Raw genomic sequence first — 51,334 nt, forward strand, 5'->3', positions numbered from 1 at the left:
GTTACAGAAGAGAATAATCTGTCTCCCAACAGACTGGAATGTTAGATCTAAAAGAAACATTGGGGCATCCATCTTCAGCCTATAGGCCTAGTGTATCTAACAGACATTTCTGTGAAGCAAGACATTTTGAAAGACTGGACCACCTTGTCTTGGCAAGGTTTGCAGTCACTCTTTTTGATGTCCTATTTGTCCAATTTAGACAACATACTGTCAGAAGTTGAGGCTAGGGTAGTTTCTTACCCAGTGGTTTGCTTTTGTCACAAAGAGAGTAAACTCCATGTTGAGTTTCTTTGATGCCTATTATCTTCTCTGATGTAGGTTCGTGCTGCCAGGAACATACATGTCTCATTGTCATAAAAAATAATCTATGGTATTAAAACATGTTAAATGCCATATTCTGTAGATCTCTGAAGTAATTGAAGATGGCCTGTCTTTCTAAAATATCTGTTTGACCTTGAAACATACCTAATGTAACTACAGGTTCAATTGCAATAGTTGACTAATTAGTGAACTATATTTCCTTATTATTCCATATATTGATAGTAATAATTTTCAAGGACTAGAGATTTGTATTACATCGTTAAATGAGGTGTATGTACAGTATGTTTTAGCAAAAGTAATCTCAAATTTGTATCAATATGCAACATTTGTATACAAAATACAGAAGTTCAATCCCATGTAAAATATTTAAAACTACAGGTTGCTTTTTAAGAGTAAGTTCAATAATCTACATTTTCATCTTATCATATCTGCATTCATCTTTTCTTGTTTTTTCAAAACAAAACCTTGAATATAATCTCCTTTGTTCAACTTTCCTCCTGATTGTAAGCAACAACATTTTGTAACCAATCCCCCTAAATAATAACACATATCCATAACCCAATGAGTTACCAAAAACCACACACACCACCTCTTGGAAATGTGGGCATTATATTCTTAAAGTTACTTCCAGCTATCTAGGAATGATGACATCTTTAGAGGTGCCTGAATAATTGGCATTAATTATCAATCCAAACCATTTGTTGTCCAATCTCTGCATAAATGAAACTTACAGGGCTCGACTCAAATACTGGATATAGTAGTCTGTGAGGCTGGATCATCTCAGCAAGTCACCTAGAAATTGTTAGTAGCAGTTAGTACTCCAAAGCTGGTCTTTAGTTAATGTTGTTCAGCATAATGGCGTTGTCATAGTCCTGGTGAAATTGTCATTGTGGGGCCCTATCCTTCTTTTGGAGACTTCAAATGTTACTGTTAAGGGTGGTCATGGTTCATTGTATGAAACTGATAGAGACTCAACCCAGAAACCATGTACATGAAGGTAGACAAAAACTTTTTCTAGAATTAGTACTCTATTTGATAATTAATATCATGACAAAAATTATGAGGTTAGTAGCAATACAATAGTCCTAAATATTTACTTTTTCTGTTCTGCAAAAGCAGAACACAGCTTAACCACTCAACCATCACTTCGGTCTACACCACCACCACATGCTTACACTCAACCCCGTACATGCATACCAAATTAATGTCGCTTTCAATTATATTGTGGTTCAACGTTGGATTTAAGAATTTTCTGTTTGGTGGTGCTTGATAGATGGCTCAATAGTTAAGAGTACTGGAAGACCTAGATTCAGTTCCCAACACCCATATGGCAGCTTACAAATGTTTGTAACTCCAGTTCCAAAGTACCTGAGATGCTCCTCTGGCCTCCATGGTTAATGAACACAAGGGGTGCACTGACAAACATGTAGGAAAAATACCCATGCACACAAAAATAAACATTAAATAAATCCTTTAAGAGTGATGTTTTGATTCATGAATTCATCAATGTTTTTTGTTTTCTAGGATTCTACATAAGCAGAATAAGCACTAACAAGATTATTGGAAAGGAAATACCTGGAGTTTATGTCCTGCCTCTAGTGACTGGGAATAACGTAACAGAGGTAAAATGGCAGCTTGTTCCCTGACAGGTTTGCTGAGGGCTTTGATAGACAGTGCTGTTTGAATACTTTGCCAAGCAAACCGTATCACCACTGGTTTGGTTTCATTTTGAGATATATGATTTTGCTTCGTTGCCCAGACTGACTGGAAATTGATCTTCCTGTCCCAGCCCCCTGCATGTTGGGATTCCAGGCATGTGTCATATTCTCATGAACTCTAATGGAGATAGGAGAGTCTCATTCTGTATATGTCACTTTTCTGTTGCTCTGATAAAAACACCATGATGAAAAGTAACATATGTAGAATTCATATGAATTTGTGGTTCCAAAGGGATAAAAGTTCATCATGGCAGAAAGGCATTGCAGCAGGAGAAGGAAGGCGAGAGAGCACAGCTTCCACTGCAAACAGGAAGCAGGGAGAGCAACCTGGCAGTGAGTCAAGGCTATGAGTCCTTAAATCCCACCCCAGTGATGGATTTCCTACAGCAAGGCTGCACCTCCCCATATCACCCCCAAACAGCATACCAACTGGGGACAACCTGTTTAAATATCTGAGCCTGTGGGGGACATTCTCATTCAAACCCTATACAACTTTTGTCCAGTTAGCAAAAATCCCAGCCTTTGATTTCTCACTGCTCCTGTTTTAGGATATGGAGAATAACATCTTTAATGGCAGTTCCCAAGTATGTGAGATTCTTGCTAAGTATTTTGCTAAATTGCAGCAAGGCTACATTGTTGTTACAGTCTCCGATAGACTGGAGAGCTTGTAAGTATCCTTTTATCCAATGGGAGCATTTATATGGTGTTGATACTACGTCTATTGCAATCAAATGACTGTAAAGATTCAAATCCTCCTATAGCAGTGACAATCGGATATCCTTAAGATGTCCCTGTGAGAGCTTTGTGAACTCAATTTATTTTCTTTTTCTGTGTGTGTGTGTGTGTGTGTGTAAAAATGTTCCCCTGTGTGTGTGTGAAAACGTTCCTCTGTGTGTGTGTGCACATGTGTGAACATGACTGTAGAAGTCAGAAGTCAGTAATGTGTGTTTTCCTCTATTTTAACATTTGTGAAAATTTTTAAATTTTATTTTATGTTAATTATGTGTGTGTGATAGGGAGGGGTAGCCAAGGGCAAATGTGAGTGCAGTGTTGACAGAGGCCAGATGAGGGCGTCAGATCTCCTCAAGTTGGAGTTGCAGGTGATTGTGAGCTACCCATTGTGTTTGCTAGGGGGCTGAACTTGAGTCCTCTGATAGAGCAGTAATTACTCTTGAGCACTGAGCCAGCTCTCCAGCCCTCTACTTTATTTAAAAAATTTTAACCTATACTTGTTTACTTACTGTGTGCATGCTAGACACCATCATGACGATGACAATGATGATGGTAATGATGATGATTTTATGAACTTGTAGCTCCACTACTGTGCTAGACTGGCTGATTGAGAAGCCCCAGAGACCCTCCTGTCTCTACCTCCTCAGAGATGATATTACTAGATTACTGCTGTGCTTAAATATTTTTTTATTTTCTGTCTGTTTTTAAGAGGAGTAGGCAATCCAGGCTCAGTTCCTCATGCTTGCAAGACAAGCACTTCACTGACTGAGCCATCGTCCCAGCCCCTCTTGATTTATTTTCTATGAAGATTTGTGTTCAGCCTTAGAGGAGGAAGATTTTGTTAGAATGTGGGTTGGGCACCCATGGTGACAATCTGTGAAGTACCAGTTGATACATTCGAATCTGACAGCCACCTTCGATTTCTCCAGGAAGGAACTGGCTGAGGGATGCCCCATACCTCCCATGAAAGATATGATCTCAGTTTCTGACAGAAAATTAATAAGGTAAGTTACACTTTTTTCTTTTGTATTACTTATTTATTTATTTTATATTCCATCACAGTTTCCCCTCCCTCCTCTCCTTGAAATACCTCTCCCCATACCCCTGTTGCTCACATCCACCAACCCACTCCTGCATTCCTGTTCAGGAAAGGTAAGGTCTCCCATGGATATCAATAAATTATGGCACATCAAGCTGTAGTAGGACAAAGCATCTCCCCTGTATTAAGGCTGGGTAGGGTGACCCAGTATGAAGAATAGGGTCCCAAAATCTGCTAAAAGAGTCCGACAGCCCCTGCTCCCACTGTGAAGAGTCCCACAAGATGGCCAAGCTACACAACTCTAACATATATTCAGAGAGGCTAGGTCAGCCCCATGCAGGCTCCCAGGTTGTCAGTTCAGTCTTTACAAGCCCCTATGAGACAAGATTTGTTTATTCTGTGGACTTTCTTGTGGTGTCCTTGCATACTTTGACTCGGTTCCTATAATCTTTTCTCCCTCTCTTCTGTAGAATTCCCCGAGCTCTGCCTGACAAATTCCTGTGGGTCTGCATCTGTATCCCTCGTACACGGATGAAAGCTAGGTACCGATCTATGATTATAGCAGGTACCAATCTGTGATTACATCAGAATGACGCTAGGTACTAATTTATGATTACATCACAATATCATTGGGCATCATTATATTGGCTTTTTTTCCTCCAGTTGTGTTTGGTTCTATCCTAGGTCTCTGGGTTATCCAGCCTGTGGGTCCTGGTGCTTCAGGTAGTATCAGGGGTAGGCTTAACCTCCTGGCATGGGTTTTAGGCATTGGTTGGCCACTCCTACAATCTATAGGCCACGCTTACCTCAGCACATGCAACAGGCAGGGCAGACTGCAGGTCAAAGATTATGTGGCTCAGTCGGTTTCCCATTCCCTCTACTTGTAGTCTTGCCTGGTCACAGGATACGGCCAGGCGATGTATCCATGACTACTATTAGTCTTAGTTGGGATCATCCTTGTAGATTCCTGGGGGATTCCCTTGCACCGAGCATTTATCTGACCTTGAAATGCCCCCTATTTCCAGTAGTCTCCATACCTGCAATCTGATCATTCATGTTCCCATTCCCACCTGCCTGCAGTCAACTCATGAAATCTCTTCTATTTTCCCTTCCCTGGGAGATCCACGCATCCCCCCACTTAAATAATCCTTGTTACCTTGACTCTCTGAGTCTGTGGACTGTAGCATACTTATCCTTTATATTACAGTTTTATCCACTTCTGCGTGAGAACATACCATGTTTGTCATTGTAGGTATGGATTATATCACTAAGGAATATTTTATGTAGTTCCATCCATTTGCCTTCAAATCTCATGATGTCATGCTTTTAATAGCTGAGAAGAGTCAGTTGTGTATATGTACCACATTTTCTTTGTCCATTCCTCAGTTGAGGGACATCTAGGTTGTTTGCTAGATGTGGTATTTACCCAAGAGTAGTATAGCTGGGTCTTGTGGTAGAATGATCCCAGTTTCCTGAGAAACTACAATATTGAATTCCAAATGCCTGTACAAGTCTGCCCTCTCATGAGCAATAGAGGTGTGTTCCTCTTGCTCCAAATCCTTGCCAGCATAAGCTGTCATCACTTGTATTTTTTCCTTATCTTAAACATTATGTCAGGTGTAAAGTATAATCTCAGGGCTGTTTGATGGCTAAAGATGTTGAAATTTCACATTTTAAAAAAGTTTTTTGTTTGTTTGATTTTTTGTTTGTTTGTCCGGTGGTGGTGGCACACGCCTTTAATCCTGGCACTCGGGAGGCAGAGGCAGGTGGATCTCTGTGAGTTCTTGACGAGCCTGGTCTACAAAGCTAGTTCCAGGACAGCCTCCAAAGCCACAGAGAAACCTTGTCTCGAAAAAAAAGTTTTCTTTTAAAATTATTTTATGCATGTGGGTGTTGTTCCTGTATGTATGTCTAAGATAATGTCTGAATATCTGGAATTGGAGTTACAGACAGCAGTGAGCTGCACAGTGCTGGGAATCACTCTGGAACTTAACTAACTTAAGGACCTCAGCTCTCAACTGTGGAGCCTTCTCTCCAGCCCCAACTTTCACTTCTTTGCCCTCATTGCCCTCTTTTCTAATCTGGATCCACCTCATACTTTCCATTTCTGTTTTCTTTGAGATAAAGGCTTGCTTTGTATCCCAGGCTGGACTCAAACATTAGGAACACTTTTGCGTCATTCTTCTAGACGATAGGATATAATCATGTGCCATCACACCCAACACCCAATCATTTAAAGAAAAAACTTCATAGTTTGATTATATTTGAAGTCAACTGCCCCTATCTAACTGATTTCTGCATCATAATCACAAACCAGCCATCTCTGAAGAGGAAGCAGGAAGTTTCTTGGGATCGCAAAGCTCTATGGCACAGGAGAATCATTAGGTGATACCCCCTCTCTCTCTAACATAATTGACAGGCTTTCGTGGAGGAGAGAAGGTTCCAGTCATGTGGCAGGCAGTAGTTGGAGAGTGTTTGTATGTGTGTGCATGTGTCTGTAGGGCCAGAGGAGGGTGTCAGATTCCCTGACGCTGGAGTACAGGCATCTGTGAAGCAACTGATGTGGATGTTGATCCTAATGTGGGTCCTTTGGAAGAGCAGTGTACAATCAACTATTAAGTTATCTCTCCAGCCCCTAAAATTAATTTTTATTACATTCATTCATGAATTATATGTAGTCACACCAGTGCCATGGTGTACTGGTGAAGGCAGAGGACAATTTAAGGGAGTCAGTTGTGTCTTTCTTCCATATGGTCCTCAGGGACATAACTCAGGTCATCTGGCTTGGCAGCAGCTGCCTTTACCTACTGTACCATCTCCACCGAGAGCAGTCAAGGATGTCCCCAAGTTATCAGTTTGAGCAACTGATTGCATAGTATTGTCTCTTGGCAGAAGTCTCCAAGTTAATCTTGTTAAATTTAAATTTTATTATGGGAAATTATGAACATATATGAAAGCAGAGAGTAATATAATGAATATTTATGTGCTTACTTCCATCCCTCATTAATATTGGGTAATTTTGGTCTGGTAAGATGGCTCAGTGGGGATGCAGAGGCTGTCAGATTTCTGAGTTTGAGGACAGCCTTGTGTAAGCAGTGAGTTCTAGTACAGCTAGAGGTACATGGTGACATACTGTCTCAGAAAAAAAGGGGATGGGGTTTAGAGGAGGTAGGCTAGAGAGATGGCATGGTGGTTAATTGTTCTTAATTGTTCGTGCAGACTGGTAAAACCACTTTCCAGCTATCTTAGCTCCAGCATTTGGTCCCAAGACAAACCAACAATGAGTCCAAAACATCATGAATACAGCCTGCACCCCATGTTGAACTCTTGAGATACAACCTAACTGCAACAGCCAACCCTGTCTGCAAAGAAGAACCACTAACTTGCCTAAAAAGACAACACCCCCTTCCTTTCTACTCCTCCTAGATTGGTAAAAGGTTCCTAGTCTGTAAGAGAGGCATGCTTGCTTAATGTGAGCTCTTCTCAGTTTCTCTGAAATAAACCTGCCTGCATTTGAGTCCAGTCTCCTGTCTTCTTCCACATTATTTCCTAACATGGGTCTCAATCCTGGGACAGTCACTCCGAGAAAATGTCCCTCTTGTAACCCACGCAGCATGTGCAGCAGCAGCTCAGCCTTGGATTCTGAGGGGTCACTGAGTTAGTCCCACACTGTCTCTGTCTCTGAACCTCATGGCCTTTCTCCCACTCACCCTTCCTCTGCTAGTTCTCTGGATTGAGGATTACAGATTGCCCTAGACCAAAGATCTGTTCATCCATGCTGATGGGTGGCATGGGCAAATCTCAAAATACTTGGGATTGTTTCTCCAGCTACCCCCAAGTTAATACACCAGGCCTTCCTCTTTACTCTCTCTTTCCCCAAACCTCTGTCCCCTCCACTCTTTCTCCCCGGAACTGGCCCCAGAAATCATGAAGGTCATTCTCTCCTTGGAGTCAGACATCCAACCCGAGGCTATCCTCTGACCTGTGAGGTGACAATTGTCTTTTGTTTGGATGAGTCTTTGGGACTCCTTCATCTTCTCTGTGCTCAACCCTTCTCTCAAGGAGAGGATCACCATCTCTGTTAGAGCTAGAGACCCCCACCCTCTAACAGACACCCTTACTTCTCACCCCTCCTGGCTTCTCAAAAACTCAGTTCTTTGGGCTTGGATGCAGCCACCTTAACCACTAAGCAGATTTCATTTCAGTGTGTTTGTCCATGTGAAAAATGAGGTGAGGTCCACAGAGACAGCAGCTCTTCAGCTCTGTGCCTCATGGAAGAAGAGGCTGTGTGGAAGGAAGACAGGGCTCTGCCTTGTGTTGGGACTGGGGAAGGAGACTTGGTTTCCATCCAGGGCTGGTCATGCAGGGTGCTGTTTGTTCTCGATCCAGAGGACAGCTAGAATTTCAATGGATTAATAGAGGGAGTCATTGTAGTTTTGAGGAGAGAGTTGAGATTTCCAGAGATCTACAAGGACCACACCAACTGGCAAACTAAGCAACAGTGGAGAGATTACCTTACTAGCTCCTCCCCGATAATGAGATTATATGCCATTTTAGAACCTTCATCCAGTGACTGATGGAAGCAGAGGCAGAGACCCACAGCTAAACACTGAACTGAACTCCTAGAACCCAGTGACAGAGAGGAAGGAGTGATGAGAAAAGGGGTCAAGACCATGCTGGTGAAACCCACAAAGACAGCTGACCTGATAAGGGGGAACTCTTGGACCCCAGACCAATGACTGAGAGGCTAGAATGGGACTGATCCAGACCCCCTGGATGTAGTGTCAGTGAGGAGACCTCGGCAATCTCTGGGACTTTGGGTAGTAGATCATTGTTTACCATAGTGTATGAATGAACTTTGTGAGCCCATTCCACATGGAGCCATGCTCTCTCAGCCCAGACACATGGGGAAGGACGTAGGTCCTGCCCTGGTGAAATGACAAACTCTGGAGATCCCCCAAAGAGGGCCTCACTCTCCCTGGGGAATGGTGTGGGGATTGGGTGGAGAATTGGGGGGGGGGGCTGGTGGAAGGGCAAGGGCGAAGGGGAGGGAGAAGGAGCTGGGATTGTTATGTGAATTTAAATTTTAAAAAGTGAAATTACGAGCCCCTCCAAGACCCCAACCCCAGCTAGTCCAGCTTCAGGTGAGATTGGGTCTCCGGTGGGGACCGCCCGCCCTTCCCCCATCCCCCTTGATCTTCGGGGCCGCCCGGCATCCAGAAGACCCGCCCACACAGGAAAGACATCAGCCCCTCCAAGACTCCAACCCCAGCTAATCCAGCTTCAGGTGAGATTGGGTCTCCGGTGGGGACCGCCCGCCCTTCCCCCATCCCCCTTGATCTTCGGGGCCGCCCGGCATCCAGAAGACCCGCCCACACAGGAAAGACATCAGCCCCTCCAAGACCCCAACCCCAGCTAGTCCAGCTTCAGGAAAGACATCAACCCCTCCAAGACCCCAACCCCAGCTAGTCCAGCTTCAGCTGCAGGAAGGAAGGAGACCAGTGGAGACGGAAAGACCCCACCAGCACCCACTGGAAGAAGAGATGGGAAGAAGACAGAATAAGAGATCACTCAGCAATAGAAACACCAACATGACCCCACCAGAATCCAGGGATCCAACACCAGCAAGACCCAAAAAGCACTATATAGACGAAGAAGAGGAGACAGACCTTAAAAATTATTTCATGAAGATGATGGAGACCCTCAAAGAAGAAACGAGGAAATCCCTTAAAGAAATAGAAGAAAAAACAAACAAAAAAATCCATGAAATGGGGGAAAAATTCAAGAAATAAACAAATCTCTCAAAGAATCTAAAGAGCACCAAGAAAGAACAACCAAAAAAATGAAGGAAACAACTCAAACAGTTGAAGGATTGAAAGCTGAAATAGAAACGATAAAGAAAACACAGAATGAAGGGATGCTAGAAATAGAAAAGCTGGGTAAACGATCAGGAACTACAGATGCAAGTATCACCAACAGAATACAAGAGATAGAAGAGAGAATCTCAGGTGTTGAAGACTCATTAGAGGATATAGAGTCGTCAACCAAAGAAAATCTCAAAACCAACAAATCCTTAACACAAAATATCCAGGAAATATGGGACACCGTGAAGAAGCCAAACCTGAGAATAATAGGTATAAAAGAAGGTGAAGAAATTCAACTTAAAGGTACAGAAAACATATTCAACAAAATCATAGAAGAAAACTTCCCTAACCTAAAGAAAGATATGCCTATGAAAGTACAAGAATCTTACAGAACACCAAATAGGCTCGACCAGAAAAAGAAGTCACCTCGCCATATAATAATCAAAACATCAAACCTACAGAGTAAAGAGAAAATATTAAGAGCAGCTAAAGAAAAAGGCCAAGTAACATACAAAGGCAGACCTATCCGAATTACACCTGACTTCTCAATGGAAATGATGAAAGCCAGAAGATCCTGGACAGATGTCCTACAAACGCTAAGGGAACAAGGATGCCCGCCCAGACTACTATATCCAGCAAAGCTCTCAATTACCATAGATGGAGAAAACAAAATATTCCATGACAAAGCCAGATTTAAACAATACGTATCCATGAATCCAGCTCTACAGAAAATGCTAGAAGGAAAACCTAGAGCCAAGGAAGATAACTACATCCACAAAGACACAGGCAATATATAATGACACTTTACAAAACACCAAAAGAAAAAGGGAGGAGAAACTACACAAAATAACTTCACTAACAATAAATCAAGCACAAGCAAGGATCACCAATCAATGGTCATCAATATCCCTCAATGTCAACGGCCTCAACTTGCCTATAAAAAGACACAGACTAGCAGAATGGATACAAAGACAGAACCCTTCCTTCTGCTGCATACAAGAAACATATCTCAACATCAAAGACAGATGTTATCTCAGAGTAAAGGGTTGGGAAAAGATCTTCCAATCAAATGGTCCCAAGAAACAAGTGGGTGTAGCAATCTTAATATCTAACAAATTAGACTTCAAATTAAAATCAATCAAAAGAGATGAAGAAGGACACTTCATATTCATCAAAGGAAAAATACATCAAGACGAAGTCTCAATTTTAAACATCTACGCCCCAAATACAAAGGCACCTACATTCGTGAAAGAAACATTACTAAAGCTCAAAATGCACATAAAATCTCACACACTAATAGTAGGAGACTTCAACACTCCGCTCTCACCGCTAGACAGGACCTCCAGACAGAAACTTAACAAAGAAACAAAAGAACTAATAGAAGTTATAACCCAACTGGGTTTAACAGACATCTATAGAACATTCCATCCAAATACAAAGGGATATACCTTCTTCTCGGCACCACATGGAACCTTCTCTAAAATTGACCACATAATAGGAAACATAGCAAATCTCCACAGATACAAAAAAATTGGAATAACCCCCTGCATCTTATCAGACCATCATGCATTAACATTAGAATTCAACAGTAACACAAATCGCAGAAACCCTACAAACTCATGGAGATTGAACAATGCACAATTGCACCATCCCTGGGTAAAGGAACAAATAAAAAAAGAAATTAAAGACTTCCTCGACTTCAATGAGAATGAAGACACAACATACACAAACTTATGGGACACTTTGAAAGCAGTGCTGAGAGGAAAGTTTATAGCACTAAGTGCCCACATGAAAAAACTGGAGAACAGTCATATTAGAGAATTAATAGCACAGCTGAATGTTCTAGAACAAAAAGAAGCAAACTCCCCCCAGGAGGAGCAGATGCCAGGAAATAATCAAATTGAGGGCTGAAATCAATCAAGTAGAAACCAGATAAACACTGAGAAGAATCAATGAAACAAAGAGTTGGTTCTTTGAGAAAATCAACGAAATAGATAAACCTCTGTCCAAACTAACCAAAAGACAGAGGGAGAGCATGCTAATTAACAAAATCAGGGATGAAAAAGGGGACATAACAACAGACTCAGAGGAAATCCAGAGAATCATCAGGGCATACTTTGAAAATCTGTACTCCACAAAATTTGAAATTTTAAAGGAAATGGACAATTTCCTGGATAGATATCACTTGTCAAAACTAAATCAAGAACAGATAAACAATCTAAACAGACCTATAACCCCTAATGAAATAGAAGCAGTCATCAAAAGTCTCCCAAATAAAAAAAGCCCAGGCCCAGATGGCTTCAGTGCAGAATTCTACCAGAAATTCAAAGAAGAGCTAATTCCAATACTCCTCAAAGTATTCCACACAATAGAAGCAGGAGGCTCACTGCCAAACTCTTTCTACGAGGCTACAATTACCTTGATACCCAAGCCACACAAAGACACAACTAAGAAAGAGAACTATAGACCAATTTCCCTCATGAACATTGATGCAAAAATACTCAATAAAATACTCGCAAACCGGATTCAAGAACACATCAGAAAAATCATCCACCATGATCAAGTAGGCTTCATCCCAGGAATGCAAGGATGGTTCAACATTAGAAAATCTATCAATGTAATCCACCATATTAACAATCTGCAAAAGAAAAACCACATGATCATCTCACTAGATGCTGAAAAAGCCTTTGACAAAATCCAGCACCCCTTCATGATAAAGGTCCTAGAGAGATCAGGGATAACAGGAATGTACCTGAATATAATAAAAGCAATATACAGTAAACCAACAGCTAACATCAAACTAAATGGAGAGAAACTCTAAGCAATTCCTCTAAAATCAGGAACAAGACAAGGCTGTCCACTCTCTCCATATCTCTTCAATATTGTACTTGAAGTTCTAGCTACAGCAATAAGACAACAAAAGGAGATCAAGGGGATACAAATAGGAAAAGAAGAAGTCAAACTTTCACTATTTGCAGATGATATGATAGTTTACATAAGTGACCCAAAAAACTCCGCAAGGTTACTCCTAGAGCTGATAAACACCTTCAGCAATGTGGCAGGATACAAGGTAAACTCAAAAAAATCAGTGGCTCTATTATATACAGATGATGAAGTGACTGAGAAAGAAATCAGAGAAACATCACCCTTTACAATAGCCAAAAACAGCATCAAATATCGGGGGATAATGTTAACCAAGGAAATTAAAGACCTGTATATCAAGAACTTTGTGTCTTTAAAGAAAGAAATCAAAGAAGATACCAGAAAATGGAAAGATCTCCCATGCTCTTGGATTGGTAGGATCAATATAATAAAAATGGCAATCTTGCCAAAAGCAGTCTACAGATTCAATGCAATCCCTATCAAAATTCCATCACAATTCTTCAAGGACCTGGAAAGAACATTAATCAACTTTATATGGAAAAACAAAAGGCCCAGGATAGCTAAAACATCCCTATACAATAAAGGAACTTCAGGAGGCATCACCATACCTGACTTCAAGTTTTATTATAGAGCTATAGTCCTGAAAACAGCTTGGTATTGGCACAAAAATAGGCAGGTAGACCAATGGAACCGAATTGAAAGCTCTAATTTTAACCCACATACCTATGAACACTTGATTTTTGACAAAGAAGCTAAAACTGTACAATGGAAAAAAGATAGCATCTTTAACAAATGGTGCTGGCATAACTGGGTACTGGTATGCAGAAGACTGCAGATAGATCCATGTTTATCGCCTTGTACAAAACTTAAGTCCAAATGGATCAAAGATCTCAACATAAATCCAGCCACACTGAAACTTTTAGAAGAGAAAGTGGGAGATACTCTTCAACGAGTTGGTACAGGAGACCACTTCCTAAACATAACACCAGTGGCACAGGCACTGAGATCGACAATTAACAAATGGGACCTTCTGAAACTAAAAAGCTTCTGTAAGGCAAAGGACACAGTCAAAAAGACAAAAAGGCAGCCCACAGAATGGGAAAAGATATTCACTAACCCTACATCTGACAGAGGGCTAATCTCCAAAATTTACAAAGAACTCAAGAAACAAGTCTCCAAAACACCAAAGGATCCAATTAAAAGGTGGGGTAGAGCTAAATAGAGAATTCTCAGTAGAGGAGGCTAAAATGGCCAAGAGACACTTAAGAAAGTGCTCAACATCCTTAGCCATCAGGGAAATGCAAATCAAAACAACTCTGAGATACCATCTTACTCCTGTCAGAATGGCTAAAATCAAAAACACCGAAGACAATTTATGCTGGAGAGGATGTGGAGAGAGAGGAACACTCCTCCACTGCTGGTGGGAGTGCCGACTCATACAGCCTCTTTGGAAATCAGTATGGAGATTCCTCAGGAAAATGGGAATTAATCTACCACTAGACCCAGCAGTTCCACTCTTAGGCATATATCCAAATGAGGCAAGTTCATACAACAAGGGCATCTGCTCCACTATGTTCATAGCAGCATTATTTGTAATAGCCAGAACCTGGAAGCAACCTAGATGCCCCTCAACTGAAGAGTGGATAGAGAAAATGTGGTACATTTACACAATGGAGTATTACTCAGCAGAAAAAAATAATGGAATCTTGAAATTCGCAGGGAAATGGATAGCACTGGAAGAAACCATCCTGAGTGAGGTAACCCAGTCGCAAAAAGACAAACATGGTATGTACTCACTCATATATGGATTTTAGACATGGATTAGGATAGTGCCAGTTTGCACTTCCACTGATAGAGAGTCTGGGAAACAGGAAAGACCCTAAAAGATATTCATATATGCATAGTACCCAAGAGAAGAGGATGGAGACAAGATCCCCTGAAAGGATGGGGAACACGGCGAGGAGTGGGGGGGAGTGGGACCTGGGAAGAAGAGAGGGGGTGTAGAGGAAGAGAGTTGGTCATGGGGGAAAAGGAAGTTGAGGGTGTGGGGGAAGAATAGGGGGAAGAGGGAATCATAGGATCGAATACAGATCAGGCACCAGAGCGACCTCGAGTGATCTAAAGGGATAACACCAATTGGCAAGCTAAGCAATAGTGGAGAAACCACCTCGAATGCCCATTCCTAATAATGAACTTGGTGTCTATAACCATCCAGGAGCCTTCATCCTGTGACTGATGGAAGCAGAGGCAAACACACAATTAATCGCTTAACTGAACCCGGGGAACCCAGTGACAGAGAGAGAGGAGTGATGAGCAAATTGGCAAAGAATGGGCTGGCAAAACCAGCAGAGACAGCTGACCTGAACAGGGGAGAGCTCTTGGATCCCAGACTGACAATGGGGAGGCCAGCATGGGACTGATCTGGACCCCCCAGGTGTGAGTGTCAGCGAGAGGGCCTGGACAACCTATGGGGCCCTGGGCTGTGGATCGGTGTCTATCCCTGGTATACAGGCAGTCTTCGTGTGCCTGTAGCACAAAGAGGGATGCTCTCTCAGCCTGGACTCTTGGGGGAGTGCCTGGACCCTACCCAGAGTAAGATGACAGACTCTGATATCCCCTATGTGGAAGGATTTGGCAATGGGGTGGGAGGGTGGGGGGAAAGGGGAGTGCGGGAGGAGGGGACAGAGAGGGAACTGGGATTGACATGTAAAACAAGCTATTTAAAATAAAAAAAAAGTGAAATTACAGGGGAGGAAGCTTTAGTTAGTGAGAACTAATACTCCTTTGGTCCCAACTCACTTAAACCAACGCTGGCTTTGGAGCTGGATATGGCTTTCCTCCTCTAAACCCAAGCATGTTGTTAAAACTAAATTCAGAGTTTTTATATTATATCAAGAAACCAGTTGATGTAGGACAGAAGAAAACAAAATCTAGGGACTGTCATCTGTTTATACTCGGTTCTTTCTCTGAAAGTCTAATTTCCCTCATATTCACTATCTTCCTTATTGTTGCCTTTCCCAGTATGCATACATATAAAGTTGAAATTTCTTTGTTGACATTAACATTTAAGTCGTCCACAGAGAACAAAGAATTTCCTAACAGCAATCTTCGAATGCTCCCAAAAGAAAATGGGGCCCCACTTCATCGATTCCACCTGATCGGACTTGATGCATCTGAACTGCCAATTATCACCCTGAACCTGGTTTGGGACTACATCACTCTAGACAACTCCAGACTAATTGACTGATATGGTGCACCTTCTTGTTACACTCTGGCCAGAACCTTAGTCAAGAACTTGAGTCAAGATAATAACTTCAATCAAGCATCTCCCACCAAACAGAGACTGGGCACAAATATTGTAGCTAGTCCACTTGGGGTTTTCACTACTCTAACACTTTCTTTCTACAGGATCCCATGAAGTTATCGTCGTCCCATTTCAGCAGGAAGTAATTCTGAGAATACTATGCTCCCTTTCCCTACTGTTGACATTACAGGAGAATTTACACCTGCTTAGAGTTAGTTTTCAATTGTTTAGGGTTGTGATTGGAAGGTGTTCAGACTTGGGCATCGCTTTCAGATAAGTTTAGGTTTAGATGGAATAGATATGCTTAGGATGGGATATAGGTAGATTATTATATCTTCTGGTGATTTATAATTTGCTTATCGAAATTCATCATACTGTGTAAAGTCTTCTTTCTATGCATAAATATCCTTATCACCTTCTATATATATATACTTTATATATGTTTGAGACCTTTTGTATTTTGACACGATTTGGTTTTGTTTCAAGACTAAATCTTTTCTTCAGACTAAAAGGGGAATTATAGGGAGAGATCTTAGATACCTGTGCCACTGGCCACGCCTTCTTTGGGCATGGCTACAGGTGTATACAGACATGGGAAATAAGGGCTGTGCAAGAGAACTCTGGCTGTCTCTTGGGTTTCCGGTCCGGTCTCGGAGAGCAGCTGAGTGCTGACCTTAGTCTCTCAGCTTCTTATGTAGGTGACTTCTCCCTAAATAAATGTTATATGACATCCCTATCTTGATTAGCTTAATATTCCTCAATAGGCCATCCTTTAGGCAATACAGAAGGCAAAGGAATTCCAGACTGTAGAGAGTCCATTGGTTAAATCACCTTATTTTTTTGCATCATATATTTAACGCTGAAGAATTTGAAGTATACAAGTTAAACAACACATGATTTCTACATTTAAAAAACATTAACACTTCTTACCAAAATAATACAATGAATACCAAAACATGAATGAATCTTAACTATAAAAACTTTAAATATATTAACAGCAAAATTGTAATTTATTCATGCAACAAATATTAACTAAAATGTTTACTTACTTTCAAGGACCACAATGGTAAACTGATTTTTTATTATGACTTCCAAAAATTTGCATCTTAACCTCTTTTGTCTCATAATGTCTTTCTACATAATAGATAAATGCTTCTGGTTACATAACTGTCCCAAACTCCCCTACAGATAGCAATCCTTGGTAATCTAGTCTAGTAAAACACTGTCTCTAAGTACTTCAATGTTTGTGAAATGATGCTTTACAAAGCTGTTATACAAAATATCATAAACTACTAGAATCTTCAAACTCAGGTTTAACAGCTCTTAAGTCTGTTACCATTGTCCACTTTCTAGATTTATTTTTAATAACAAATACAGGAGAATTTCAAGAGCTGGTCGATTCCTTTATATGCTGAACATTTAGTTGCTCCTGTACTAGCTCTTCTAAAGCCTACAGTTTCTCTGTTGTTAAAAGCCATTGTGCAACCCATACAGATTTGTCTGTCAGCCATTTTGAAGGTAGGGCTGTTGGTGTCTTTGGAAGATCAGTGACTGCTGTGTCCTGTTCTTACACAAAGTGAATGTTTGGTGATTGTTCTTTATAATACCTTCTTATAAATTTTCCAGAATCAAAATTTAATTTGTGTTTTCTTTCTAAAATTGGGGGAATGTTTATTTGAGTATTCCATTGCTATAACAAATATATCCCCACAAATTCACTGCAATATTAGCAACATATGGCTTTAATATTCTTCTCTGTCCTTCTGGCCCTATACATTGGAGCCAGCTCAAACTCTGTTTTTTTAAATAAATTTTGTTTAAATTAGAAACAATCTAGTTTTACATATCAATCCCAGTTCCCTCTCCCTCCCATCCTCCCATGCCCCTCCCCGACCCCACATCCCATCCCCCATCCACTCCCCAGGGAGGTTGAGGCCTTCCATGAGAGATCATCAAAATCTTTTAAGTCATTTGGGGCTGGGACCAGGCCCTCCCCTGTGTATCTAGGCTAAGAGAGTATCCCTTTATGGGAAATGGGCTCCCAAAGTCTGTTCATGCACTAGGGATACATCCTGGTTCCACTGCCAGAGGCCCCATAGACTGCCCAGTGATCCTAGCTGACACCCACGTTCAGGGATCCTGGTTTGGTTCTTTGTTGGTTCCCCAGCTGTCAGACTGGTGTCCATGAGTTCCCACTTGCTCAGGTCAGCTGTTTCTGTGGGTTTTTCCAGCATGATCTTAATCCCATTGTTCATCTCTCCTCCCTCTCTGAAACTGGATTCCAGGAGTTTGGTTCAGTGCTTAGCTATGGATCTCTGCTTCTGCTTCCATCAGCTACTGGATGAAGGCTCTAGGATGGCATCATTCTCATTATTGGGGAAGGGCATTTAAGATAGCCTCTCCACTATTGCTCAGGGTCCTAATTGGGATCATCCTTTTGGATCTCTGTACAATTCCCTAGTGCCAGATTTCTCTTTAAACCTATAGTGGCTCCCTCTATTAATGTATCTCTTTTCTTTCTCTCCTCTATTTATCTTCCCACCCAATTGTCCTGATCCCTCATGTTCTCCTCATACCCTCCTCTCATCCCTTCCTCTTTCTCTTACTTCTCTCCCCCTCCCCCATGCTTCCCATTTGTTCAGGGGCTCTTGTCCCTTTCTGCTTCCTCTGGGAATGCGTATGTCTTTCTTATGGTCCTCCTTGCTTTTTAGTTTCTCTGGAGGTGTGGATTGTAGGCTAGTAATCCTTTTTGATAGATCTAGAATCCATATATGAGTGAGTACATACCATGTTTGTCTTTCTGTGGCTGAGGAACCTCACTTAGGATGGTTTCTTCTAGTTCCCATTTGCCTGCAAATTTCAAGATTCCATTGTTTTTTCCACTGAGTAGTACTCTATTATGCAAAGGTACCACATTTCTGTATCCATTCTTCAGCTGAGGTGCATCTAGGTTACTTCTAGGTTCTGGATATTACAAATAATGCTGCAATGAACATAGATGAACAGATGTCCTTGTTGTATGAATATGCATCCTTTGGGTGTATGCCTAAGAGTGGAATTGTTGGATCTTGAGGCAGACTGGTTCCTATTTTCCAGAGAAATCGCCATACTGATTTCCAAAGTACCTGTACAAGTTCCCATCAGCAATGGAGGAATGTTCCCTTTTCTCCACATTCTCTCCAGTGTAAAGTGTCTTTGGTGTTTTTTTCATTTCGCCATTCTGACAGGCATAAGATGGTTTCTCAGAGTTGTTTTGATTTGCATTTCCTGATGGCTAAGGATGTTGAGCACTTTAAGTGTCTTTCACCCATTTGAGATTCTTCTATTGAGAATTCTCTGTTTAGTTCTGTACACCACTTTTTAGTTGAGTTATTTGACGTTTTGGTAACTAGCTTCTTGAGTTCTTTGTATATTTTGGCCCTGGACTATTTTGGTTGGGAGACTTTTAATGAATACTTCTATTTTGTCAGGTGTAAAGAGAAGCCTTTTCCTTGAGAGAAGCCTTCCCACCAGCCTGATTCCAGAGCCGCATCAGTCCCAAATAACACACAGGAGGCTATGTTAATTATGAAGCTGATGGACTTGCTTGTTTCTTACTGGCTAGCTCTAACTTAAGTATGTATGCCATAATTGTTAATCTAAGTATTTCTCTTACCGGAGAATAGTTCCGAACTTCTTATCCCTATGACGGTTACATCTTGACTTCCTGTTTCTCCTACCCAGAATCCTCCTGGACTCCTAGTCCCACCTATCTTGCTTCCCTATTGGCCAACAGTGCTTTATTGACATATACACAGGACTTCTCCCATCAGTTAGGGGTTATAGCTCTGTTTAAATTGCTTAGCTGTTCTTGATTTAATTTTGGTAACTGAGACAGAGACAGAGAGAGAGAGAGAGAGAGAGAGAGAGAGAGAGAGAGAGAGAGAGAGAGAGACTGAGAGAGAGAGAGACAGAGAGAGAGAGAGAGAGAGAGAGAGAGAGAGGAGAGAAAATTAGCTGGCTGTCTGAAAAAGGTACACTGGATTGTTAAGAAGGTAAGTGTCAATTGTAGTTGAAGACTGTTCAGAAAAGTTACAACCAAAAATTCTCACAGTCGTAAGAAAACCTAGCTCGCCAGGCAGGGACCCAGGCAGCTTATTCCTGGTCCTGGAATGGTGGCCTCAAAGTGACTTTCTCATGAATTCATGCTTTTATGTGGATGCCAATCTGTATCACAAGTTCTAATAGGTCTTAATAATAAAAGCCCAGAGTCTGATACAGGGATAAAAGCTAAAAGATCAGAAAGAGGAAGGAGTAAGCCACCGCCACAGCTTACCTTGGCAACTTTCAGGCTGAAAAGAGAGTGAGTTTCTGTACCCCCCCCATCTATAATACTTTCTCCATCAGTCATCCCACTTCCTGTCTGTCTGTTAGCTAGTGGCAGGAGAATGTATGAGAGACAAGGTTTGAGAGGCTGTGGATTATTTGTTAGGCAAAAACCTGCATGGAATTGTGTTTTTACAACGCCATGATGAGCCTTCCTCTGCCCCCAAGTTTTTGTGTTGCTGTTCTCGTTATATCGTTTAAAAGATTTGTTTATTTTTATGTGTGTGAGCATTCTGCCTACATATATGTAAGTGCACTGCATGCATGCCTGGTGCCAGAAAATGCCAGAACATGGAATTGGATCCCTGGAACTGAAGTTATGAATGGATATAAACAACATTTTGCATTGAGAACCAAACCTGGGACTACTACAAGAGCATCAGGTGCTCTTAACTGTTGAGCCATCTCTCTATCCACAAGCTTAAATGTTCTACTTTTCTGGTTAAACTGCAGGTTGTTGTAATTTTTCTCACATATTCATTTCTTTTCAGTCCAGGGTTTGAACACAGGGCCCCACACATGCTATGAAAGGAATCCACCACTGAACTATGCTTTTCATCCTATCTGTCTTGTTTTTTATATAGGGTGTCTATAGCCCTGGCTGTCCAGGACATCACTACTCTGACCCATCTGGCCTGGAAATCAGCTGTACATCTACCTCTGTCTCCCATTTCAGGGATTAAAGGTGTGCACACCATGCCTGGCCCATGAGAGATTTGTTCAGAAAGGGATAGAGGAGGGTTTTAGAAGGACAATGAGATATGAAATTCAGATGAGAGGGCATGTGTGAAGAGTGGAGGAACTGGAGCTGTTCCATACAGCTATAAGAGTGTCTGTGTAGTTAACAGCTGTGAGGTGGGTAGGGATGGAAATGAGAGCAGCAGATGAGACAAGAGGAAGGGCAGGGGAATTAACCAGGACAGTCTGAGGAACGAGCCCAACAAGTGTTTTCAAAGTTGCCCATGCCAGAACCCAGCAGTCTTGATGAGCAGATTCTTTGTCCAAGGCAGTTCACAATTGTCAATGCAGATGCTGGCAGTGGTAGGGTGAATGGGAGAAAGTACTGGAGGTTCAGACACAGGGTGGGACTAACTCAAGGACCAATCGTGATCCAAGGGTTACCCTGGGTGCCTTGCTGCTGCTGCACATGCCCTGGGTGGCAAGGGAGTCCCCTGCTCTGAGTGCCTGTTCCAGGACGAGTTCCATGTAGGACATAATGTGGAAAAAGAAGTCAGGGGACTGGACTCATATGCAGGTGGGTTTATTTTAGGGAACATGTGAAGAGTTTACACTAAGCCAGCCTGCCTCTCTTATAGTCTAGGAACCTTTTACCAAGCTGGGAGGAAGAGACAGAAAGTGGGCTATGTGATTTAATAGCTGACTAAGCTATGTGCAGATAGAGTTGGCCTTTTGCAGTTAGGTTGTGTCTCAAGAGTTCAACACATGATGTAGAGCACTTCTGTGTTCATGGTATTCGCACGTGCCTTGGGTTTGTGTTGGAATAAAGCTCTGTAGGTTCAGATATCCTGGAAAGTTGCCTCATCACTCTGCAAGAGGAGGTGATGGTTGTTAGCAAATGACCATCTCTATAGATCACCCTCAACCCCCCATTTTTCCCCTGAGACAAGGCCTCACTATGTATCTCTCACTGTATAAACCAAGCCGTGCTCAAACACAGAAATCTCTGCCTCTGTCTGCCTACCAAATCCTGGGATTAAAGCCTGTGTCACTATGTTCAGTTTCTCCATCTACTTTGGAACCCATTTTGATCAAACTGTTGATGAAGGTATGCAGGACATAGTATATTTCTAAATCCAAGTTGGGTTTTGTTTTGTTTTGTTTTGTTTTTTAGCAACTGTTTTATGTGTCCCAGGCTAGCCTCAAATTTACTATGTAGTCAAGGACGTTATTGAATTGAGATCCTACTACCTCCATCTCCTGAGGGCTGGATTAAGACATGTGCCACCACACACAGTTTAAATGTTTCTTGTCTTTAATTGACAAGTATTTATGGGTCACAGTATGTATGGGTCACAATATGGCGGTCTCTGAGTGCCAGAGAGTATATGGGGATATTTGATAAGATTGAGACTGAATGTGGGTACCACAGTCCTTGTGTGAAGGGCAGAAACAACTTTCTGCAGTTGGTCTCTACTTCCAGCAGGGATCTGACAATCTAAGTCATCTGGTCAGGTTTGCCTGGCTACCATTATTAATCCACTGAGTCATCTTACCAGAACAAAACTAACAAATGTTATCAACAGATCAAAGTAAGCTCAGAGATATTCACTCTATCAATCTCTGCTACCATATATATTTATTTTATGTATATTTTCCCATAATAAAAGTTACACAAAATTGTTGTACATACTGCATAAATAATTTATATTAATATATAAATACATATATGCATATCTGAATGAGTCCAACCCTTTCACCATCTTGAAATTCAAGCATGTATTTTCAAAGTCCTGAAAATTTTCAATGCTGTATTGGTTTGCCAATCAAACTGCGCTTACAAATCAAGTGTACATCCTGTTTCTCCAGAATACAGTCAAACTGCCTGCCTAAACTAACCCACACATGTCCTTTGTTCCTCTCCAGTGGTCCCCTCTGTCTCTGTAAATGTCAATCCTATTCAACAAGTTGCTCAAACTGATAACTTGGGAACATCCTTGACTGCTCTCTGTGGAGATGTACAGCAGGTAAAGGCAGCTGCTGCCAAGACTGGTGACCTGAGTTCCGTCCCTGAGGTCCATATGGAAGAAAGACACAACCGACTCCCTGAACTTATCCTGTACTTTCACAAGCACACCAGGGAACACATGTGACCACATACAATACATAAATATATGTAATGGAAATAATATAAGGGGCTGGAGAGTTGCCTTGTTAGTTGAGCGTTAATGCACTTCCAGATAACCCAAGGTAAGATTCCAATACCCACAACAGTTGCTCCACAGATGCCTGTAACTCCTGTTTCAGACAATCAGACATTCTCTTAGACAAGCATGCAGACACAACACTCATACACATAGAATAATAAAAACAAATGTTTTACAAACCAGACATTACATTACTATCATTCTAGCAGAAACTGTGCATATCTTTCAGGAGAGGTTTTAGGCATCTCTGAACCATTGCAGTATGGAGGAATCAGTGTTGGCTGTTATTTCTGAAGGTCTTATTGGAACACTCTCTTTATGGATTAAGCTATTTAATACACCATAGGTCCCCAAACCACAGAGTAACAGGATCTTCCTCCCCTAAGGGAAGGATACAAATGCTAATCTTTATAGAACGTGAATCACAAGAGGCTAGGGAGATGGCTCAGTGAAGTGCTTGTCTTGTAAGTGTGAGCAACTGAGTCTTTATTACATGTTGCCCTTTAGAAATAAATAGATGTAGAGTGAAAAAAGGAAGAATAAATGAGAGAAAGGAAAAAGGAAAGAAAGAAAGACAGGAAGGAAGAAAGAAAGGGAGGAAGAAAGGAAGGAAAGTGCAAAATATCCAGGCACAGCAGTAATACGGTAATAACAGCAGTGGGGAAGCAGAGACAGGACGGTCTCTGGGGTTTTCCAGTTAACCAGTCTAGCTCAATATTGAGTTACCAGTTCATGGAGAGACTTTTCTTTTCTCTTCATCATCACCATCACCATAACCATCATCATGATGCTGTCCAGTACACATCCTCACTTACTAAATAAATATAGTAAAAATTTTAAAGTACTTAGGTGGTGGTGTGGCAGGATTTTAATCCCAGAACTTTGGAGGCAGAGGCAGACATATTTCTTTGAGTTGAAGACCCCCCTGGTCTAATGAGTTCCATAACACCCAGGTCCACAAAGAGAAACCACGTTGCAAACAAAAACAAATCAACCCCTCCTCTACCCACATCATCCCCAGAGACCAGGCAGTAGCACCTGCTCAACCAACCATTTCCCCACTCATCCTCTTCCCACTTCCTCATCAAAGACCACCAGATCTCTTCCTGCACCTGAAGGGATGGGTGAGTGTTTGAGTTCCAGTCTGGAGAGCCCTGTTCTCTAGGCCCTAACCCTTACCCTTCCCCACCCAAAGCACCCCCAAAAAAACAGGCAGCAGCACCTACTCTGTCTACCATCACCTGCCACCACTCCAGACACCACCACAGCCACAGGCCCCATTTGATCCCAGAGGAAGAGACCCCGAGTGCACCTGGAGGAAGAGTGAGCAGCAGAGCTATGGCCCCAGCTGTACTTATTGGAGAAGAGTTGGGTAGATGGCAGTGTAAGCATACTCTGAACAACACAAAGAGCAATATGGCACCAGAAACCAGAGATCCTATATCAGCAAGACCTGGGCAGCCTAACACAGATGAAGAAGAAGGAACTGATGCTAAAATAATTATATGAAGATGATAGAGTCCCTTAAAGAGGAAATGAAAAGTCCCCTGAATGAAATGGAGGGAAAGACAAACAAAAATTAGAAGAAATCAATAAATCCCTTAAAGAAAGCCAAGAAAACCAAGATGAAAAAAAACCAAACAATTCCAAGACTTGAAAATTGAAGTAGAAGCCATAAAGAAAACACAAACCTAGGGAATTCTGGAAATAGCAAAGCTGGGTAAACAAACAGGAACTGCAGGTGCACTCATAACCAACAGAATACAAGAGATGGGAGAGCAAATCTCAGGCACTGAAGATACAATAGCAGAAATAGATGCATTGGTCAAAGAAAATGTTACATCCAACAAATTCTTAACACAAATTATTTGGGAAATCTGGGACACCATAATAAGATCAAACCTTAGAAAAATAAGGATATAAAGAGAAGAAGTCCAGCTCAAAGGCACAGAAAATGTGTGCAACAAAATCATAAAAGACTTTTCCAACCTAAAGAAGGATTTGCCTATAAATGTACAAGAAGCTTACAGAACAGCAAATAGACTTACCAGAAAAGGTTCCCTTATCATATAATAATCAAAACACTAAACATACAGAATAAAGAAAGAATATTAACAGCTGCAAAGGAAAAAGACCAAGAAACATATAAAGGCAGATCCATCAGAATTACATCTGACTTCTCAAAGGATACTCTGAAAGTCAGAGGACCCTGGATAGACATTCCACAAATACTAATAGACCATAGATGCCAGGCAAGACTATTATACCAAGAAAATATTTCAATCACCGTAGATGGAGAAAACAAGATATTCCATGACAAAACCAGATTTAAAACATACCAATCCACAAACCCAGTCCTACAGAAATTACTAGAAGGAAAACTCCAACCCAAAGAAGTTAGCTGAACCCACAAAACACAGGCAGTACATAACCTCAAACCAGCAAACCCCAAAGAAGAAACACATAACCACTACCACCACCACCACCAAAACCAAGTATAACAGGAATTAGCAATCACTAGTCATTAATATCTTTTCATATCAATGATCTCGATTCACTTATAGAAAGGCACAGGCTATCAGAATCGATAAGAAAACAAGAGACATCCTTGTGCATACAAGAAACACACCTCAACTTCAAAGACAGATATTACCCCAGCATAAATGGGTGGGAAAGTTTTTCCAACAGAAATTACCTAAGAAACAAGCAGGTGTAGCTACCCTAATATCTAGCAAAATAGGCTTCAAACTAAAATAAATCAACAGAGAGAGAAAAGGTCATTTCCTATTCATCACAGGGAAAATCCATCAAGATGAAGTCTCGATTATAAACATCTATGTCCCAAATACAAGGGCACTCACATTTATAAAAGAAACATTACTAAAGCTTAAATCACATATCAAACTCAACACACTAATAGTGGGAGACCTTAACACCCCACTCTCACCACTGGACAGGTCTGCCAGACAGAAACTTAACAGAGAAGTAAGGGAACTAACAGATACCATGGCTCAAATGAACTCAACAGACATGTATACAACATTCCACCCAAACACAAAAATTATACCTTCTTCTCAGCATCTCATGGAAACTTCTCTAAAATTGACTACATACTTGGTAACAAGGAAAACCTCAACAGATACAGAAAATTGGAATAACTCCCTATGTCGTATCAGATCACCATGGCTTAATGTTAGAATTCAACAACACTAATTGCAGAAAACTTACAAACTCGTGGAAACTGATCAGTGCTCAACTGAATCATCACTGGGTCAAGGGAGAAATAAAGAAAGAAATAAAAGGCTTCCTAAAATTCAATGAGAATGAAAGCACAACATACCCAAACAATTGGGACACCATGGAAGTTAAGCTAAGAGGAAAGTTCATAGCACCTACGCACTGGTGAGTTAACAGCATACCCAAAAGCTCTAGAGCAACAACAAAAAAGCAAACTCACTCACCCAGGAGGAGTAGATAGTAAGCAGGAAATGATCAAATTGAGGCTGAAATCAATAAAATAGAAACAAAGAAAACAATACAAAGAATCAATGAGACAAACAGTTGGTTCTTCAAGAAAATGAAGATAGACAAATCTTTACCCTCACTAATTAAAAGAGAGAATCTCCATATTAACAAAATCAGAAATTAAAAGGGGGCATAACAACAGACATGAAAAATCCAGAGACTCATTAAATCATATTACAAAAACTTATACTCCACAAAATTGGAAAATTTAAAGAAATGGGCAATTTTCTGGATAAGTAACATATATCAAAATTAAATCAAGACCAGATAAATAGTTTAAATAAACCTATAACCCCTAAGGAAACAAACAGTCATTAAAGTCAAAAAATCCCAGGACCATATGGTTTCAGAGCAGAATTCTACCAGAATTTCAAAGAAGAGGTAATACCAATACTTCTCAAATCATTCCACACAATAGAAACAGAAGTAACCTTGCCAAACTCTTTTTAAGAGGCTGCAGTTACCCTGATACTGAAACCACACAAAGACTCAACTAAGAAAGAGAATTACAGAACAATCTCCATCATAAACATTGATTCAAAAAATACTCAATGAAATACTGGCAAACAGAATCTAATAGCACATCAGAAAAATAATCCACCATGATCAAGTAGGCTTCATCCCAGAGGTGCAGGGATGGTTCAATATACGAAAATTTGTCAATGTAATACACCTTATCAACAAACTGAAAGAAAAAAGCCACATGATCACCTCAGTAGATGTTGAAGGGCCTTCAATCAAATCCAACACCCCTTCATGATAAAGTTTTTGGAGAGATCCGGGATACAAGGACCATACCTAAATATAATAAAGACAATGTATAACAGGCCAATAGCCAACATCCAACTAAATGGAGAGCAATTCAACTAAAATTGGGAACAAGAAATGGCTGTCCACTCTCTCCATATCTATTAAATATAGTCCTAGAAGTTCTAGCTAAAGCAATAAAACAACAAATGGAGATCAGGGGGATACAATTTGGAAAGAAAGACATCAGCTTTCACTATTTGCTAATGATTTGATACTATACATAAGAGACCCAAAATTTTTTACCTGGTTACTCCTACAGCTGATAAACACCTTCTGTAAGGCAAATGACATAGTCAACAAGACAAAATGGTAGCCTACAGAATGGGAAAAGATCTTCACCAACCAACCCCACATGTGCCAGAGGACTGCTCTCCATAATATATAAAGAAGTCAAGAAACTAGACATCAAAATACCAACTTTTAAAAATGGGTTACAGATCTAAACAGAGAATTCTCAGCAGAAGTATCTCAAATGGATGAAAGACACTTAAGGAATTGCTCAACATCCTTAAATGCAACTTAAAATTACTCTGAGATACCATCTTACATCAGTCAGAACGACTAAGATCAAAACACTGACGACAAGATTATGCTGGAGATGATGTTAAGTAAGGGGGGGCACTCCTCCATTACTGGTGGGAGTACAAACTTGTACAGATACTTTGGAAATCAGTATGATGTTTTCTCAGAAAATTGGGAATCAACCTACCTCAAGACCCAGCAGTACCACTCTTGGGCATATACCCATATGATTCACATTCATATCAGAAGGACATAGCAGAACATAGATGCCCCTCAACCAAAGAATGGAAAAAGAAAATGTGATACATTCACACAAATGGAAAAAAAATCAACACCTTCAAATTTGCAGGTAAATGGATGGAACTAGAAAAAAAACCTCTTGAGTGAGGTAACCTAGACCCAGAAAGATAATGTGATTATTACTCACTCATAAGTGGATATTAGACATAAAGGAAAGGATAACCAGCCTACAGTCCACAAACCCAGTGAAGGTATATAGCAAGGAAGATGCTAAGAAAGACGTACATGGATCTGCCTAGGAAGGGGAAATAGACAAGATCTCCTGAGTAAATGGGAGTGTGGGAGGGGAGGACGGGGCGGGGGGGGGATGGGAAGGGAGAGGGAGGGGTAGGCGAGTGGAGATCATGAGGAAATGGAATGGTCGGGTTGGGGAAAGGACAGAGAGTGAGAGCAAGGAAAGGGTATCTTGATAGAGGGAGCCAGTATGGGGTGAGCAAGATACCCGGCACTAGAGAAGTTCCCAGGAATCCACAAAGATAACACCAGTTAAGACACTAAGCAATAGTGGAGATGGTTCTTGAACTGGTCTTCCCTTGTAATCAGATTGATGACTACATTAATTGTCATCCTAGAGCCTTCTTCCAGTAGCTAATGGAGATTCACAGCTAAGCAGTGGGCTAAGCTCCTGGAGTCCAGAGAGCTCTCAAATAAACACACTGAGGCTTATAATAATTATAAATGCTCAGCTGATACCTCAGGCTTATTACTACATAGCTCTTAAAACTTGACCCATTTCTGTTAATCTATGTGCTGCCCTGAGACTGGTGGTTTTTATCACTGTACAATTTTGTGTGTCCACCTCGTTCCGTGACAGACCAGCCAATCCCCTGACTCCTGTGACTCCACCCTTCTTCTTCCCAATGTCCTCTCAGTCTGCATTTCCCATCTATACTTCCTGCCTGGCTACCAGACAATCAGTTTTTATTATCCATTGAGAGCAATAACAAAAAGATTGTTCCACAGTGGGGCCCCACATCCACAGGTTAGGGACTTGCACCTGTCATCCCTGTGCTGAGGAGTAAGGACAAGGGGATCCCCGGGGCTTGCTGACCAGGCAGTCTGACCACATCACCAAGTTCCAGGGTTAATAGGAAACTGTCTCAAAAATAAGGTGAGAGGGATTGAGAAAGAAACCTGATGGGTCTCTCTCATACAGCCCAGGTTGTGCTGGAACTCTCTGTGTAGCTGAGGATGACCTTGAACTCTTGCTGCTCCTGCCTCTGCCTTGAAAGTGCTGGGATGTTAGGCCTGGGCCACCATATTCAGTTCATATTTCACACTATACATGTCTTGTGATTTGTATTTTTACAGCAAGGATACATAGCAAGGCTCACACTGTGTGTTTTTCTGGCTGGCTGGCTATCAGTTTGTCTGGCTGTCAGTGTGTCTGGCTGTTTTTGTGCCTGTGCATGTGGAGGCCCAGGATATCCTCAGATGTCACTCCTCAGAAGCTGTCTACTTATGTTTGAGACAGGGTCTCATATGTACCTGAACTTGCCCAGTAGCAGAGGCTGGCTGGTTAGAGATCCCTAGGGACCTGCCTATCTCTGCATGCACAGTGCTAGGATTACAAGCTCTCATCTCCATGCCTGGATTTTTCACCTAGAGTCTGGGGATCAAACCCAGGACCTGGCAATTACAAGGTAAGAACATTACTGACTGAGCTATGCCAGCCCTGGCTGGGTTTGGTTTACTTATTTATTTAATTATCTACTTATTTTATCACTTATTTAGTTACTGTGTATTGGTGATCTGGCTTATCAGGAAATTCTTGTGTACCCAAGGAATTCCTGCTGCCCATGGAAAGACACTGGAACACTCTGATCCTTCATGCAGTTCTGATACACAATGTTGAATCCCCCCCTTTTTTTGCCGGGGTGGCAGGGTGAATAGCTAGTGCTCTTAATTGCTGAGCCAACTCTCAAACACCCCACCCCCAGCTCAGTACTTTTATTTTTAATCATTAAATCTTATTATATAAGTCCTGGCTGGACTGTAAATAGCAATGTAAACTGAACTGGCCTAGAATTTGTGGTAATTTTTCTACCTGTGCCTCCCAATGCTGAATTACAGGCATGTGCCACCATTCCTGCTATAGAAACAGAGCTTTACAAAGCAAAATAAAATCATATGTATACATCAAAAATTTTGTGTAAAAGCCGGGTGGTGGTGGAGCACGCCTTTAATCCCAGCACTCAGGAGGCAGAGGCAGGCGGATCTTTGTGCGTTCGAGGCCAGGCTGGACCGATAGCCTCAAAAACAATACAGAGAAACCCTGTCTCGTAAAAACCAAAAAAAAAAATTTTTGTGTAAAATATTTCATCAGCCAGTCATGGTAGAACACAACGTCAGTACCTAAACTTGGCAGCAGAAGCAGGAAAATCTCTGTGAGTCCAGGCCAGCCAGAGCCAAATAGTGAGTCCCTGCCCTAAAGAAAACTGGCGTGGCCAAGAAGAGACTGTTCTGTTGACAGACATGGGGGCAGGTGGCATTTTCCTCCCTGTGGTTGGTCGTTGAAACCACCACATACTCAAATGAAGTCTACATCCTGTTCCTTCATAACACAGAGGCATCACCTTCCAGAACAAACAGAAAAGTAAAGAACAGCAAGATTGGGAACACACACACACACACACACACACACACACACACACACACACACACACACACACACACACACACATTGAATCCATAAGTACAATGCAAACACTGTTCTTCTCCAGAACTTGAGCTCAGACCCCAGCACTGTTATCAGTTGACTCACAACTTTCTGAAATTCCAGCTCCTGGGGATCTGACACCCTCTTCTGCCCTGCACAGGAACCCACACTCACAGATACATCATCCTCTCCTGTGTTTCTTATTAAATAATGTAAAACTTTAAAGAAATAATTTCTGGCCGGGATAGATGGCTCATCAGTTAAGAGCACTGGCTGCTCTGCTGAAGACCCAGGTTCCATTGTCAGCAACCACAGAGGGGCTCATGATTGTCTGGAACTGAAGTTCTTGCAGATCCCAGACCCTTTTTTGGGCTCCATGGGTACTGGGTATGCATGTGATGTAGAGGCACACTTGCAAGTTTATATAGCCCATATATAAAAATTAAAATTAATTTTAAAAGAAATTTTCATTTTGGCCAGGCTTTGTGATCACACCTATAATCAAAGCACTCAAATGACTAAAGGAAGACATTTAAGATTCCAAGACAACCCTGACTTACTTAAGAAGGTATTGTAACAAGAAGAAAGAGAGAAGGAAGGAGGGAGGGAGGGGAGGGAGGGAGGGAGAAAAGAGGGAGGGAGGGAAGGAGGAAAAGTCACCATGCCTTCATGAATCCACCATAAAAAATCTCACAAGAATCAGTTTTTTTCAGCCGAGGCCACCCTTCCCTGACATCTGCATGACTGGCCCATCACCCCTGCCTCTAGGACACTGCGGGCTCAGTAGAGAGGAAGACACATTAACCTTCAGCAGGGCTTTAGTAGGAGACCTCGAGCATTGCGGTTACAGACAGCCATGGGAAGAAGGACTTGAAGAGAAAGAGACTTCAGTTTAGAAACACAGAGGCACTTTCTGGCACTTTCAGGATTCCAGGAAGTGGGTAATGTTCCATATCATGTGACATGTGTGCTATAAGCCAAGAAAGCACAGGATAAAGGTAGGGCCATACCTACATAGATGAATTCAAGTCGAGATGGAAGTTAGCTTTGTATCTCTGATTGGAATGATTTCTAGCAGTGTGAAGAGGGGGAAATTATTCTGGGCTGCTAAAGATAAGATAAATATCTTGCTGGGAATTCAGTGATTAAATTCAAGTATTGCAGGCAAAGTTTGCATATTACAAGTAGAGAAGAGAAAAAGAAGGATTAGTATAGAGCCAAGGTTTGAGAGGCTGCGGTTTATTGGTTAGGAGAAAACTGACTTAGAATTGTGGGCCTGTGCCAACATGCCCAGCCTTCCTCAGCCACAAATAGTTACTTTGTTATTTTCTTTTAAAATGTTTGATTATTTTTATGTTTTGTCTGCATGTATGTAAGTGCACTGTTTGTGTGCCTTGTGCCAGCTGAGGCCAGGAGATGGTATTAGACACCAGGGAACTGGAGTTATGGATGGCTATAAACACCATGTATGTGTTGGGAACTGAACCTGGGTCTTCTGGAAGAGTCCTAAGTGCTCTTAACTGTTGAGCCATCTCTCTATCCCCAAGCTTAAGAGTGCTGCTTTTTTTTTTTTTTGGCTAAATTGCAAGTTGCTCTGATTTTTCTCACATATTCATTTTTCACTCCTGGGGACTGAACACAGGTCCTCACACATTAGCCAAACACTGTGCCACTGAGCTAAGCTCTCAGCCCTAACTTTTCTGTTCATTTGTTTCTTTTGACTTGGTTTTGGGTTTAACACAGGTTTTCTCTGTGTAGTCCTGGTTATTCCAGAACTCACTGTGAAAACTAGGTTGGCCTTGAAGTTAAAAATCCACCTACCTCTGTCTCCCATTGCTGGGATTAAAGGCGTGCACCACCAAGTCCAGATGAGGTATTGAAGGGTTTTAGAAGGAGGATGGGATACAAAGTAGGGGTCCAGAGGGGAGGACAGTGTGGGCAGAGGGGGTCCCCAGAGGGGACGTGGAGCTGACTCCACACAGCTGTTGAGAGGTTCTGTGCACTTGACAGCTGTGAGGGGTGGGGTGGGATGATGGCAGCAGAGTGGCTGAGCTGTAGGAGGACAATGGCCTGCAGATCTGGTCAGGAAGAACAAGGAGTGAAAGCTGGGGAGTTTAAGGCATCTGTGGAGTCAGACACAGAGCATGCGCTGGGGAGAAGTCGGTTAGGTGGATCTCATTGGGGAGACTCAGGCAGACTGGAGAGCAGGGAAACTGCACTTTAGGTTTGGGTGGACAGGCAGACCCAGCAGTCAGGGGCCTGTGGGTAACTTTCCTGACTAAAAGCTTGTGGTGAGACTGAGGAGGAGCAGCCAGCTGTCAGAGCGCTGTGAAGAGTGCCTGAGAGAGACAATGAGAGACAGCCAGTCCATGGGGTGTGGGCAGTCCAGCTGTGGAGTCTAGGGAGGGGTGCTGGCTGGGAAGTCCAGCTGTGGAGTCTAGGGAGGGGTGCTAGCTGGGCAGTCCAGCTGTGGAGTCTAGGGAGGGGTGCTGGCTGGGCAGTCCAGCTGTGGAGTGTAGGGAGGGGTGCTGGCTGGGTGTGGGCAGTCCAGCTGTGGAGTCTAGGGAGGGGTGCTGGCTGGGCAGTCCAGCTGTGGAGTCTAGGGAGGGGTGCTGGCTGGGCAGTCCAGCTGTGGAGTCTAGGGAGGGGTGCTGGCTGGGCAGTGGTGGATTGTCAGAGGTAGATGGGCAAGGGGCATGGTGTCCAGCTGTGGAAATGATACACTAATTTAGCGTAAGTCTAAAGAAAAGGATTCCAAGTCTAAGAATGAGAAGTGGCAACATCGGGTGTTTTAAAGGGTCAGTTTAGAAGGCAACTATAGTGGTGATGCCAGTTCTCAGGAGGCATCTCGCATCAGGTGCCAGATGAACAGGTGAATCTCTGAGTTTGAGCTCAACCTGTCTACATGGCCAGTTTCAGGACAGTCAGGGGCACACACACACACACACACATACACACACACAGAGACAGACAGACAGACAGACAGACAGACACAGACACAGACAGACACAGACACAGAATGAGAAGATACAGTGTTGATGTTAGGCTTCATTTGGTGATGATTTAGTCACCTTTTTGCTATCTGAGATTTCTGCAATATCTGAGAGCTAGGTTTTAGGTATTCAGTGGAATAAGGGACACATGATTGTCTACAGTGCAGTAGCCGGAGCTCTTTAAAAGGAAGATTCCACCTGTCGTGATTCTGTCCTGTGTGTCTGTTCTGAGGAGCAGCAGGCAGTTTCCTCCATCTAACTTCTCTCACACCGAAGTGCGTGCCTCCACCTCATGGGAGACTCGATGGACATGGACATGAGCCCTTTTAGGCCACAGAACTACCTTTTCAGTTGTGATCTAAAAGCTGACAAACATTATTACCTTAAGGTGAATGATGATGAGAATGAACACCAGGTGTCACTAAGAACGGTTAGTTTAGGGGCAGTGGCAAAGGATGAATTACACATTGTAGAGGCAGAGGCAATGACCTGTGAAGGCAGTCCAATTAAAGTAACTGGCAACTTTGAAAATGCCTATACAACCAACAATTTCCCGTGGGGGCTTTGAAATCACACCACCTGTGGCCTTACGGGTGAGGTGTGGTTCAGAGCCTGTGCACATTGGTGGACAACACTTAATAGCTGCAGAGGAAGATGCAAAGTCAAAAGATGAAGACGAGGAGGATGTGAAACTCTTAAGTATGTCTGCAAGCAATCTGTTCCTGGAGGCAGTAACAAAGTTCCACAGAAAAAAGTAAAAATCGATGAAGAGGAGGAGGAGGATGAAGATGATGATGATTTTGATAATGATGAAATTGAAGAAAAAAATCCAGTGAAGAAATCTGTATGAGAGACCCAGCCAAAAATGCCCTAAAACGGGAAAGACTTTAAAACATGAACACCAAGATCAAAAGGTCAAGAGTCCTTCAAAAAAAAAAAACAGGAAAAAACTCCTAAAACCCCAAAAGGACCTAATACTGTAGAAGACATTAAGGCAAAAATGCAAGGAAGTATAAGTAAAAGGTGGTTCTCTTCCCAAAGTGGAAGCCAAGTTCATTAATTATGTGAAGAATTGCTTCCAGATGACTGACCAGGAGGCTATTCAAGATCTCTGGCAGTGGAGGAAATCTCTCTAGAAAATGGTTTAAACAGTTTGAAATATTCTGTCTTACTTAAGTTCTCTAACAGTTGACATATGTGACTGTCCTTTTTATAACACAAAGAGGACTTTCCCTATTTTGTTTGATAAATGTTGTTCAGGTTCCATTGCCAAGAATGTGTTGCCTAAAATGCCGGATGGAACTCTACCCTTTACTTGGTTTTAAGTATGTATGGAAAGTTATGATAGGACATAGTAATAGTGGTGGTCAGATGTGTAAATGGTAGGAAGACAAAAATTTACATGTGAAATAAACTCAGTATTTTAATAAAGTAAAAAAAAAGAAGGGAGATTCCAAATGATGCCAGTTCAGCACCCCTGATGGCAAGAGTTACTTTAAATGAAAGGGGCCAAGGGCAGAGGGTAAAACTTTAATTCTTCTCTTTGGAGGGGTACAAAGTAAGTAGGAGCAAAAATCATTCCAAAATAAGTTGGATGGTTGTCAAAGAATGGACCTCTCTTGTCTGCCAAGACACAACAGAGACAAGAGACAGTTCAATTCCTTGAGGACACTAAAATTGTCACCTCCATGTCCTTACATATAAAATAGAATCATCACATACGATGGATTGAAGGACAGAAGAGCAGCTTCTGGTCCGTGGTAAATGTTGAAAAGATATCTGTTAGCAATGGCTTGTGCAGGGACTGCTCAGGCTATGTCATCCAACATGGGCGTGGTCACCTGGGTTTGCAGCCACTCTGATTGCCATCCAGGAACTCGAGCATTTGTTGTTGTCACTGAGCTAAGATGGTGTTACATGGATCCTGGTGGCTTCTGGCTGGCTGTCTTCTGTCCTGGGAGCTTGGGATTCTGGTCCACCAGTCAGAATCACGGGCAATAATTGTGAGGATCTTGTATGACAACGGTGAGTGAGAAATAGGTAGACATAGGGCAGGCAGCCCTCTTCCTTTCCCCATCTGGGTTCACATCTGCAAAGCCACAGCTGGAAGGGCCAAGGACAGTAATTCTGCAGCACCTGTCTTTCCAAAGGTTTAGGACTTGTGGGCTGCTCTGCACTGGAAGGAAGGGAGCTAGGTGTCTCGGGTGAGCACTCAGGGAGAACTGTGCATAGCTAGGGTTTTATGCTGTCTTTGAAGAGACAGAGAGTAACACAGAGGGAGGGTATGGGAGGGAGAGAGGGAGATAAACAGAGAAGGAAAAAGATTATTCTTTCAAACCAAACAAAATGGCCCAAACCAGGGATCCCAGCATTGGGGTGGCAAAAGCAGGAGGATGTTGAGTTTGAGGCCAAGGTGACACACATAGGCAGACACTGTCACAAACAAACTAAAATTGGATTCAGATTTTTGGCCTTACTTAAATTAAGGGTCTTTGTTGTTGTTTGTAGTTGTTGTTTATTTTGACTTTTAAATTTGTTTTTAATTTTTTTATTTTATTTTGTGTGTGTGTGTGTGTGTGTCTGTGTCTGTGTGTGTGTTCACGTGCTTGAGCACACAGGTCAGCATATGTGGAATTCACAGGACAATTTTTGGGAATCAGTTCTCTCCATCTCCCATGTGAGTTCCAAGGATGGAACTCAGGTCATTATGATTGGCAGCAGGTATCTTTATCCACTATGCCAGTCTTGATGATTGGCATCTTTAATCCCATATAGTCCATAGTAACTTAGAACGATCTGTGTAGCCAAGAATACCCTTGATCTCATGTTCCTTTTGCCTCTGCCTCCCAAGTACTGGGATACATTCATGTGTTACTATGCCTGGATAAATTGATTTTTGATGACAGTGTCTCATGTAGCCCAGGTTGTCCTTTATTTGATATGTTGCCAAAGGTGACATTTTTCCTTTTATTTCTCTCTATTTAATTTTATTTTAATATTTATTTTAAGATATGTTGTAACTATTTAGACAAGGCTGTCTGTTTTGGAGTTCACTATGTGGTCCAGGCTAGCCTCAAATCCCTAATGATTCCTTACTTCTAACTTCTGAGTCCTGGGTTTACATGCTCCCCAAGTCTGGGGTCTCAAAGGTGACCTTGAACCCCTGATCCTCCTATTTCCCAAGTTGTGGGGTTAAGAAAAGTGTACACTTGCCCAGCTCTAATTTTTCTGAGTGAATGGACTGTAATTTGACACTAGGCTCAGTGTTCACTGAGCTGACTGTAAATCAGGATCCCCTGTCCCACCCTGGGGTGCTGGGATGACAACATGTGATGATACACCCAGCGTTGCTTTAGTGAATCTGATGCCCTATCCACAGACCTGGGAGGTATTATAGGGGTGTTTTCAAGGATGAGGACTTCAGTTCAGAGCCATTGGCCTCTGGCTTGAATTAAAGTCGTGTGCTGGGGTAAGGTCACCCCAGGAGTGAATGTGCCAGGAATGGGGACACCTCACCTTCTGGAGGTGGAGTTGACGATGAGGAAACAGCCCAAGAGAGAGACATGAAGGAACATCCTGAGGGGTGAGGGGAGGTCAGAAAAGTTCAGTGTCCTGGAAGCCAGTGAAGAAAATGTTCCCTGAAGAAGGAACAAGCCAAGAGTGATGGCTGACACCTGCAGCCCCAGGGTTGGGGAGACATCAGAAGGAAGACGGCTGCAAGTTCATCTAATCACTAGTGAGTCTACAGTGAGTTCCTGCACCGTCTGGAGTGATAACCCACCTCAAAAATAACAAATGAAGAATAACAGAAACCCCAACACCACTACCAATAAATATGAAGACAGCAGGTCACTGGACCACAGAGAGGAATTAGAGTCAGTGAATAGGGACAACTCTTGCAGGGTTGCTTCAGACCCCAGGGCTAAAGCCAGGCTCACAGAGCACGTGAGATAAATGTTGTCCTCTCCAGCACTCCAACTGTCACTGAGCAAAGTTGTGTTGTCCTGGAATTCTTGTGGTGCAGGGGTAAAAGAATTCACCAGAGTTTAATGCAGAATAGACAGTGTGGACAGAAACACAGCAGGTGGTTCATAGAGAAATGCACACCGCAGGAGTGGGCACTCTCACCTCAGTTAAGAACAGTTACCCGTCCTCACTTCATTTTGCCCTCTGTGTAGTTGTTTGAGCAGACAAGGGGGCAGCTCACTAGCTGTCAAGCTGTGACTCCTTTGTTCATGTGGGGTGCAGGCTCTTTAAGCTCTGTTTGTGAAGCACCACAGGTCACTCTGTCAGGATCTGAGGAGCAGGGGGGTTGGTCTTCAGTTTTAGTCTTTGTTTGTTCGCCTCAGGCACTTCATGTGCCTCATCCTGGTCCTGGCAATCCTCCTGCTTCAGTCATCTGAGTGATAAGATTACAGATTTGTCACCACACCTGACCCCCCCTTTGTTGCTTTTATTAATGTGCTAAGTAGCCGAGAATAACCTTGAACTTCTAATCCTCCTCCCTCTGCCTCCAAGTGCGGGGACCATATGTGTGTTCCCCTTGTTATACAGTCCTGGGGTGCTGTCCGGGACCCGGTGCATGCTTGGCAAGCACTCTATCAGCAGAGATACTTCTACAGCCTCACATGGCCTCTGAAGCTTGTTAGCACCTGACAGACAGAGCTATGCAGGAAGCTCTTTTATCTGTTTCTGCTGAGGGGACATCCATGTGACATCAGCGTCACTGATTTCAGTGCACAATTCACTGCCATGGAGCCTGTTCACCAGCTCAGGCAGCCACAACTTCCCTCTACTTTCAGAGCTGTCAGCACTCAGGAAAGCCTCCATATGGACTAAGTCATTATCTTCTTCCCCTCCTCTCACTCCTGATGACCTCCTGTCTATTGTCTATGCTGTGGGGTTTCTTTTCTGGTTGGAACAGCTGAAAGGATCAGATAAATTGTCTCTTGTGTGGAGTTATTTTACGGAACATGCTTTGAGATTCATCCAGGTTGCAGCACTTTTAGTCCTTCGTTCCTGTTCTTGGGTGAATAGTATTCCACTGTGTGACTATACCACAGGTTATTCATCCAGTAATGGACATTTTGCTTATGTTTTTTCTTTTGCTATTACCAACAACATTACTGTAAACATTTGTGTAAAGTTTCTTCTTTAATCTAGACGTGTGTTTATGGTTTTCTTGATTATAAAGGTAGGAGTAGAACTGCTGTGTCATTTGATAATTACATGCTTACATTTTAGGCACGGCTATACTTTTACACAGGGTTTGCATTGTTACATTTCCAGCAATAGGGCACAAGTGTTAATATTTTTCCATGTCCTTGAAGTCTGTGTAGGAATCATAACTTTGTTGTTTTAGCTTCCATTTCATTTAAGACTAGTGGTGTTGTGAACATTTCCTATCCTCTGGGAGACATTTCTTTTCATCATTTCTCATTTCCTTTTTTGATTTTGTTTTGATGTTTTTGAGATTTATTCATTTTATATGTATGAGTGTTTGCTTTTATGTTTTTCTGTACACCATGTGCATGCAGTGCCCACAAAGGCCAGAACATGGAGTTAGATACCATGGAATTTTTACAGACAGTTGTGAGTTGGGCGCTGGGAGGAGCAGTCAGTGCTCTTAACTGGTGAGCCATTTCTACAGCTCTATTTATTTACTTAGAGACAGGGTCACACTATCTAGCCCTACATATTGAGGCTGGCCTGAAACTCAAAGAGACATCCCTGCCTCTGCCTCTTGAATGTTGGAAGAATGGAACCCACTACTATGAAATGTATACATTTTTTAAAAACTGTATCTGTAGACATGGCTGATGGGGGAAGTCCTTCTGTGTATATGTTGTCCTATTGGTTGATAAAGCACTGTTGGCCAATAGGGAAGCAAGATAGGTAGTACTAGGAGTCAAAGAGGATTCTGGGAAATGTAGTCAAGAGTAGAGAGTTGCCATGTGATCCCAGAGAAGAGAGGACAAATCAGGATGCTGTCCTCGGAAAGATAAGTCCTTATAGAAATATATATTAGTAGTCACTAAGGGTTAATACTTAAGGCAGAACTAGCCAAAAAGAAGCTGGCTGACAGCATTATAATTAATAAAGTGTTTCATGTGTTATTTGGGGGCATTAGATGCTCTTACAGAAGATCCAGATAGGGTTCCTAGAACCCATGTGGCAGCTTACAACTGCTTGTACCTTCATCTCCAGAGGACTTAGTGTCCTCTTATTGATTCACAGGTTGTGCACATACATACATGTAGGCAAAACACACACATAAAACTAAAAACATCTTTAAAATGTTTAAATTTGTGTATATGTATTTGTGTGAATGTCTTGTGTTCAGGTGCCCACAGAGGACAGAGGAAATATTTGAACCCAGAGTTGTAATTATAGGTGGTTGTGAGTCACCTTAGTGCTGGACTTGGGTCCTCTGAAAAAGCAGAACACAACTCAAACACTCAGCCATCTATCTCTTCAGTCTACTTCCCTCCATCCCACCCTCCACACACGGACACCAATTCTTCCTCTCTTTTTTGGTGGGGTTGTTTGGCTGGTTGGTTGGTTGGTTGGCTGATTTTTCCAGACATAGTTTCTCTATATAGACCTAGTTGTCCTCCAATTCATTCTGTGGACCAGGCTGGCCTCAAAGTCAAGAGATCTGCTAGCCTCTGCCTCCAGAGTGCTGGGATTAGAGGCCTGTACAACTACATTAGCCCTCACACATTATTTCTTAACTGTATTGTTTTTCTTTCTAAGCTGTAAGAAATCTTCATATCTTCTGACCATTGGACCCAGATTCATGTTGCACAAATACTCTCTTTTATTCTGGAAGCTGACCTCATCCACTAGCTCCTGCTTCTTTTAATGTGGGATGAGACCCCATAGGGGATTATGTAACTGAATATGGGGTTAAGAATAATGTGGAAACAACAATATGAATGTGCAATGAGCAAAAAATCAATTCAAAATCGAGGGTGAAGTGAAGGGAGCTGTTCTGGCAGTGTTTGCATCTCCCACTCCACTGGCCTTGGTTCTGAACACCAAACACATGCACTTTGCACTGTGCATGCTGTGCTGCCATGAATGCCAACAAATGCGGCCTCAAACACTCTGCTCAGACTTCAGGCTGCTGCGTGTTGTGAACTCCAGATCTCTTATTCTGTATACAATGTTTATGCCCTTCTAGCAACAGCGGTTTAATTACCAAAATCAGGGACTTTTAAAATATTCTTCAGCATGTAATTATCAATTTTGTATCTCTTTCTGTTATATTGTGTTGCAATATTGTGATGGGGATGCCCTTCTATATATGTTTCTCTTATTGGTTGATGAATAAAACACTGTTTGGCCAGTAGAGGCAAGAAGATGGGTGGGGCTAGGAGATGAAGAGGATGCTGGGGAGAGAGGCACTGGAAGGAGAGTCGCCATATAGCTGCCAAAGGTGTAACAGGTCCGGCCATTCTCAGGTAAGCCGAGGCCACGTGGAAATAAATAGATTTATTGAAATTGGATAATAGTTAAGACAGAGTTAGTCAATATGAAACCCTAGTCATCAACCAACAGTTTTATAATTAATATAGCATCTGTGTGTTTACTTGGGGCTAAAGAGTGGCTGGACCTAGTGGGACAAGAAAAACCAGCAGCAATATTGGATTTTGGAAATTACAGTTTAGCAGGGTTGGATAAATGGCTCAGTAGTTAAGAGCACTGAAGGACCTGGGTTCAGTTCCCAGCATCCACAGGGAATTTTACAAGTGTTTGTAACTCCACTTGCAGAGGGCCGGAGATCCTCTTCTAGATTCTGTGGTTACTGTCCATAAAGGTGAATAGACATTCATGTAGGAAAAGCAACCATACACACAAAATAAAAACTTAACGTTTTGATTCATGAATTTTAATCATTGTCTTTTTGTTGTTTACAAGAGCTCTCATATGCAGATAATGTCATGGTTGAAAACTCAGTGGCTGTAATTTACATCCTGCCTCTGGAGCGTCTGAAGAACCTGATGGAGGTAAGATGGGAGCTCTTTCCCTGAGAGGTTTGCTGAAGGGGTTAGCACATTATATGATTTGAATGTTTCACCTTACAAACCACATCTTCACTGGTTTTGTTTTATTTTGTTTTGGGATGCAGGATTATACTATGTAGCACAGGCTGGCCTGGAACGTGATCATCCTGCACCAGCCCCTGAATATTAGCATTGTAGGCATGTGCCCTCATGCTCATGAACTCTAATGGAGATAGGAGGGTCTCATCCTGCTTAAGTCATTTTTCTCTTTCTGCGATAAAAACACCATGATGAAAAGCAACTTAGGTAGAGCCTATGGTTCCAAAGGGACAAGAGGCCATAATGGCAGAAAGTCATGGCAGCAGGAGAAGGAAGGTGACAGAGCACAGTTTCCATTGCAAACAGGAAGCAGGGAGAGCAACCTGGAAGTGAGGCAAGGCTATGAGCCCTTAAAGCCCACCCCAGTGTTGTACTTCCCACACCAAGTCTGCCCCTTCCCATATCATTCCCAAACAGCACACCAACTGGGGACCACATGGTTGAATATCGGAGCCTATGGGGACATTCTCGTTCAAACACCCTTGAGATTTAATCAGTTTCCCTCTTAGAGAAGATGCCAGTTATCAACAGTTCCAGACTTTGATTTCTCACTGATCACTTTTTAGGATATGGAGAACAAGGACTTGAATGCAATTCTCCAAGTGTGTGAGCTTCTTGCTAAGGATTCTAATTTGTACCAAGTCTACATAGATGCTGGATTCTTCAAAAGACCCCAGATACTGTAAGTACCTTTCTATCACAAGGTAGCATTTACATGGAATTGATGTTTCTTCTATTCCAATAGATTGTGATGACTCAAATTCACTCACAGCAATAAAAAGAAGGTATCTTTAAGATGTCCCTGTGAGAATCTTAGTTTATATTCTTTTTGTGTGTGTGAATGTATGTGTGTGTGTGTGTGTGTGTGTGTGAGTGTGTGTGTGGACATGTTCCTCTGTGTGAACACACAGGTGTGCGCATGAGTGTGGAGGTCAGAGTTCAGTGTTGGATGACTTCCTTACCTACTCCCTATTTTAAAATATCTTAATTTAAAAAGTTTTATTTTTTATTAATTATGAGTGTATGTGGGGACCTGGGGGTGGGCACGTGCACATTCCAGTTCAGGGCTCACAGAGGTCGGAGGAGGACATCAGATCACCTCAAGATGGAGTTATAGGTGATGTGAGCTACATATGTAGTTGCTAGGAACTGAACTGGAGTCATCTGCAAGGGCACAAACACTCTTAAATATTCAACCATCTCTCCAACCCTCTAGTTGAAAATTTTTAACTATATTTATTATTTATTTAGTGTGTGCATACTGGGTAACACTATTCAGAGGAGGGGGAGGAGGAGGAAGAAGAGGAGGAAAAAGATAAGAAAATGTGTCTTGGTTAACATGGAGCTCACTATTATGCTAGACTCACTGAATGGCAAGCCCCAGAGACCCTGCTGTCTCTACCCTCCCAGTGCTGACATTACTGACATTACCAGATTACTGCTCGCTGGGTTTCTTTCTGTTCTAAGGGGAACATGTAATCCAGGCTCAGATGCTCACACTGTTGTGACCAGCACTTCACTGACCGAGCCATCTCCCCAGCCTCTTGTGATTCATGTTCCATGAAGATTTGCATTTGTGTCCTTCCTTAGGGGAGGAAGATCCTGTGATGCTGTGATTTGGGGACCTATGGTGTATTAAAAATAGCTTAACCTATGAAATGACTGTTAATACATTCCAATCTGACATTCAGAACTAAGAGCCACCTTTGATTTCTCCAGGAAAGAATTGGTCAAGAGATGTCCAATAACTGCCATGAAAAATATGATCTCAGTTTCCAGCAGATAAACATTAAGGTAACTTCTATTTTTTTTTTAAGAAAAACGTTATTATTTTATGTGTGTTGGTGTTTTTCTGCATGTATATTTAGGAGAATGCCTGATTCTCTGGAACTAGAGTTACAGACAGTTGTGAGATGCCAAGTCAGTACTGGGAATGAAACTGAAGACCTTTGGAATTTAATTCTGTTAAGAACCTCAGCTCCTGGCCAGGCGTTGGCGGTGCACGCCTTTAATCCCAGCACTTGGGATGCAGAGGCAGGCAAATCTCTATGAGTTTGAGGCCGGGCTGGACCGACAGCCTCCAAAACAATACAGAGAGACCCTGTCTCGTAAAACAAAACCAAAAAAAAAACCTCAGCTCCCAACTGCTGAGCCTTCTCCAGCCCCTACGTTCATCTTTACCCATTGTTCCCGTTTCTAACCAACACCCACCTGATACTTGTTATTTCTGTTTTTCTCCCGCTGTTTTGTTTATTTAGACATGAATTTTTTTGTTTTTTTTTCTTTTATCATTTTTTATTTTAATTTTAAATAGCTTGTTTTACATGTCAATCCCAGTTCCCTCTCCCTCCCCTCCTCCTGCACTCCCCTTCCCCCCCCCCCCAGCCTCCCACCCTATTGCCAAATCCTTCCACATAGGGGATATCTAGAGTCTGTCATTTCACTCTGGGTAGGGTCCAGGCACTCCCCTAAGAGCCCAGGCTGAGAGAGCATCCCTCTTTGTGCTATGGGCACACGATGTCTGTTTGTATTCCAGGGATAAACACTGATCCACTGCTCAGGGCCCCATAGGTTGCCCAGGCCTTCTCGCTGACACTCACATTTGGGGAGTCCAGATCAGTCCCATGCTGGCCTCTCCGCTGTCAATCTGGGGTCCAAGAGCTCTCCCCTGTTCAGATCAGCTGTCTCTGCTGGTTTTGTCAGCCCATTCTTTGCCAATTTGCTCATCACTCCTCTCTCTCTGTCACTGGGTTCCTTGGGTTCAGTTCAGTGCTTAATTGTGTGTTTGCCTCTGCTTCCATTAATCACTGGTTGAAGGCTCCCGGATGGTTATAGACATCAAGTTCATTATCAGGAATGGGCATTCGAGGTGGTCTCTCCACTATTGCTTAGCTTGCCAATTGGTGTTATCCCTTTAGATCACTCGATGTCACTCTGGTGCCTGATCTGTCTTCTAACCTATGATTCCCTCTTCCCCCTATTCTACCCCCACCCACTCAACTTCCTGTTCCCCCATGACCTACTCTCTCTTCCTCTTCTCCCCCTCTCTTCTTCCCAGCTTCCACTCCCCCCCACCCCTCGCCGTGTTCCCCATCCATTCAGAGGATCTTGTCTCAATCCTCTTCTCTTGGGTACTATGCATATATGCATATCTTTTAGGTTCTTTCCTGTTTCCCAGACTCTCTATCAGTGGAAGTGCAGACTGGCACTATCCTGATTCATGTCTAAAATCCATATATGAGTGAGTACATACCATATTTGCCTTTTTGCGACTGGGTTACCTCACTCAGGATGGTTTCTTCCAGTGCTATCCATTTACCTGCGAATTTCAAGATTCCATTGTTTTTTTGGTTTTTCGAGACAGGGTTTCTCTGTGGCTTTGGAAGCTGTCCTGGAACTAGCTCTTGTAGACCAGGCTCGTCTTGAACTCACAGAGATCCACCTGCCTCTGCCTCCTGAGTGCTGGGACTAAAGGCATGCACCTGGCTAGACATGAATTTTTTTAAACCATCTTTTCTCATTTTACATACCAATTCCAGTTCCCACTCCCCTCCCCTCCTCCTGATCCCTCCACCTTCCCCCACCCCAGCACATCCACTCCTCAGAGAGGGTAAGGCTTCCCATAGGGAATCAGCAAAGTCTGGCACATCTCTCTGAGGCATGACCAAGGCCCTTCCCCCAATATCTAGGCTGAGCATGGTATATCTCCAAAGAGAATGGGCTTCAAAAAGTGAGTTCAAACACTAGGGATAAATCCTGGTTCCACTGCCAGTGGGACTGCCCGAGCCACACAACTTTCACCCACGTTCACTCTTGGTCCCATGCAGGTACCCCAGCTGAGCTATCACTGGCTCAGGTCAGCTGTCTCTGTGGGTGTCCCAATATGGTCTTGACATGTTTGCTCACTCCTCCCTCTTTTCGACTGAACTTTGGGATCTGGACCCGGTGCTTAGCTGTGGATCTCCACATCTGCCTCCATCAGTTGCTGGATGAAGGTTTTATGGTGATAATTTAGGTAGTCATCAATCTGATTACAGGGGAAGGCCAGTTCAGGTACCCTCTCCGCTGATGCTTAGGGTATTAGTTAGGGTCATCTTTGTGGATTCCTGGGAATTTCCTTAGTGCAAGGTTTCTCACAACCCAGTAATGACTCCCTCAATCAATATTTCTCTTTCCTTGCTCTCCCTCTCTGTCCTTCCCACATCTCCACCATCCATCTCTACCACCCAATGAAGGGAAAGGGTGAGAACATAGGGATCTGTTTTCTTTTTGATATAAAATTTTGCTTTGTATCCCAGGCTGGCCTCCAACTCCAGCAACTCTCCTACCTCAGCCTCTGAATGCTGGATTTTAAGCATTACCACCACATCCAGCACCCACTCATTTAAAGAAAAACTTAGTAGTTTGATTTGTACGCTAAGTCAGATCTCCTGAACCTGGAGTACAGGCATTGTGAAGCAACTGATGTGGGTGTTGGGATCCTAACTTGGGTCCTCTGGAAGAGCAGAGCACATTCAACTACTAAGCCATCTCTCCAACCCCTAAAACTCACTTCTATTACATTTATTTATGTGTTGTGTGTAGTCGTAAGTGTGCCATGGTGTGCTAGTGAAGGCAGAGGACAATTTAAGGACTTCAGTTGTATCTTCCTTTCATGTGGCCCTCAGGTCTTCAGGCTTGGCAGCAGCTGCCTTACCTACTGTAACATTTCCACAGAGGGGAATCAATGATGTCTCCACGTTATCAGTTTGAGCAACTGAATGAATAATATGGTTATTTACAGAGACAGGGAGCACTGGGTAGGAACAGAGGGCATGTGTGTGTCTTTAGGCAGGCAGTGTAAAGAGACTGTGGTGTAAAAAGACAGTGTCTGAGTGAGGTAACCCAGTCCCAAGAAGATAAACATGGTATTACTCACTCATATATGGAGTTTAGACATGGATCAGGGGAATGCCAGCTACAATCCCACTGCCAAAGAGTCCAGGAAACAGGAAGGACCCTAAGAGAGATATGCATGGCACCCCCAGAGAAGGTGGAATGAGGCAAAATCCTGAGCAGATTGGAAGCATGGGGGGAGGGGAGAGGGAGCCAGGAAAAAGAGAGGGGGAGAAGGGAGGGAGAGGAGGACATCGGGGAGCAGGAAGGTTGAGTCAGGGGAAGAATAGAGGAGAGAAGGATGAGAGATACCATAATAGAGGGGGCCATTGTAGGTTTGAGGGGAGATCTGGCACTAATGAGATTTCCAGAGATCTACAAGGATGACACCAATTGGCCAACTAAGCAACAGTGAAGAGACTACCTTAGATGCCCCTCCCTGATAATGATTTCGACGACTATCTTATATGTCATTCTAGAACCTCCAACCAGTGACAGACAGAAGCAGAGGCAGACACCCACAGCTAAACACTGAGCTGAACTCCTGGAACCCAGGGACAGAGAGGGAGGAGTGATGAGCAAAGGGGTTAAGACTGGGCTGGTGAAACCCAGAGAAACAGCTGACCTGAACAAGAGGGAGATCTTGGACCCCTCAACTGATGGCTGAGAGAGGCCAGCATGGGACTGAGTCCCTAAATGTGGGTGTCAGTGAGGAGGCCTAGGCAATCTATGGGGCCCTGGGCAGTAGATCAGTATTTATCCCTGGCATACAAATGGACTTTGGGTGCCCATCCCATAATGAGGGATGCTCTCTCAACCTGGACACTTGGGGGTATCCCAGGCCCTACCCGGAATGAAATGACAGACTCTGGATATCCACCATGGAAGCTTCACCCTCCATGGGGAACAGAGTGGAGATTGGGTGGAGGGTTGGGGGGGCTGGAAGGGGTGGGAGGGGAAGGTGAGGGAGCTGGGACTAACATGTGAAACAAACTTGTTTCTAATTTAAATATAAAATAAAAAATTCTAAAAAGAGAGACAGGATGTAGACTTCATTTGTAAGCACAGTTGAGATGGCAAACAAATGGAGCTGTATCTCAGGCATTGAAAATGTGTGTCTTACCAGGTGGTGGTGTCACATGCCTTTAATCCCAGCAATAGGAAGGAGGCAGAGGCAAGCAGATCTCTGTGAGTTCGAGACCAGCCTTCTCTATAAGAGCTAGTTCCAGGACAGCCTCCAAAGCCACAGAGAAACCTTGTCTCGAAAAACCAAATACAAAAAAGAAAAGAAAAGAAAATATGTGTCTTAAGTTCAAGATGGAGGCAGGGTTGGACGTATTAAGAAGTCTCCAAAATTAATATACTTTAATCTTGTTTAATTTTACTATGTGAAAATTATAAATAAATATAAAAGTGTAATAATATATAATATTATAATGATAAAAAAGAGTAATAGAGTGAATATCTCCATACTTACATTCAGCTCTTGATAACATTTGTTACATTTAGTCTTGTAAGATGGCTCAGTGGATTAAGAGTGGTTGCCAAGCAATCTGAGCAGCTGATTTAGACTGTCAGATCCCAGGTGGAAAGAGAGAACAACTCCAGAAAGTTGTCTCTGCCCTCCGTAGATGGATCGTGGCTCCCACATTCACACTCAACCTTTGTTTTTTTTTTTTAAGATTTATTTATTGCCGGGCGGTGGTGGCGCACACCTTTAATCCCAGCACTCGGGAGGCAGAGGCAGGCGGATCTCTGTGAGTTCGAGGCCGGGCTGGACCAATAGCCTCCAAAACAATACAGAGAAACCCTGTCTCGTAAAAACCAAAAAAAAAAAAAAGATTTATTTATTTATTATGTGCACAGTGTTCTGTCTGAATGTATCCCAGCAGGCCAGAAGAGGGCACCGGATCTCATTACAAATGGTTAAGAGCCATCATATGGTCACTGGGAATTGAACTCAGGACCTCTGAAAGAGCAGCCAGTGCTCTTAACCTCTGAGCCATCTCTCCAGCCATCACACTCAATCTTACACCATTTCTAGACTTACTCTTCCAGAGTCAGAGTAGTTTAAAGCAAAGTCCCACACTGGTATTCATAAGTACTTGTAATTAAAGAGAAGAAGCATTTAAACTGGGTGTGGAGACACAGGTCTTTAACCCCAGCACTCAGGAGATGGAGGCAATAGAATCTGAAGTTCAAGATCAGCCTTGGCTACATAGTGAGTTTGAGGATAGCCTGGGATACATAAAACAATGACTCAAAAAACAAAACAAAGACCCCAACTCAGATTTAGAAATACACTATCTCCTGGAGACCTTGATGCAAGAGTTTGATCAAAATGGATTCAAAAGAAGCTGGAGAAGCTGGATGTAATAACACAGACTTTAAATCTCAGGATTGTTTTGGAACCTGTCCTGTAGACCAGGCTGGCCTCGAACTCACAGAGATCCGCCTGCCTCTGCCTCCCTAGTGCTGGGATTAAAGGTGTGCCCCACCAATGCCCGGCTGACAGCTATATTTCGAGAACCTATCTCAAAACAAAGTGGTTTTTGGGGTCGGGAAGATGAGTTACAGAGATGGCTCAGTGGCTAATAACCCTTATGTGATCTTGCAGGATGATGAAGCAACTTTCTGGCTATCTTAATCTCCAGTGCTAAACCCAACCCACAGCGAGTGCAAAGCATTACAAACAAGGCTGTGCTCTGTATGCCATTTTGACCTCTTGAGTCACAACATAACTGCAAAAGGCCAACCCTATCTCAAAGAACTAGTCACTTGCTTAAAGTGCACAGCTCCCCTTCCTCTCTCCTCCTAGCTTGGTGAAAGGTTCCTACTCCGTAAAAGAGGCACACTTGCTTCGTGTGAGCTCCTCTCAGTTTCTCTGAAATAAACCCACCTGCATTTGAGTCCAGTCTCCTGACTTCTTCTTCCACGTTATTCCCTACCATGGTTCTCAATCCTGGGACAGGTGCTTGGAGCAGAAGACCCTCTTGCAACCCAGGGAGCCTGTGCAGCAGCAGGGCACCCAGGGCTAACCCTTGGATCCTGAGGGGCCCCTGAGTTAGTTCTCCCTGTTTCTGAACCTCACCTACTTTCTCCCACTCAACCTTCCCCTGCCAACACTCTGGATGAGGATTGCAGACTACCTTGGAAAAGGATATGTTCATCTAGACTGCTGGGTCCTGTCATGGGCAATTCTCAAAATACTTGTACTTGTTTCTCCAAGTGGCCCCAGTTAATCCACCAGGACTTCCTCTTTTCCCTAAATTCTGCCCCGTACCTCTCTTTCTCCCCTAACTGCTGCCCTCCCCCCAAATAAGGTTATAGATCCCTTGCAGTCAGACATCCAACCTGAAGCCATCCTCTGACCTGTGAGGTGATGAATGTCTTCTGTCTGGACGAATCTTTGGGACTCCCTCATCTTCTCTGTACTCAACCCAAGGTATCAATTACCTGCTCAAATTTTTTTCCTGAAAACCATTAGGATATATGCATGGTATAGTGGGATTCTGAGACACTGGCTTTATAAAAGAGGAAGAGATGAAAGTATGTCAGGATGGTGCAAAACTTTAATCCCAGCACTCAGGAGGCAGAGACAGTGAGTTCAGGGCCAGCCTGCTCTACACAGCAAGTCTCAGGATGGACAGGACTATACAAAAATCCCTGTCTCAAGAATAGGAAAATTTAAAAGAAAATAACAAGCCAATGTCCATGTCAGAGAAGCAGATAGCCAGGTCATGGTGATACACACATTTAATCCCAGCAGACATATTAGCTAGCCATAGAAACAGGGCAGTGGCGGTGCACACCTTTTATCTCAGGACTCAAGAGACAGAGGCAGATGGATCTCTCTGAATTCAAGGCCTCACTGAGAGCAACATAAAATTGATCCAGTCTAAAAGAGAAACAGCTCACACAAAGGTGATCTCAGCACTTGGGATCACATGCCTTTAATCCCAGCATTAGGGAGGAAGAGGCAGGAGTAATATGGCTGAGCAGAGAGAGAAATATAAGGCAGAAGAAGACAAGAACTCCGAGGATTGCAATCTGAGGCTTGGTGGAGAGTATTTGCCCCTGGGGATTCATGGAGACAGGATCACCCAATTCAGTCTGAGGTAGAGGAAAGAGCTAGTGGCTGGCTACTTTGCTTTTCTAATATTCAGCTTTAACCCCAATATCTGTCTCTGGATTTTTATTATTCATGTTACAATACTGTTTCTAAAAATGTTAAGAAAAATCAAAAGGTCAGATGTTTTAATTCTGGTAAACCAGGTCATCTGAAAAGGAAATGTAGGCAAAGCATTCTTAGAAACAAAAGTTTTTCTTAGGAGATAATCCAAACAGGTGGCCCCAGCTTTCTTGACTATGCCGAAGGTGTGGCAAAGGATATCATTAGACTAATGAATGTTGATGAACAAGGGACAAGCA

At 42.7% G+C, this 51,334-nt stretch overlaps 2 protein-coding genes and 1 pseudogene across 3 annotated transcripts in view; all 3 read left to right on the plus strand.

Annotated features, from left to right (window-relative positions):
• LOC121143954 (palmitoyl-protein thioesterase 1-like) overlaps nt 1–7,327 on the plus strand; it is a 248,218-nt gene extending 240,891 nt beyond the window's left edge. For both annotated transcript variants that reach the window (XM_040756727.1, XM_040756728.1), the window contains exon 6: nt 7,030–7,327. In XM_040756727.1, coding sequence (XP_040612661.1) covers nt 7,030–7,141 — 112 coding nt within the window. In that variant the 3' untranslated portion in view covers nt 7,142–7,327. The remainder of the gene's footprint in view (nt 1–7,029) is intronic.
• Nucleotides 7,328–34,212: 26,885 nt separating this feature from the next.
• On the plus strand, nt 34,213–35,056 carry LOC101837196 (annotated as a pseudogene).
• Nucleotides 35,057–35,785: 729 nt separating this feature from the next.
• Nucleotides 35,786–49,812, plus strand: LOC121144143 (palmitoyl-protein thioesterase 1-like). Its single transcript, XM_040757465.1, has 5 exons — nt 35,786–35,945; nt 41,844–41,932; nt 42,595–42,710; nt 43,748–43,822; nt 49,521–49,812. The coding sequence occupies exons 1-4, from the start codon at nt 35,828–35,830 to the stop codon at nt 43,812–43,814; spliced, it is 390 nt and encodes a 129-aa protein (XP_040613399.1). The 5' UTR covers nt 35,786–35,827; the 3' UTR covers nt 43,815–43,822; nt 49,521–49,812.
• Nucleotides 49,813–51,334: the final 1,522 nt, after the last annotated feature.

The sequence above is a fragment of the Mesocricetus auratus genome, unplaced genomic scaffold, assembly GCF_017639785.1.
Source record: "Mesocricetus auratus isolate SY011 unplaced genomic scaffold, BCM_Maur_2.0 Super-Scaffold_100014, whole genome shotgun sequence".
Taxonomy (NCBI): Eukaryota; Metazoa; Chordata; class Mammalia; order Rodentia; family Cricetidae; genus Mesocricetus; species Mesocricetus auratus.

Bases quoted from the DNA above. Each gene is read 5' to 3' on its own strand.
- LOC121144143 (XM_040757465.1), top strand. From the start codon at position 35,828: ATGGTGTTACATGGATCCTGGTGGCTTCTGGCTGGCTGTCTTCTGTCC. The intron at 41,933-42,594 runs GTAAGATGGGAG...ATCACTTTTTAG, and splicing joins GTCTGAAGAACCTGATGGAG to GATATGGAGAACAAGGACTT. The intron at 42,711-43,747 runs GTAAGTACCTTT...TGATTTCTCCAG, and splicing joins TTCAAAAGACCCCAGATACT to GAAAGAATTGGTCAAGAGAT.